Source organism: Apaloderma vittatum, unplaced genomic scaffold, assembly GCF_000703405.1.
Source record: "Apaloderma vittatum isolate BGI_N311 unplaced genomic scaffold, ASM70340v1 scaffold2999, whole genome shotgun sequence".
In the NCBI taxonomy this organism is placed as follows: domain Eukaryota; kingdom Metazoa; phylum Chordata; class Aves; order Trogoniformes; family Trogonidae; genus Apaloderma; species Apaloderma vittatum.
Window position 1 is genome coordinate 8,944 of NW_009734449.1, and position 62,711 is coordinate 71,654.

The window sequence follows — 62,711 nt, forward strand, 5'->3', positions numbered from 1 at the left end:
CTGTTGTTCTGTCTTCAAGACCTTGCTCATGCAGAGTTGTGAACTGTGTCAAAGAATATCATCGGTTTACCAGAAGAAAGATTAACTGAGTAGTACAGTTTGTCATTATTTTTTGTCTAGTTTTTACACAGCACCCAAATGGAGCCTTGAAATTCTAGTGTGAGAAGTCTGTGCCTGAAGATATTTTTCATGCCTGCTCTTGCTGCCTGAAATAAGAGAGATGTTAGGGCACAGTAACTATTTAAAACGCGTATAGAATCATAGAATTGTCAGGATTGGAATGGACCTTAAAGATCATCTAGTTCCAACCCCCCTGCCATGGGCAGGGACAAAAATTTCAAATTGTCCAGTGGTATCTTTAATGGAATGAAAGACTACTCATGTGGGTTGTGAGAGCAGTCAATACTGCGATAATGATTTACCCATCGTCAACACTTGTAGTCTGTCACTTTGGAAATAAAATAGAGAATAGAATTGGTGGAGTGCTGACTAATGCTCTAGTTCATGGGTGCATTTGTTGTCAGTGGTTAAGTCAATGTGTTAGTGTGTAACAGAACTGCTCTGAATGGGATTTATTTCTAGAAGTGTTATATGTATTTTTTGGAAACAGCATGACTGTATTGGCCCTCCTCTCTTGAGATGAAACCAAATCCTGTAGTTGTCAAGGGCAGGAAACAGCAACTGACTTTGTAAAACAAATAAAACCTGCACAAACCTCACCCACTGGAAACTTTAACATGCCTGTGTACTTGTTAGCTGTATTCCCTAATTTTTAAAAATCTTACTGTTCCTTGCCATTCCATTTCTTGCTCACCCCTCTGATCTTACTCTGAAAGTTTTAAGTTACACTCATAAAGAATAAACTTGTCAAACATGTCCATCCTGATTGGAAAGTTCTTTTTTAAAGTAGTATTTTTAGCTATCTGTGTTTAGGATACTGAGAAGATTTCATTTGGTTCAGGTCTGGTAACTTTTTGTGAGATAAGTCAAGCATAGTGTTTTGCATCATGTCAATGTTCCTGTGTTTCATTATGAAAATACCAGCAGAAGTATATCATACTGGGATCTTTTTGAGTGTCCCTGGGTATGTGATAGATCTTACTACACTAGAACTGAAATACTAAGATTAATTTTCTGTTGATGTTGATGAACCTTTTTGTTATCTCGGCTGTAAAATGAATTCACTGTCTCTGCTTAAGTATTGTGAAACTTATTAAGCCTGTAATTATTGCTGTTTTATTGGCAGCAAAACATAATTTTGATGTTACCCAGAGCATTGACTTATGGTAGCTTTTCCCATTGAGCTTCTGCAAAGGTGGATGAATCACTCGACTTGCTTTCCAAGTTGTGCTGTTGATGACAGTGACCTCGGTGAGGGTCAGCGTGGTAGTAAAAATGTTTGCCGAAAGAACTGTATAGTGGTCGATCTCTGGACTTGCCCTCAGTTCCACTCCTCAGTACCACTTCCTGAGGTTGTGACAGGCTTTGCTGTGCTAAAGAAACCTGAGTTTTGTTTCTTCAGTATTAAAACTGCAGATAAATTTCCCTGGAAAGCCTTAGTACTTAGAGGAAAGTTAACCGCTGTTTTGTTAGAGGAGGGGGAAACCCCAAAATGTCACTAAGGAGAAAGTTTGTGGGAAGATGGCTTGGTGATTTTTTTTAATTATTATTTTTTGTTATATAACATATATTATAGATGGTATAATGTTTTGGCTTTCTTGAGCAAAGAGAAAGGAAGATTTCCAGCTGCATTAGTAACATAGTTTCAGTATCTGTTTTGGTGTGTATTCTTAATCCGGGAGATACATAGCTGAGAGCTATGTTTAAATAGTGTAACACTTCCTTCTCTCTCATCGCAAGTAACACTTGTTAGGGCTAATGGCATTATTTGTATGAATGACTGCAGAATTAGGCAGAAAAATAGTTACGTACTAATAGAAATCTGTTTAATTAGGTTGCTTGCTAGGTATGGATTGTGACTAAAAAAATCTCCACACACTCCAGATTACTCAACTTTACTGCACTCTGTTGTTAAGTGCTCTGAAAACTTGATCACACTATAGTCCAGTGATGTACTTTACTCATTACTTATTCTTGGAAACAGTTATTGTATAGATATATACAATTAATTTGAATATAATAATCTTGAGGAAGATAAAATGACGTATGCTGCAGAAGTCTGTTGCTTGTGTTCACTGGTATCTACCTAATACCTACAGAGGAAAACCCAGAACAGGCTTCAGCAGTGGCGAGCACGAAAGGCCATGAGTAAAGCAGTTGCACAAGCCTTATAATGATGTTGAGCACACACAGAACTGCAGTAGCTGGTTGTCATGGGTTGGAGACTGGTGGGATTTTTTTTTTTGTAAAGTCTCACTCGTGTGAGATTTCGAGAGCCTTCCCCACCCCAGGTAGGAGTGGGACCGAAAAAAAAATCAAGGGCAGACTTGTGCAAACCTCCCCAGGCAGGAGTCGGAGCTGCCTGTGGCCAGGGCCAGGCCAAGCAGCGCCTCTGCCATCAAGGTATTTAAGAGATGACCCCGTTGTTCTCTCTCTTTTGGTTTCATCTAGTTTTGAGCTGTCTTGTCTTTAATGTTGAGGAGTTTTTGTGATGAAGGAGCCCCCTCAGGTGAGAGAAGAACAAAGGAATTGAGAAGAAAGTGAGGGAGGAGAGTTTCAGAAGAGAAGGAGAAGGCTGCTGGAGCAGGACCTTCCCCTGAAGCGCTATGGTGGTTGAGATGGCAGGAAGGTGATTGCTTCCCAGTTGAGGGAATCAACGGCAGCGAGGACATCCAGGATGCATCGGTATGTGCCAAAAGCCCCATATGAGAGCGGAGAGAGACTGAGCATCTGTGGGTGACACACCTGAAGTGATCCGTGGCTCTGAGGGACTCACGGGGAGGAAAAGGATTGCCTCCTATGAGGTGGACACCACGCGGCAGGAAGGAGAGACTGCGAGGAGCCCTCTTTCTCAAGGAGGAGCTGCCACGGATAATGAGTAATACTGCACTCCCCTCACCCCCTGCACCCTTTGCACTGATGGTGGGGGAGGAAGTATCAGGGAAGGTGAGAGGGGTGGGATGGGTGCAATGTGTTTAAGATCAGGTCATATTTATTGATGTGTATTCCTCTCACTATCCTGCTTTGTAGATCGTGGTGGTGAATTAAATCTATATTTTTCTCCCCAAGTCACTCTGGTTCTTCACCCATCACCTTAAATAGTAGATTATTACCTTCCCTATCCTTAATCTCAAACCCTTGAGCCTTTTTACCTGAATTTTCTCCCTCCACATCACTGTGGAAACAGGGATGGAGAGAGGACCGAGTTGGAGATCTTGTGTTTTTTTGTCCCAGTCAGTTTGAGTCATGACACTGGTCAAGTCTTGCAAGGGACATAAGCGCTTGTACATATGTGCTTGGCTTTCTAAATGGCCTTTTTCTTTTGACCATGAGTAGCAGTTGCCCAGACAGGAGATGCCTCCTCTCACTAGCTTTTGGTCTCACAGGAAGCATATGCGGTGTGCTGCCATTGTTTGCAACTGTGAAGACCATGTGTAACTCCTGTCTAGGCAAAGCTGGTCCTTCCAGAATGGACTTGGATTTTAAATACATTTTTTAAGAACTGAATTATCCCCGTATGAGGCTGTGTCTCAACTAGCAAAGGCATAATAATTTATCTGGTGGGCTGGTTGCCCAGCTGCTGCTTAGTGCATGCAGAGTTTCATTGCATCTTTTGGCAAAGTGCCTGCTGTTGGCTGCGGTTAGAGACTGAAAAGCGTGCTATGTTACATCCGTCTACAGTTGAGAGCACCAATTTCTCCATTGCCGAGGAAGTTAAACAAAGAAGATACTAATTGAAAAAAGCCTTACTATGAGTTTACTTGCTGATTACTAGAGCAAATAGACTTAAGCGTGTCACAGACTTGTAATATGTGAATTCGGAAAGATGAAGAGGCATGTATGTTGTTTAGCAAACACGGGCTGGAGGTGGTACAAGGATTGCAAACTGTTGCCTGATAGCGGTCCTGAGGGCCACCTTGCTGGTATAAAAAGCTCAGCTATGACAGTCTGTACTTACCATCACATAAAATATTGTTGGTTAAATTATACTATTTTATGACAGCTATTTTCTGGTGGGACTTTGGAGTTGGAAGATTGATAATGTGTCTTTAGTACTGAACATTTCAAAATCTTGTGGCTTTGTGAATTATCCTGTGTCAATGAAACTGAAGCAATGTGTGTATGTGTGTGTGTGTTGGCAAGTGCAGACTAATTTTACTTTTAGCCCTTTTTATATGCACAGACTAAATCGTATACTATATAGCTGATTTGAACTGTCTATACAGAGTTTTACAAATCAGTGTAAGACCTTGTAACTGAGTCATAAACCAGTTAATGGTTCAATCAAGATATTTTTATGTTAATACAGGTGTTTTTGGAATACACTGTATAAATCAGTGTATCTGAATGATGGGATAGCATAAGCAATTTTAAGACATCACTTCTGGGAGATACTGTAGCTTCTGGAAATGCACTTTTCTAGTTCTTGGAAAGGAGGAAGGGAACTGTGTCTGGCTGAAACCAACATAAAAGAAATGGCAACAGGTGTACCTAGGGGGAGGGAATGGCATAATTTTGCTTTCAGGTCTATCATACCGCTTTTGAAAATAGGAAGTATATACACAAGCTTACATAAAGTATATAATCTTTTTTTAATTGACAGTTATTTGGAAATTACTTAGCCATGTCATTGAAGTCCAGTGTTCAGAATTCTCTTTGTGTTTAAGCTGGAACTGAAGAACTGTTCTTGGCTTCACCATCATGTGTGGTCCCTTATGGTCTCACTTAAGTCCCTAAGTAAGTCTATATATTTAAGCTTAGATTTCCTAACTTTTAACAGAAATACTATAGAAATAGAGTATTCTGAATTTTGGACAATGGTAGTTCATATTATTTTGCTCAGGACATTATACTACTGCTAAGGAAGTTTCAAAAGGGACACATTTGCTGCAGAGCTGGCAGGTTGTGTTGAAATCCTGGGTACAGCCTGCTTACAGACCTGTGCCAGTCTTGACCACTGATATTTTTTCAGTTATCTAACATTGTAAGTCCTGTACAAGCTGTGCTCCAAGCTAAAACTGGTTTGCATAATATGCTGAAATGCTGTGCTGGAGAGTTAAAAATTATCAAATTGGATTGAAAGGGAAAAGTTACCAGCATGAAACAGAGTGTGATAAACTCTTCTATTAGTATTCTTTGAAATAGATATAAATATGATGTAAAAGTTATGACAGAAAACACAGGACTCTTCAAAAGTGTAAAAAGCTAAAACCAGAAAGAATTATTAAAACCTGTTCCCTCTGCCTATCCAGGCTAGGGAATTTGAGATACAGAGGTCAGTTTGGTTATGGTAGGACGATAGAAATCAACAAATTATCCTGCTTGTGTTGTAGGAGGACAATGATTATTAATTCCACAGTGTGCAGTTGAGGTATAGTTAGGTTAAATGCAAGAATGTATTGTACATAAACAGTTATGGTTGTGTACAGTGCAAGCCTTGTGAAGATTTGTTTCCATCTACTACTTGAAAATGATTTCCTGAGGTCCTGAGGATTCCCAACCATTAAAAATAAGCAGTAATGGATGCGGCACAATAGGACTATTGTAGAGATCCGAAAGGCTTCAACACCTGCCTTCGTGTATATATATATAAAATTGCTAATAGCAGTCTTTAAACTGCATTTTTCTCTACAAAGCAGACTCGATATTGTATCGTTTTAACATTAGTCATCTGCTTGAATCTGGCTTACTTTAGTCAGTAGAGTGCATGTTGATACAGTAGAGTTTTCGTTTTAGCGAAATAGACTTTTTACAAAGGAGCAATTCAAAGCGGGCACTGGCTGTCTGCTTTAATGGAATGCGTCAGTTAAGGCAATTTCCTGTTGCAGGGAGAGAAACCTTAAGTAGATTTACTGAATGTGACAGGAGACATACGTAAAAAGCAAATTATTTAGTGGTTTGGAACAAGACATTATGCTACTTTGTAAGATTTGACTGAGCGATATGTTACATAACAGGTAATTCTGCAAGGTGTTAAATATGTCAATTTTGGGCATACTATAAACGCAAAAGCAGTCTTCTTGTGCCTCTTTCACACACTGGGTGATCTGCGGTATCAGAAAAGACTCTTGACATGGTGTTGTTCTGTTGTTGTCCAGTTTCTCCTTCTGATGGGGGTGGATAAGCAAGGAGCTGTGATAAAGTGCACTCAATTTTAAATAGTACTTTAAAATCTGTATCTCTGTTCTTCATGATTTGGTGGCAATGAGGGGCCCTTTTAAGGGCAGGCCTGTTGACAGCTTCAGCTGTCACAGCATTAGATTGCTTTTGAACTAGGCTTTTGTTACTCCTTTTACTCCTTCTCCGAAAGGATATTGTTTAAACTTAATTCCAGTGTGATAATTTCAGGGATTTGGTGTTTTTTTTCCAGTAAAATGACTAAATGCCATGTGTATGGCTTGGCTAAACAGCAGCTAGTAATATACGAGAATTGTCAAGTTCTAAACACCAGAGTTGTGGAGGTTTTCCTTGACATGGTACTAGTCATAACCAAGAGTGGCCCATTGAAATAGGTGGGGTGGAACAGGGAAAACATCCTTAGTTTGTGGTTGGCCTTGAGGGAATTATTTGCAGCACAACAGTCCATTTATAAAATCAAAATGAACAAACAAGCAGTAAAAGGTGTTGTTAGGATAAAAGCATCACAGTAACCTACAGTGAAACACAGTACGTGTACTGGTGAAATGCACAGCATGTGAGCCATCTTTTGCCATTTCTGTTTGTTTAAATCTTGGCTAGAAAGTTAAAGGTCTCATTTGTTCTTGCGTGTCCAAAGATTTGCAAAACACTGATATTTTGAAGTTACTGGAAAACTTGAATTTGAGAGAGGATTTGTCACAAGGTGTTTTCTGTTTTTCTTCTTTTTTTTAATAGGAAAAGATTACTTCAGGGGTAAACACTGTGCTATTTATTCCTTTTTTTCCACTGCAGTGTAACTGCTCAGAGGTGATTTTGTGGTCATCTGTTATAAATCATTTTTGGTTGAGCATTACTTCACTGTATATGGCATAAATTTCTTTAATTGGAAAAGCGACCAGCTTCGTCTTCTTCTTTCTTGTGTAACTTTGAGCACCAGCACTGTGTTTTGTATAGGTGAATGAAAGATGCATGATGTGGCAATGTCCTAGTACAGCTTTCTTCTTTTCAAGGAAATCTAGTATTTTTAAAAAAATAATTAGAAACACAGGTGTTTGTTCACTGTCAACTGCTTTTTTCTATCATTATATTTTTTCTTATTGTGCAAACACAAATCAGAGGATGATACCAGCCTTTGAAATCAAAGGCAAAGAAGATTGTCAGTCTCCCAGGCAGTGTTAAGGAATGTTACCAGCAGGTCAAAGGAATGTGAGCCTTCCCTTCTACTCGGTGCTTGAGAGCCCATACCTGAAGTTTTGGGATTGGTTCTGACCTCCCTGTTACAAGACAGATAGGGACATATGGAGAGAGGGCTGCTAAGATCAACTCTCCAGTCAGAGTGCACTGGGCACTCTTCAACCTGCAGAAGAGAGAACTTAGGGGATGTCATCATATATATATATCTATATCTCTATATCTCTCTCTCTATATATACAAAGACCTGAAGTGAGGGTGCAAAGAAGATGGAGCCAGCCTCTTTTCAGTGGTGCCCAGTGACTGGCAATGGGCACAAAGTGAAACATAGGGGGATTTATCTCAGCATTAGGAAATGAGTTTTTACTGAGGGTGATTAAGCACTGGCACAGGCTGACTAGGGAGGCTGTGGAGGCTCCATCCTTGGGGGTGTTCAGAAGCCGTCTGGATGTCGTCCTGGGCAACCTGCCTGAGCAGGGGATTGGACAGGATGACCTCCAGAGATCCCTTCCAACCTCGACCATTCAGTGATTACAGGAGTGTGTTTTGTTGTCAGTTAATCGAACCATTAAAAGAGGAGAGATTTGTCATTCTATTGGCTGTCATGAAGCAAATGCAAGATTGGAGGAATCGTGCTTTTCCAAGGAAGATGAGTCATCTTTTCTTTTTATCCACTCTCATTATGAAAGCTGGAAATGACTTTATTTGGTCTAATTTATGATTAAGCCATGTGAAACGATGCTGCTTTTTAAAAGTGAATCTTACTTTTAGTGTGTGGTTTCAGTATGGAAAAGATTCCGAACTTGATCTGAGAGCATCAAAGCAAGCAAAGTAATGCCATGAGTGGGAGTTTTAAGTATGTAATCTGCAATGTGTATCCCCCCGTTCCTTTAGAGTACTGGGGGAGTTGAGGGACTTGTACTGACAGTCCTACAGAGAGTTATTTAAGAAGGCAAAGGAGTATTTTACTTAAGAACTTCCTGAAATGTTGAGCTATATGACATTCCTTGATTATATTTTTATGTGTCATGTTTTTCCTGTGATGTGTGCACTGTAAGATAAAGCTGCTGCTTTGGTTGGAACTGGGAAAGGGTGCATATGAGTACTTGATTTTCAGTCTGACGAGCATTATTTTGACATCACCTCTGCAGAAAATAAGTGAAGTCTCTGCACTATAACTTACGTGCTCAGTTTTCTGATGATACGAAGACAATTGTCACATTATTGATCTCTTGTTTTGTTTTCTTTTTCTTTTTTTTCTTCCTTCACAGAAATTCAAGAAGGGGAAAAGGACTACACAGATTTTTGACCTTGTGTAATGCAAAAAAAATATTTTTATCATCTGGGTGTCTCCCTTCTTTGCCTGCTTTTCCTCTTAATACATGTCTCTGCCAGTCCAGAAATACTTTGGAACCTGAGCTGCAATGAGTTCTGGTTGTTTATTATGTGTAGTTTGAATAAATACAAAAACTGTATTTAGCATTAATAAACCACAGTGAACAGTGTGCTCTAGGAAGGATTTCTTAAGGGAACTAGTAGGTCATGCCTCCATGCCTGAAGCAATGTATTTCATCGTTCCTGGTGAGAATTTTGAACTGTTTTGTCTCTGTGGTTGTACCTGCTGAGTATCTGTTCTGCATCAGTGTCACCTGCCTCTAAAAAGTATTTGCTAAAATGTCTTCTTGTTAAGAGCATGGGAACAGTAAAATGGTCATGAGCCCAAACTGTGATAAAAACTTCCGTAGAAAACAACTTTGGGACTGAGGATCTGTTATGTAAATGGTGACTATTAAAATGGGCCAGAATTTATGAAGACTTAATGAAACTTCAAGAGATAGCATGATTCTACTGTTACTGCATTATGATTGCAGGAAGACTAATGCAGTTCCCCTAACATGTATGGAAAGATAAGGTAAATTGCTTTAATACAGCAGCCAGTACTGTGGAACTGTAACTTGCTGCTGGTCTGGCTATTACTTGAGAGGTTGAGATATTGCTTGATCTAACATTAATATTTCAGAGGTGGGCAGAGGATTTTTAGTGCTATCTATTCAGCTAGAATTCCCAGTAGTGCCTTTTACATTCTTGTGGCTATCTAAATTTTTCAGCTCAAACTCTGCTAGAAACTTGAACTAAAGAAAAATCAGAGTTTTCTTTCTTCTGACATACGTGTTTATATTAACTATGCTATTGCTTCTGTAAATTAGTCCAGGGTGTTTTTTTTAAACATTGAAATCTTTCAATAAAGCCCCAAACCTAACCTAAACCTGATGCGTTTTCTTTATCATTATGCTCCATGTTCGTGATTTATGGTAGCTCAAATGATGAGGAGGAGCAACACTGCTGTTGCGTGACTAAGGCTTGAATGAGGCATAGGATCCAGCAGTTACTTTTGCAAACATTTCAAACTGCTTAAAAGATGCTCATACACTTGGACTTTTTCAGCCAGCTTGTTCCTCATTAAAAATAAAAATCCCACCCTTCTCCAAAAAAGAATCTGCAATAATGAGTTTATTTAAATAAATTTCTAGCATCTGACATGGCTTTTATGATTGAAGGCATTCTTCCTGTTGGGATTTTTGTGTACACTTAGTAGTATAACTTTGATAACTTCTAGTTTCCTCTTTAGAGGTCTCCTTCAAATATCTGTATCCTGGATGTACCATGTATTGAGCATAGAATTTTGTGAATATACAGGTGCTGGAGGATTGAAGACCTGCAGGTTTCTGTACCTCTAAAGAGTGCAATATCACTTTTTCAATGCTGAGTTGATGTTTATCATAGAAATATGAATAAATACCTTGATCCAGATAGGCAATTATGTTGTCTCTCCTCTTCATCCTGAGAGACCCCCCAAGTATTTTTCTGAGTAGGAAGTTACATCAACAGCTCTCTACAATACAAGTTTTTCTGAATGAAGAACTGCACTTGTCTATTCATTATTTTTCTTGGAGATGCATTATTTAAATAGAAGCTTGCACTTGCAGCATAGAACAATTAAACTTTAAAACAACTACAGAACTTTTAATTGTAAAATAACATGCATTTGACTTTGGCTTTCCCTAAATTCTTTAAAATAAATGTAGTTATTAATAAACAATGTGCTTCCTAGTTATCTGCAGTATAGTGGGGACAGAAAATACCCCCATTCAGTGTATTTGTGATGGGAACTTGGCTTTGTGATGGACGGGAGAGAGTAGTACTGTTCAAGGCCCCTTATCCTCCGTGGCTTTGTTATTTAGGTTTTCAACTGAAAAAGAAACAAAAAGATTGTGGATAGCAGTCACCAGCCCTCTAGGGCTGAGCTGAGACCACAGGTGTATTTCAGGTAAGCTAGGACATCAGTGTAACATCCTGGTGTCTTTCTGTCACTTTTCCCTTCCTGTTCCCCATCCTGAGACATGAGATGAAGGTGTGAGCCTCCAAAGTCCTTGCAGTTAAAAGTTACAGCCAGCTGTAATATCTCTTTTGTCGAAGTTGGCCTTGTCCAGGCGTGTGCCCTTTATATTAAAGATCAGTTATTCAGAGATGAGAAATTTTTTTAATTTTCAGCTTCTGTGTGGTTGGTGACACATTGATGAAATTGGCTGGTTTGGTGTTCTTGATTTTTTTTCTTTTTTTTCTTTCCACTCATTTGGTTCATACTGTCTATAAATAGGGAATAGTGGGTAGATTTCTTTCAGGAGTAGTTTCCTAGATACTTCTTTGCTGCCTAAACTAAAGAAGCTTCCAGAAAATACACATGCTTTTTTTTCTTCTTCAGACAGATGTACACACACTGAAGCATGTTCAATGATGTTGATGCTTCTGATGCGAGTCTCGAATGGGACCTGATCTCCTATGTTAATTCTTGTTGTTTGCTGGTATGGGTGTTTTTTGTGTTTTGGGTTTTTTTTCCTTTCTCTCCATGAGTCCTTTTTTTTTTATTTTTTATTTTATATCAGCCAGTTCTTATCTTTACAGCTCCCAGCATAGTGGCTGTGGAGAGTTCCTGGGAGGTTTTTGTTAAAACTAGGTAAGCCTGTTTGTTTCAGAGAATCTTGAGCCTTGTTTATTTAAGAGCTGGAGAGAGATCACATGGCTTCTGAAACTACTTCAGCTGAAGTGTATTATGATAATTTATAACAAACGTAGGTAGTTTTGGTATGACTGCATAGGTAAACATAAGCCAGGTAAAAAACCTTTCTTTAATTACACTTCTGTTAAATCAGATATCTTAATCAACTTCAGATCTTAAACATAGTAATATTTCTAATGTCATAAAAACACAAGATGCTGAAATATTTCTGTTTAAACTCTCATTTAAAAAAAACAAACCAAGTTACTGCCTGGCTTTGTATTTTGACTGACGGGCAATGAGGTAAGACTTGTAGACTTTGTCATGAAAACTTTATTTGAGCATAAGAATATTTGATGTAGCAGAAACCTGTTACAGATATGAGCTCATTTAGATTGTATATCTCCATAACTTTCTAAAAGCCTTTATATGAATAAGAAATACTTTCATATGCAAGAAGTCTGACAGCTGTATGGTGCTAAAAGCGTCTGCTTTGCCCGGCTGCCACTTTCTTAATTTTGCAAATGGCATTGGTACTGTCACTTTCCACATCTTAGAGTCCTTTGGCCTTTTAGTTAAGTATTGATTTGAACTTATGACTTTGTCATCTCCTTTTCAGCGTACATTTATTTCTGAGAAGAGTAAGAAAATCTGAAGTGTACAAGCTCTTTCTTGAAATGGTGGAGTGGAGAGGGAATAACTTCTCCTTTGCAATTTGTTTAATGTATTTATGGGCTGTCAGTGTATCAGAAGAACATAGAGTGTATATGTATTATACACTTCTCAGCTTTCCTGTCCCACAATTCAAAGCTATCGTAGTATTAAGTCAATTTAAGTGCTTAGGGGGTTCATTCAAACGTTTCTGCAAATGCAGTGTAGGTTTTATGAGTGTTGGAGTTTGGGATCCTTTTTTTTTTTTTTTTTCCACAGCACCTCTAGCTCTGCATACAGATGTCACTTTTCAAAAAAGTCTCAAAACAGTTATGGGCTACTCAATAACAAAGATTTTATTAAAGAGTTATTTACAAACATGAAATACTTAGGGGTAACTTTCTTTTACATATTTCCTTGACTTGTTCCGTAGTTGTCAGGCAAGACCATTTAGAGTACTGCAAATACGGTCTGTGCCGGCAATGTTTCAAAAAATATCTGGCCTAGCGCCAGCACCGTTATACTGTCATTTTTCTGACAATAAAGAAATGCAGATGTACCTTGGTTTATACTGTCTGAAACGCTGAAAAATTAAGAACGATCGAAGTACATCTGATAGGATTTTGGAACAGCCTTATCTCGGGGGAATCTGGAAGGGTGGGTGGGGTTTGTTCAGCTCTTTTTTACATCAGTTTATTTTATTCTTTACAATACTGGCTCATTCATGTTGGTAATGGAGCTAGTGGCAAAAACGGACTTTCAGGTACTAAATTCATAATGTCATGAAAATGATGTTGGAAGTTTTCCCGCAAAATATCAACTTTTGAAAAGTCTGTATGCTTTTAACTGTACTACTTCTTAAATGCCCAGGTATTATAGTAACGTGGAAACATTGAGATGTTCTCATCAATGCTGGAGGCTTAGACATCTTCACATCTCTAACCTTCTGTTAGCTCTTCAGAGTGTGTGGAAGATTTCAGTGCTAGGACTCTTAAGCTTTTCTTTGCTTCCTCCCTTCTTTCAAATTGCTGGAGATTGCTTGTGCCACAGTTTAATGCAGATAAATATTCTTGACTTAAAATATGAATGCTGTGAGAGATTCATCATTAGAGTAAAAGCTGCTCCTTTGCACCATAAAGCATATCTTTAACATTTTTAATTTCTTTTCGTGAAGGCTGTGTGAGTCTGTCTGCTGTTGGGACAGCGCTGTTCAGTTCACTTCATGTGACTAGTTTGCCCTGTTAGCTTTGTAAACTTCTTTTTGGGCTGTGAAGTGTTCAAGATGTGAGTGGTAATTTTGAGTCTTATCTCGACATTGATGGAATTCTGGATGACCTGAGAGAGAATGAGAATTCATGTAAACCAGTAATACTTTCCTTTAGCAAAAGTAAGGTATGTGAAGGTTCTGGCCCTAAATATGGGCTAAACCAGCTGTGGCTGAGGCCTTTGTGTGGTACTTGACACTGATGAGCATCCTAGCTTAGGTGAGGGAACCATTCAGTGCTCCTCAAAAAGCACCTGGCATCTTAATATTGGGTAGCTTATTTTACGTCTGGGAAACATGGGACTTTGAGAGACTCCAATGAAATAAGGAACTTGGGAGAAGAAATTGTAGCTAAGTTTTCAGTTAATTTGCCTTGCCAGGCCTTTGATTCTTCAAAGGAGCTTTACAGATCTGTCTTTTACAGACCTCTCCGTGTACCTCCTGATTTTTATCTATTGCTTTAAGCAATAGTCAGATCTTCCTGAAGTATCTACTTGGCTGAAAATAATGATATTGAAAGAAGACACTTGGTATACTAGCAAGGGAAGAAAAACCACCCCCACAAACATTTTACTCTTCTAATAAGACAGAAAATGAATTTTGTAGATTGGTTATTCAAAAAGGCTTTTTATTATTGTGGTTATTAATCCATTAGCAATTCGACTGAGAGATGATCTCTTGATCATCAGTCTGCAAACAAGGAAGAGAATATAGATTTTAATACTTGTGGTTTTGTGTACAATTTGAGCTTAGAGTGCTGACTTACGTAGTGTTTTCTTGAGTTTTAAATGCAGTAGAGAGAACCTCCCTGTTATTTACCTCTTGCTGCAGGGTGGGACCTGTTGTATTCATTATCTTACAAACCACTTTCTAGAGCTTTGAATGAGCGCTGCAAGATCTCATTTAATTTCTCGTTCCCCATAACTTCCTAGTTTCCAGATACAGATGTTAATTATTGAGCTCTTCACGGAGGTGCCTGCATGCTTTCTTCATTTAAGTAAATTTCTTTATAGAGCTCATTCACAAATCACTTTGAGTTCCTTGTGAAGATTTACTTTTGTTAAGGTAGGTGACAGAGAGGCACATCAAAGAAAAGGAGGAGTTGCATGGATGTGGTCCAGCTTAGTTCCGAGTGAATTTAGTTTCTCAGTCTAAGTTACTAAGATTTGTAAGAAAACTTGAGGGACAGATTTTGTCTCATCTTCAAATGCTGGACAGATACAAAATATCAGAGGGATGAAGTAATGCCATTTGAAAAACTCGTGCTTTGGGAGTAAGTTTGTATGAGTCATCCTCCATTCTACCTGTTACAGGTAACTACGTCCTTATAGCCAAATTACCTGTTACTTTGGTAGTGAGCTAGGAGCATTTAACAAGGAGATATAAATTTTATTTTTTTAAAAAAAATTAGTCGTGTGTATCTCTCCACACACACAACACTTGGCAACAGACTGTATTAGCAGTAATTAACCGTGAAGCAAATCAGAAGTCCATCGTTATAAACTGCAGGCTATTGCTGTTATTCAAGAATGTGAAACCAGCAGCAAAATCTCCTCTAGTGTGTTGAAGACAGGCAGAGAGGGTTTGGGCTGCTCAGCCTGCAGAAGAGGCGGCTTTGGAGAGACTTCATTGCATCCTTCAGTACTTAAGGGAAACCTGCAAGAAAGATGGGGACAGCCTTTTTTAGCAAGGCCTGTTGAGACAGGACAAGGCACAATGGTTTAAAACTAAAAGAGGGTAGATTGAGGCTATGTATAAGGAAGAAATTTTTAACAATGAGGGTGGTTTAACACTGACAGAAGTTGCCCAGAGAGATGTTAGAGGCTCCAACCCTGGAGACATTCAAGGTCAGGCATGATGGGGCTCTGAGCAACTTGATCTACTTACAGATGTCCCTGCTCACTGCAGGGGGATTGGACTAGATCACCTTTAAAAGTCTGTTCCAACCCAAACTATTCTATGATAATATAATACGGGATGTCTCTCCTGTCTGTCCAAAGTAGGCAAAACTTGGAGACGGGCAGACTGACTGTATCTGACTGGTTGCTTTGACTACTATCTTCCTATTATGTCTATTTACCTTTATTTTTTTTTTCTTTCTGTGGGAGGAATTCAGCGATATAAATGTTTTTAAAAATTGCTAGAGGTTTCAGTTATGTCCAAGATGACTCTGTGCAAAGCAGGCTTGGATGTTCAAGGGTTTGCTAGTTCATGCAAATTCTGCTATGCTTCTGGTTCCAAAACTAGCATTTCTGTTTTCATAGCCCTGCCACTGAGCTCGTGTGTCCTGTCTCTCCTGGGGTACCCGGAAAGGGATTTGAGAAGGCTCTGTTCCCTCTTTCCTCTTGATCTATTCTCCCACCACAGCAGTTTAGGTAGTCTGTGCATGGACAAAGTACTGACTTGCTGACAGAAAGACATCTACATGACAAGTGATGCAATCTGTCTGCCATAGTATTTACCACTGAGGGACCTTACTGATCCCTGAAAGTATTTTTCTATCAGTGTTTTTAATATGGTATTTTATACGCACAAATACAAAGAACAATAAATTTTCAAGGCCAGAGGTTAATTTTGCCCCTCATGAGTATTGTTTGCTTTGTTCTTTAATGTTGTTATCATTTCAGTGAAGAGGTGCTTCAATCAAGTATTGTTTCCACTACGCTTTTAAATTCAAGCCATCATAGTAGTCAGGAAGGAAGCGATAATAAGCACTCAATTCACAGAAGTTGTCTGACATGTCTGTGGCATGAGCTCAGGCTGCAGGAGGCAGGATGGCTTCTGTAGCCACTGAGCAGCACTGTGGATGTCTTTGACAGTTCATTTGCATTGGGAACTGAATGCTTGGAAATACACTCTACACATGCAGAAAAAAACCCCTTGTAAAACAGCAGTTTTAAAGCCTTGGAGGAAGAGGATTACCTCATATATAGTTTCTTAATGCTTATGGCCAATTTTTTTATATTTTTTTTTACCATTTAACATGATCCAATCTGGGTTTATGCCATAATGAACAGCTGAAGAAGAAAAAGGTTAAGGACTGCTTGGGTAATCATTCAGAACGCTGGTAAGTTTTGAGACACTTGAAGTCAGCAGTGCCCCTGTTTTGAAATAAAGACACAAAATGGAGAATGAGACATTCCCTATTGCAAACAAAAGGCTTATTACTGCACTGAACAGAAAAGGCTGATCCTCCATTTTCCAAAGCTTCTCCTTGTGGGAAATTGTCAGGTTTTTCATCTTATTTTCTGTCAAATCACACCTCAGAAATGATGAGGGTCTCTAACTTCAGTGTAAAAGTGGCTAGTATTTTAGGGAAAATATTGCTGCATCAGCTTTTATTCATTGTCCTGACTGGCATGGCTAACTTCATACCATTTTTACTGTCATTTAAGCTTAAATTCTTTGAAACTCTGGTGTCTTTGACTAACTAGGGAAATCTTGCTAATGTTCAGTGATTAGGTTTTTCTGAGGTCATGGTAAATGTTTCAAATCACTTTTCACTTGTGACGCACCTGGTTTTTAAACGCTGGTATAAAGAGTTTAAAAATCCCCACAACTTGTATGAACAAAATCATTCTAGCTTTCAGAGTTCTGATTTCAGGGCAGAATGTCCAGTTTTGTCCAGTTGAACTTTAAAAAGCTGTCCTATTTTTTCTGTTTTCAGTGGGTGACAGGCCTATATACAGTAGAAAATAAATCAGGTCACCTATATCTCAGCAGCATACTCCATATGTCCTGTTGTAGTTACTAGTTCATGAATAAAAATGAAATACTATTAGCAAGTATCTAATCATTTGGTGCCCAGTCAAGATGTTTGTAAGATGGGATCTCCAAAGTATAGAGGTCACTCTTAATTAAAAAGTCATTTAAGCTTTCATTATCAAGAGGGAAGAAAGTTCTGTTTACAAGTTTTATCTATACCAATGGCAAAGCTTTTATTTATTAAGATGCACCTAATAAGTATGTGTATGTAGTAGATTTTTGTGAATTTAAACGCTAATTTTTCTTTATCCACTTGAACTTCCTGCCTTTAAAACTTTTGTTTACCTTGACTCTGTAAAAAGTAAACTTAAAAATTTAAGAGATATGGGTCTAGAAGTTATCACAGGCACTGTGCTTTGTTAGTTTTGTTTTTTCCTCTGTTTAGTTGGAATTCACTTCCCAGAGCTGCTTCCTGTGATATACCCTTGCCTCCACTGTTGCAGTTTCATAATAGCTTTCTGTGTAGAAGGCTTGAGAATATTAAACTAACTTTTAAATTTGCGGAAAAGAACGCATTCTCAAACCATAAGTTTGCTAGAGCTTTTAAAACTCTTTCAGCAATTGACTAAGACTGGAAACAGGTGATTTATCACTTTTGCAGTGTGATCCATTCCCATCCCATGGGTGCAGCCACATTCCCCAGGAGTTTGAAGCTATGGTTCCGTGTCATTAACTTCATTCCTTAAAAAATGCTTCAAAATCAGCTTCACTATATTTTATTTGAATTGCTTGCATGTCAGTGTGGATTTTGCTCTACTTTCTGTTGAGGGATTATGACTGGGATATAAAATGAATCTGGTGAGGAATGGAGTAACTGAGCATCTTAAACAAGACTGCTTCATGAAATGATGTGTTTTATCACACTTAAAAATAATGTTAATGTTCCCTTTTAATATTCTGTAAGTTTTATTTTGTCAGAGATTTTGGCCTTTGAAAAATTTTGATAAAGACAAATACTACAGAAACTTGGTCTAACCAATTACTAGTTTGCCTGCAGTTAATGATTTGGCAGAATCTGTTTTTCAGACACTTTGTGCTTCAATACAACACGTAGCCCTTCCCAGTTGACATGAGATCTCTTTCTTGAGATCATCTCTGGATTTTACTTGGCTTTACTGGAGACTTCTCAGCACACGGGTACCCCCCCAACAACTAACCTGCTTCACTGAGCCCCTGCTGTACAAACCCCAGTGCCCTGTCTGCCTGATGGATGGTCCTGCTGCTCCTGCCCAAGCCTGTAGACTTCCTGAATCCCTGCTGATGGAGTTGAGGTGTTCTCCTTGCTGTATGCACAGATCATGGGGTGATCTGCCTGGATTCTTCAATCTGTGCCCCAGGGTGGGAGGGAGGCATATATGGAGTCTGCTGGCCTGCAGCACTTCCCCTCTGTCTTTCAGTAATGCTCGCGGAGGTTCTCACTTACCCTTTTCCCTTTTGTTTCTTAATCTGCACCCTTTCTCCACCCAACAGTTTCTGCACCTGGCTGTGGCCAGCCCACACATCCAGGGTGCTGGGAGGAGGAAGCTTGACCCAAGAACACTTAGAGGTGTGCAGCTGTAGCATGTCCTGAGTGAGCTGCTTCCTCTTTGAATGCTCTTGTGGGAGTACATTCTTGTGCTGTAGTCAAAATGTTTCCACTTTGATAATTCTTGGACACTTTTCACTTCTGGATTTTGATGGAAATGACACATAAATAGATTGCCTTGTGAAACTGGCTGTGCATATCTGTGTGACAGCAAAACGAGGTCACAAAACGTTTTGCTTATATGTTATCTTAAGGAGTGCAGTAGCTTTCCATATGTCATCACTTCAGGTTTTTCACTGCTAGCTAGTTGATCAGTTTAACTTAAATCTTGAGAACCTTGAACCTCAGAAAGTAGTGAGCTTCTGAAGTTGGAACAAGACTTATTTTGAAAAAGTTTGAGCACGTATCAGGTCTCCTCTTGGAAGAAAGTTTTACAAAGCACGTGTAATGTGAGGACTTGCTACTACTTTGCAGTAAGGCTGACTTAAGCTTATAATACATACCTCCAGCAGAATGTTTAGGAATCATTAAAGTTAAAAATAAAAGAATAATTAGACTTTAATATTAGATTTGGAAGAGGTTATAATTTTCCTTTTTCAGCATGTTTGTTGGCTTTACAAACCTTAGCTTCTTTAGGTGGACTGCTTCCAGCTTTAAATGACCTAAACAGCTAAAATGTCTTGCTCTGCATATAGAAATGCAGATATGTTTTTTTCGGTATCAATATATTTACTTCCTTGGTGTGTTGGCGGAGTGGTTCTCTGTCACTATTGAAAAGGACTGAGTGCAAAGCAGCCTCTGACTTCCTATGGCATTCTCAAAACACAGCATGTTCTTAAGAATGGTTTTGTGTTAATTGATGCTGTAATCGTATATTCCTAGTACGTAATCAAGTTGCATTTTTTTCAATAGTGAGCAAAATGATGAGCAGAGGATGCACCTTCATCCAGGCCTAGATGCAGTTCTGTCTCTGTCATGGCCAGAGATGTCCACATAAAAGCAAGTGATATCCTGTTCTGTGTGGGAGAAATTCACCTGCTCTCAGCCAGAATGGGTTCCCCCACTGTCTAGCTCTAGCTGAATTGCAGATTTACGTCTATAAAAAATTAATTACTTACAGCTTGGTCTAAATTAAATATTTAAACTTCTCCATTGTGCTCCAACCTTTCTGTTGTAAGAACATCTCCAGTGTTTAAAGTTTGTCATTTCTATTGGGTGGGACCTCTTTGAAAATGCTCTGTTTTTATGTTAAATAGCTTAATTGCCTTATAGGTTTCTGAATTAAAAGCCTTACTCAATTAGCTCTTTGCTAATTCTGTAATATGTACCAGAGCTGAATCAACTACAGTTTTGCTAAAAATAAGCAATCCTTTGCAATTTTAGCTGGGCAATATTTGTCAGTCCTACTTTTGAAGTTGTGAGCTATGCTTGTCAGCGGACTTAGTGGTGGCTTTCTTTTGGAGGAGAGAATACTGAATTTAGGAGTAGAAGGGAGTTGAGGTTTCTATTTCCTTTCCTGCTCGTGGAAAGAAGAATGACTAAAAGCAAAATATTTTTGTACTAAACCATTTCTATTGATATAATCTTCTGCCAATGGCAAGAAGCGGTGTGTGTATGTGTTCCTGGAGGGCACAAATTAGACCCTTTGTTAGTTCAGGATAAATGACAGGTTTGGTGAGCTTAGTAAGTCAATCAGCTAGCTGAACATGCTTTTGCAGATGTGTTTTACTTTTATTAATCACTAAAAGATTATGTAGTGACATGTGAAAATATTCCATTTACTATTTCTTGCAACTTTTGAGGTAGGAGAGCTTATGTTTGTAGTGTTACTGAACCATTAGTACTAATATCCATTTTTTGTTCTGTAACCAAAAGAGTTTAAAAAAGAAAAAGCAGATGATAGTTATTCACCGAAGTTCTCACTGTATGAACAATGTAAACATAGGATTATTTAAAGGAAGGTGTGGCTTGTTAGATCTGGAAATCGAGGAAATCTAAGTTTTGAGGTGTACCACTGATCTTCTACTGTATTTAATATACTTTGTTTTTGGCAGAAAGCACTTGATATCTTGTAGGAAGAAGCTCAATCTTAAGACAAATTACTTTAAAAAAGGAATAGATATTCTTTATGTTTTAAGAATATAGAGAGAAGCATTTGAAGGCAAAATGTTTGACACATTTTGTAATCTGGTTCATTTGGGAAAGGTGTAGGATTAGTAACTTAAAAAACCCGTGGTATCTGGTTACTGAACTGCTGACTTTTTTTCTGACCTTTGCTTTGGTTTCCATAGTTCTGCATATTTATTGTTGCAGTTCCATATGGGACAGCTGTAAACTGCAGCATGTAAGAACATCTGGTTATGCAAACCCCTGTTGATGAAAGGAAAGGGCTTGAAGGTAAATTAAATGTACTAAAAGACTGCTGCCTTAAAAATGTTGCGCGTGGAGTTCAAGTATAACATGAGTTTTGTTACTTTTTTTTCTAACTTAAAACGTTTTCTGAATTAACATGTGTTTCTCATTGTATAGCACATTTAATGTTTCTTTCTTCAACATACATGACTACCTAAAAATCAAGAAATAAAATCTTCATTTCTTTATTGCTATTTTTAAGACTTCAATTCTTCTAAAGGATAGAAAGGGCACAGAGAATGCCAGGCTGGTGAGCCTCTAAACATGGGATGCTAGGAACTGTAAATAAAAGCTATCTGTGGAAAGCAAAGCTCTTTCGACTATATGAATATCAAAATACTATTGTGGAATTGTGAAATAATCATATAGATAGAGAAAAACAGTTTTTACCTTGATCAGCTCCTAGGGAAACATGTTCACGCACTAGGCAGTGATTAGTACGTCTTCTGGAAGCACAGTGGCATGCATTTCATCTCTGAACTACTAATAATTGGATCAATTGAGTAAAAATTATTGCAGATTTCAGAGTGGTGACAAACTGTGTGTGTTATGTTCAAATGCCTCTTTCTTTCCAACTGAATGACTATATGGAAACTTTAGTTCGAAGCACGTTACCTATTAAGTGAAAGCTGCATTTGATAAATTCATTAGAAGTACGTAAATGTTTGATACTTACATAGTACTCAAAATAGTCTTTACTGTGATAAGCAAGGATAGCTTTTTTTTTAATTTTAGCTTCAAACTTTTCTGGAAGGTTTTTATTGGCTTAAGGGTAACATTAAAAAAAGTATGCTTAAAAATCATACTCTCCTGTGTTGTAAAACTAACAAGCTATTGCAAATTAAGTGCTGCATCACTGAATACTTAGATGAATATGAGTGAGTACAGCTAAGCTGTGACTAACTTGCATTTAAAATGCTTGCCCATGTGGAAAAAAGGTGAAGGAGCAGAATGACAGGTGTATCTCAAGATTTAAGACTTCAGAAAATTATTTTCTCCGTCCCTTTTCTATTTGAATTGTAGTGAGGTAGGAGACCATAAAGAAAAAAATACATAGTAGTTTTTAAGCAGTGTTAGGGATTACATCTTAATGCATCACCACCACAGCTGTTACATTGCAATACTATGTCATGATTACATTTTCAAGAAGGAAGAAAAAAGAATTAGATGAAGCGATCCGTTAAGCTCCCAGGGGTTTAACATACTGTTCTAACATGAGTTAACAGCTTTTAAAAGTAAAAATAATAAATAAATAAATAAATATTGGTTGTGTAATATTTACTTTATGGTTTTAATAAGTTAGGGGACTGCGAGGACCCAGAATAAAACATTTACAATTTACAGAGCATCAAATGTAGACTGTACTGACGTTAATCTCAAGTTACAGCAGCCTGCATGGCACTTGTGTCTTGAGAAAGATTTCTCAGCTCTTCAGGGGTATTTTACAAACTGGTCAAAAAGGCATGTGTTTTGGGTTTTTAATTTATTATATATCTTTGTCTTGTTTTCATGAGGCGGTGCTGTGAAGTTGCATTAAAGGAGACTATAGCAGGAGTAGAAAAGAAAATAGTGGCGAGGATGAGTATTTGTAGGAGCTTTGCCTGAGAGAAGCTCAGGTCATCAGTTCTTGGGAGTATCTTGAATGACCTGGCATCATCCAAAGTAGGGGATCAAAAGAGATTTCTGAGGTCATAGATGAGAAAAGGGAGAGTGTTCTGAGGAGAGGATGAAGGCTTACAGAGAAAGAGGGCAAAGTGCAGGGGTTGAAATAGTGAGATTTCTTGGTGCTGCCCCAGGTGTGGAGTTCTGGGACCTAGGAGTAATGAGAGTTGCAAGTTACTTTATTCGTTATATGCTTTTGTACTAAAGCTTTCATTCTGAGGTGCTGATAAATCTGGCTTTGAATGATTCGAGTTATTCTAAATGAACTTCAAACCTGTGTTCCTGAAACAGACTCATACTCAGTGCACTCTCAGTTGGACTTGCTGAGCTGCAGGTGCTAGTGGACAGCAGGATGCCCATGAGCCAGCAATGTGCCCTCGTGGCCAAGAAGGCCAATGGCATCCTGGGGTGTATTAGAAGGGAAGTAGCTAGTAGGTCGAGAGAGGTCCTCCTCTCCCTCTCCTCTGCCCTGGTGAGGCCACAGCTGGAATATTGCGTCCAGTTCTGGACCCCTCAGCTCAAGAGAGACAGGGAACTGCTTGAGAGAGTCCAGCACAGAGCCACAGAGATGATGAAGGGAGTGGAACATCTCCCTTATGAGGAAAGGCTGAAGGAGCTGGGTCTCTTTAGCTTGGAGGAGGCTGAGGGGTGACCTTATTAATGTTTATAAATACGTCAAGGGGGAGTGTCAGGAGGACAGAGCCAGGCTCTTTTCAGCAGCGTCCAATGACAGGACAAGGGGCAGTGGGCACAAGCTGGAACATAGGAGGTTCCACAAAAATATTAGGAAAAACTTTTTCACTGTGAGGGTGCCAGAGCACTGGCACAGGCTGCCCAGGGAGGTTGTGGAGTTTCCTTCTCTGGAGACATTCAAAACCTGTCTGGACCTGTTCTTGTGTGACCTACTGTAGGTGATCCTGCTCTGGCAGGGGGACTGGACTAGATGATCTTTTGAGGTCCCTTCCAACCCCTGACATTCTGTGATTCTGTGAAGAGTAATACTCTAGAACTGTGGCTCAAATCCTTGCTTAGAAACCAGTAAATTGTAAATGATGTGGACTCTTCACATGTAACGTGACAGCTGCAGGAAAATCCTGTGGTATAGCTGTGTTGAAAACCTAGTCAGCACTGAAGCATGTAGCACTTTAAGCACTTTAAGGTTATATTAATTGGCAGAATTTAGTTAGAGGTAAAATATGTCAAACATAGAGCCTAATGGGAAAGAACAGCAAAATCAGAAGAACTGCAGAATGAATCAAAACTAGCTTCTAGAAAGAAAACGCTGCTGTCAAAGTATACCCCCCATATTATAAAACAAAACTACACCTTCTCCTGTGCAAACTCAAGTTCTAGTGTTTTGAGACTATCTCAGTTTCCCTGGTTGTCTTCCTCATTCTGAAGGCTGGATAACGTTTTATAGTGTCAAGGGTCCTAATAAATACCATGCTGATGTCAGTGATTTGCTTTTAAATAAAAACTGAAAAAACCTTCTCTGAACTAAACCACACTCAGTGCCTAGTTGAGATTTATGTTATTAGCTTACAGAAGAAAGCAAAAGGCAGAACAAATTTAATACTTAAATTACTTTGAAAGCATTCAGCACCACTAACTCAGTTTTACTACTCTTAAGATTAGATATTCTTATCTATATTTCTCTAGAGGTAGCGCATGAGTTAGCATAAACTAGATACATTTTGTCTGCTCAACTACTTAACCTGAAACTGGCCTCATTTAATTTACGCTTTTAAGGTGGTTTTGTTACTTTTTTTTTTTTTTTTCTCTCCTGGTGTTAGCATTCTGTTGGTGCTTAGGGTGGTGAGCTAACTGAATTGTTTGCAGCTGCTGCTACAGGAAGACACCTCACCTGACTTCCTCCTTCCAGTGTTCTGGTCGCCCAGCTCTTCTTCAGTGGTTCTGGTGCACTTTGGACTCTTCACTGCATCCCGTTAATCCAGCAAAAACATTCTACGCCATTTGTAGGCTGCTCATCTGTAGAGCCTGACTATGTCCTTGCACAGGCTTACTAACTTTTAAACAATTTAGCTGGAATAATTGCATCCTAGTTTTCCTGCCTATCATATCTACTCTTGAAGACAGAGCACTAAGGTCTATTTTGCCTAATCTGAAAGCTCAGAGTAGTTAAACTAAGTTTGAGGGACACTGCATATCATGCAGCACAAGTGGAACTTGCTGTTGAACTATACTAATCAGTGCACTGCTTTTAGATTTTAGAAAACTTAAAACAGAAAATGGGGGGGGGGAAGTTGTAGATCAGGAGTTAACAACTAAATGTATCTTCAAATAGAACAAAGCCTCACATTACCTCTGTTCCAAGTTTCTGAAATCAAATGCAACAGAAGCAAGTTTGTTGAGATGGAGATGCTTTTAATCACTAAAGCACCATTTGTGCTTGTTCCATGTTCATAACTGAGCTTAGCCAGACTGGGCCTGGTGTGCACCTGGCTACTGTCACCCGGAATGCTGAGCAGTTTCAGACTTTACATTTATTGTATTTGCAGTGCTCCAGTACTTCCGTTCTTGGCACCTCAATAAATATTTTGTGAAGTTTTGTCTGCATCTTGTCTTGCATGTCTTTTAGACTTCTCTGTGTGGAAGAAATAAGCAAGAGTTTACATCTATTTGTCTTTGCTTGCTATTGTGCGTTATTGGACAAATATCAAGCCAAAAATTATGTTTAACGAGCTAATCAGCTACATAATTGACAGTAGAGCATCTCTTCAGTCTTGTTCTATCCTGGGATTTCATCTTACCTTGCCACTTTGTGACGTGTAAAAGTGGCACCTTTTTTCTTGAATTTGCCTTTGTACTGGGTCTCACTCCTTGTTCTCTCTTGGGACAGAGTGCCTTCATTTTTTTTCCACACGTGATTTTAAGCTGCTACAGGTGATGTGTGTAGAGTGTTTTAAGCACTGTGGTCTTCTTTTCTGTCATCTTTTAAATGTAAACATAATGCTAGCGTTAATTGAAGCTAACAAACTACAGGAGTTTCTGTCACTGAAGTTAAAAGAGTGGATATTCATATGTTTAAAAGAAAAATAATAAATCCTAAACTGTTAACTAATGCAAAAGGTTTTATTTTATATCTCCAAACTTCAAACATTGTGATGAGATTGTAGATTTCTTTGGGGGGGGGTTGATTCTTGTTGATATAGGATTTAACATATAAATGGACTTTCACATAGTTTCATTTACTTTTACACTGAGGTGCAACAGACAAATTCTGACTTTTTCCTCTTCCTTCAGCCTTTTACCCTTCCTCCTCTTCCTCCAACAGAAATGTCCTTGCATAGATAGAAAGAAATATAAGAAACATGCATGCACTGAGAATGCGGAAATTGACTCTGTGCAGCTGTTTAGTTCATTAGCCTTTCTAATTTCTTATGGGAATTAAATAACTGGTGGGATGAAGGGGAGGGAAGGTTCACCACGAGGGGATTCTTGGATTCAGCGATAATCAAGTTCACTTAAAGCTGGCAGGCAACTGGTGACTGCTGAATCTCATGTTTGTTTGAGGGACAGAAAAGATCGTTACTCTGCTTAGTTTTCTGAGTAATTAGATAGTATAATAGACTGGTTTAGGCTGTTTTGTATAACTTTTGTTTTTTGTATAACTTTTCTCTTAAAACTTTAAAAACCCGAACAAACAAAACCCAACACGGAGGCCTAACAAAGATTTGGTATGTTGCTTTCTCCCCTGTCCTAGCACATTCTCTTCAAGGTTGTATTGACAGCCTGGCTTCTGACATAACATGGATAAAATGATGATGCTTTCCTTGTTTTTTATATAGCTCCTAACTATATCCTTTGTGTATGCAATGATTTGTTTTGGGAAAATAACCCACAGAATTTAGACATCTACCCCCCAAAACTCTATCAGTTCCATAGTCTGACCCACACATTAAATTATCGAGCCAGAATGTCGCATAAGCAGGAAAGCTGAACACCCTGCCTTTAGGCCATAGCTGGCCTTCTTGATGTATTTATCTAGATCCTATGACAGATTGTGTAGAATTTTAGCTTACAACTGGAAATAGAAGTAAAATTTCTGATCCTTAGGGGCTAAGAGGGCTAACTTCCAAATGTGAAATAATACAGTGCTGCTTTAAGTATCCAGAAATGTCAACTCTCTGATGACAACTAAGACTAATTAGAGATTTTCTTAGTCAGGTCATTAAATAACTTAAATGCATGAATATGTGCATAATTTAATTGTGCACATAAATTAAGGGGAAGAGGCTTTGGAGTATAATGAAGATGCATATCTTGCATCATTTTCTCTTATCCTGAGTGATGCTGAATGCAGTGCTCCAGCTAGTGTGTAGTGTTTTGTTCTGTACCAAGCTATTACTTAAGCCTTACTCAGGGTGTCTGTAGGAGACCTACAGAGAGTAACATGTACCTTGTTCTCAGTAACTCCAGCCTTCAGCCCAAGTGATAAATGCAGTTCAGTTTGCTTTACCTCTTTAGTTTATAACCCCGTATGGTAAAACACAAACTCTGCTTTGCTCCCATTGATTCTCTTTTATGACATGTCAGATAACACACTCACTTTGCATTTTGTTTAATCGAATTATTTTGTTCATGACATGAACCAAATGCTCAGTAAGAGTGAAAGAGGAAATCGGTCTTCAGAGGACTTCAAGCTGCAGACTGAAGTGTAGGCAGTGCTGTAGCTGCACATTACCATTCCATTATTAAAGCCAGAATGAAACCATGCTTACTGTCAAGAAATCTTTGCAGTATTTAGAGCTGGGAACAGGATTTAGAAGAGGGCAGATTTCCTTGAAAGACAGGAATTAGTTTTAGTGGAAGAGGGGACTATCAAAGAAACTCTTGAGATGAAAATTTTTTGTTGCTACAAATATGGAACCTGCATATGAAGCAGAATCTTTCAGTAATGGGAGCAGGAATCAGAGTTGCAGTAATGTAGCAGTTTCATAGTGTTATCACTGTTGTCAGAAAATTGTCTTAAACTTTTTACTTATCTAACAAGTGAATAATTATTTGGGGAAAACAAAACTGCCTCTTTTCTCATGGGGTGAAAAATCACTGTCTTCTGTTTGTGTTGGATATTTGGACTGTTTGCCAGGTCAAGCTTTGCATATGAAAGAATTTGGCTGCTTGGGCCATATTCAGAAGTAACTTGAAAGAAGGATCCATTTTCTAAAGGGTTTAGGTTCAAATGTCTGCACAAAATGCTGAAAACTGCTGTTGTGACTATGTGGGTTCTGAGACTTCTGCACGGAACTAGGTGGGTGGATGGAGGGGCAACTTGTTCTAAAGTTGTTTCATGATGGGCACAATTTATGAATGCTGATGCCTTGGCACTAGTGTCCTGTTTCCCTCTCCTTCCTCCATCTCTGTCCAACCAGAGCTGTGACAGCAGGTCAGTACAATGATATTTGTACTGGTCAAGCAGCAGTATGTGTGGTGCTATGGATGTGCAAGTTTGCTAGCCAGCTGCTCCCAAAAAGGCATGTTAAAAGCTGAGTTCTGCCTGAGCCTCACTCACTGGAGAGAAGGGCAGATGAACGAATAATTTATACTGCTCTCCTCATCAAGATGCTTATGCTCATGAAATATGAGTGAAGCCTATTACTTCTGAGATTAGTCTAGACTTCTGTTGAGTATCTTTTGAATTGGCCATCGGATTCAGAAGTTACTGGAGAGGACAAAATGTAGAATAACATGCTCTGTACTCACTTAGGCCTAGTATAGTGATTTTTAGGTTATGGCCTGTGCAGGACTGTGCATCATTGGCAGCTGATAGGAGCAGATCTGCAAAGGAGGCTGCTACAATGTCTCCCAGAGACTGGGCTGGCAAACACGCTCCTCAGAGTGCTCCTTTTTCACTGTTATCTTGTACTTGCAGGAGGTACAATGTGCTTTTTTTACATGCCTGCCATTGGGATTTCTGGCTGGTTTTCTTGTAGCTTTCCTTGGGGTAGTAGTTTCATCTGCTATGACCAAGGGCCCTTAGAATTTCTAAAGATGTTTCAGGATGTTATAAATCTTCACAAGAACCTTAAGATAGTCATCTTTACTCTAAGCTGCTGACTGAGAATTGGGAAACTGGAAGGAAAAGAGAGACAGAGATGAGGATTTAAGTCTCCATGAAATCAAACAGAGTTTGGACATAAACATTGTTGGATTCTCTGTGTTTTGATCTGTTGTGTGAAGACAGTCGGAGGAAGATGTTACTGGAATATGAACTGAGTCTCAGACCATGAAATTGGGGGAAATACCACAGCTTTAAGCTCAGCTGTGTTGGAGGGAGGACACTTAAAACTGATGTAGAACATACTCTTATTGATGTATTAGATACTCTGTGTGTATATATATTAAGCCTAATAGATGAGTATTGTGCACGTATATGTTAAATGTTCTCTTCATCTGTTTTTTTCAGAACTTTAATTGTTGGTATTTTGTTGGTGCGAGACACCTTCCATTGGCTTTCATCGTAAGGAGGTTTGTATAACAGATTTCAGAGACCTGGCAAACAGGAAGGCACATCCAATGTGTCTGGGCATGGAAACTGCTAAAACTAGACCTGCTGACTGCAGGTAGTGCTTTGGATTTCAATACTTTTCTCCTGTCCCTTAAAAGGATAACTGGTCCTTTACCACAAAAATGTAGTTATTTGCTGCAAGCCATATGAAAGTGATTTTTTTTTTTTTTTAATACTGTTAGCAGAGACTTTTGAGCATATAAGAAGATTACAGGGGTAATTACAGGGATGCCTGGACCTTGAGGATCTTGAGAAAGCTTTTAATGGGTGCTTTGATGACTTAGCAGCCTGTGAAGATGACTGTACTCTGGCTTTGTGAATACTTGTTCTAATGTGCTACTTTTTGTATGTTTTTTTTCCTTTATTAAGCAAATTGAAGTTTGACTGATACATATACTATACCTGGCTACGTATTTTAAAACAAAGTTTTCTTGGATGAGATTGCTTACATCTCTTAACCGAATTCGGTTATGTTACTCATTTGGAGAGACAATAAGCAACAGCACTTGTGGTTTAAATAATGATGGTCTGATAGGCCAAAACGGAAAATGCTACTGGAAACAATTGCAGTGTTAGTCTCAAATCTGTAGGAGCCTTACATGGCCGTATGTTTTTAGATTTTTCCAAATCTTAGTTAATAAAGAATGTGTGTGTGAATGAATAAAGATTGTCTCTAGTAGAAGTGGTGCCAGGTAATTAACTTTGCAGCGAAGGAGAATAAGGAGCAACAGAAAAAAAACCCAAAAACTTTTGGGTCTAGTTTCAGTAATTTAAAATAAAATTAATTTAGAACATTGACTGTGGCAAAACTCCTACTAGCACTTGCTGTAATTTTTATGAAGCAGGATGTCATGGAGCAGGTGCTGCCAGGATCTAGATTCTGAATCTCTGATAGGTGCTTGTATGTAGGACCACCAAGCAGCAAGTAACAGCAAGATATCTTTTTACCTGCTATAGCTAGAAGCATCACCAAGACTTCCCATTTTAACTATTCTGCCTGTCAGGTGACAATGTGTACTAGAAGAGGCAAGCTACGCTTTTTTGAACCTAGGATGGCAGCGCTGGAACAGCTCAATCTCTAAGGGTAAGGCATGTGTAGATTTTATTCTAGTTTTACTTTCATATAAAGAGCAACGTCTCTTCCTTTCTAATGGAGGCTGAAATGTCCAGGACTGCTGCAGGCACCAGAGCCTTGATCCTACAGCACAGAAGCGTAGCTGTCCGTACTCATTTGTCATCTGAGCTTCTTCAGGTGGAAGCGTCACATAGTATAAGTTTGGGGAAGATTTTTTCAGTCCAGTGTGCAGTATATGCTCATAGCTTTCTCTCATGCAATTGTTGTCAGCAGTGATAGGAATTTAAAGCATTCCAGAGCAGCAGGAACTGCCCTACTTTTCTCTTAATCTCAGTTAGCAGGGCAGCACTAGTTGATAAAAATCTATGTAGTTTTGGAGGCCCAAGTAGGTCTTGAAGTGCAGCTGAGGATAACCACAGCTTAGGTTGCTGAAGAAACTTCTTTGCTAGCTGTGGGAGTCCAGGCAGCTCAGAACATATTTTTCATTACTTTGGTTTTATCCTTGAAGTAAGTCTTGTGGGAGGCAGCGGGTGAAACAACCTCATGAAGTAAGAAGTGGTATGTGTCTGTGATGGGGACAGCTTCCTTGACTGTGTAGTTGTTCAGGCGTGTTTTTAAGATGCTTGTGGTTGTAACGAAGAAACTGACTATAATTTCTTCCTCCTTTCTTATGCTACTAGAAAGATGTGGAAACAGCTTTTGGGGACCTGAGCACTGGCTATGTTTTACTTGCAGGTGGAAATACTAGTTGGTTCATTTGAGGCTTTCAGAATGTTTGACTTTATTTTTACTCCAGTTGTAATCAAGGACTGAACAGTCTGGCCTTTCAAAGGGAATAGGCAATGCTGGAGAGCAAAAGAAGGAATTTGGAGGTTTGCCTCACTTCAGAAAGGTCACTGACAGCATAGCTGAACAAGTTGTGCTTCTGTAATGAGTTCTGTGGTTGTTTAGAGATACTGTCAATAACACATTTGCCACAGAGGATGCACAACTGGTGATGAAGTCATCCACATACTGCGTTCAAACACTGGTCCCTTTTACTGCTGGGTCCTCAGTGGTGTGAAGTTGTTTGTATGTGGTTTTATCCAGCTGAATACTGAACATATGTTGCTCTTAAAGGTAGTATGTGCTTTGCTTACTAGCCACTGGCAACTAGTTGCTAGTTAGAATTAAGAAATTCCATATAATCACTTACAATCCATATGCAGCTTACCTTTAAGTGTGTTAGTTGACCTGTTCCTTGGCCACCTCATGTTTATGGTGACAATTCACTATACATAAGCTAACATTTTTAATTTAACAGATCCTGGAGAATTACCTTTCTCAAGTAGGAGGAAAGTTTGGATATTCATAAACACATCTTTTTGGTTTATTTTCTTTAAAACAGCCTTGCTGTATGTGAGAAACTGCACAGGAGGCTGAGCCCTGCAACTTTGTTTTTTAAACACATGTGACATTGATTTTCCTCTATGGTGCATCTGAACAGCCTGCATCAGAGAAAATAGGTCTGAAAGAAGTCTCCAAGCCTCAAAGGAGGAATCAGCTGTGATTATCATTGCTGATGTGGTTCTTTAAACTGTTCTTAAAGACCTTCAGTGATGGAGACTCCTGGACCATCTGGTACGATCCTTTCCAATATAAAGCAACAATGACCTTTGGAAAATTCATTGTAATGGCTATTACAACTGCTAAGCTGTCCAATATAGATTAGAGATTATTCCTCTTTGCCATATAACTTTACATGTGCTTAAAAACAATTGGCATGTTTTATTACGTACTGTCTCTTCCCCTGTAATCACTTGTCTTTTACATGATTAATCCCAGTTTTATCGCAATTGTTTCCTCATTAGAGAGCCTCTGTTCTTGTACTCTTCTTTGGATTCTTTATAATTAGACCATATTTTTCTTTAAGTATAGCATCCAAAACCAGACACAAAGTCACATGTAAAGCTCTTCTATTTTTTTTTAAATGAGACAACCAGCTTGTTTGTACACCTTCCTGCAGAACCTGATGCAGTCACCTGGGTGAGGAGCACTCAGTTTCCTAAACATGCTTTGCACAGAACTGCACTGGAGGAGCATATCGCTGTGCTGTGTGCCATGCAATGTTGACCCTGCAGGAGAAAGTCTGCACAGAAAAGAAAGATCTAATTCCAGAAGTTGAATAAGGCTTGAATCGTTGCAAATAGGAGTGTTTTAAATATAGTGCATCTGAGAGCAAAGCTCAAACTGTCATACTCCTGGTGCCATTTTCTCTTTTCATTTTAATTAGCAGGTTCTGTCTGTAGCATGCTCTTTCCTGGCTGAGACCAGTATTAGTTAATGGACTGAATTCTCTGTGCAGGCAGCTGTTTTCTGTGCAATGTGTGCAGACTTTGCCAAGTTAGGATAACAGCACTTTGCAGGTGTTTGAATACCTGTGTAAGGTTAAAGGATAATCAAGCTCAGATACTCCACCGTCATCTCTTCTTTAGACCTTTTTAAGAATCATCTGGTCTGCTTAAAAAGAAAATAGAAATTTCTATGTGTTTTCAGAATGATTTCTTATATTTACTTGGGGTGAAAAAAACGTCCCTGAAGTGCTTTTTTATCTATCCAGGAAATGGAGAAATGATGCCGTAGGTCTATGGTAACTAAACTCCTACCAGCCTCTGTATTAAGTCAGTTTACAGCAAGAGTGTTAGTGGGATAGTAGGAACATCGGAGTTAGAGATAATTAGGCTTAGAAGTTCATCACGACATGACTATTGGAGTGGGGGTTTGAAACCACAGGGAGTGAAATGGTGTAAACTGTGTAGCTTGTAACTTGTATAAGAGTGACCTGCTTTCCCTTTAGCACAAATAAAACTTTTATACTAGTTTAGTTATACAGGGCAAGGTAGTACAACGGATCTGTGTTGTGACCTGATCCAGAAGCTGTTGTAAGGGAAGAAAATAGCCATATGCATGATGCAGCTTCCTAAACAGTTGAAATCAGTTTGACATAGAATACTTTAACCTCTTATACTGGGGACTATCCTTTTCCATAGGAAAGTATTTCCTCTTGAGAGACTTTTTTTTTTCCTTTTTTTTTAATTATTGAACAGTTTTGAGGATTAGTTGTTTACAAAAATTTTCTTTGGGTATCTCATCTTGGTGCTCCTATTGTGATTTTTAAGTTGTGGGCATAGTTACTATGAATTACATTATTTTTTGGTATTAGAGTATTAGAAGAACACATCAACAGGCAGCCAGCATCTTCAGTTCAGCTCTTCCACCTAAAAGGGGAAGAATCCTGACATATAAGAGCTGAGGTTGTCCCTTAAAGAGCAATTTGTCTGGGTATGCCTAACGTGCTGTCCTCTAGCAGCCTCTTTCTTTTAAGGCAGGAGTGGTTTTTTTACCTCTAGCTCTGTAAGGGTCGTATCAAACAACATTATCTACATTATAAATACTTCATTTCAAGTAACTGATAACTTAATAGAGTAGGTTAGTATATTTCATTTCGCTTTCTTTTGAACCTGTTTAACGGCAGATAGAATTATTTTGAATAGTAAATTTTGTAAGATTGATATTTGTTTTTCCAATGATATTGTTTATTTTAACATTATGTAGAATAAACCTGAAAGTAGTTATTAACATCTGCAGTCATTTTCATTTCATTTTTTTATTGTTTGGAGTCATTGTGATGTGCATAAGCTGATTTTTAAAAAAAAAAAAAAATCAGCAGAAGCAACCTACAATTACTTTGAATTGTACTAAGCGTGCAATAAAGGAGAGTAGTTGTGTATGTTCAATCAGAAAGGAGTCTGTTCTTTATTTTGGAAAATCTTATCTTTTTATTTACATTTCACAGAATCACAGAATGTCAGGGGTTGGAAGGGACCTCAGAAGACCATCTAGTCCAGCTCCCCTGCCAGAGCAGGATCACCTACAGTAGGTCACACAGGAACGCGTCCAGGCAGGTTTTGAATGTTTCCAGAGGAGGCGACTCCACAACCTCCCTGGGCAGCCTGTGCCAGTGCTCTGGCACCCTCACAGGGAAAAAGATTTTCCTACTATTTTTGTGGAACCTCCTGTCTTCATTTATATGCAGATAAAAAAATGTGCATCAACTTTGTCTGTTCTTGGTACTCCCATCGTGATTCCTGTTAAAACTGAACTTTTGCTTACCCATAGCTCTGCCTTTCCCTGCATTACAGATGTAACTGAGTTCCTTCCTTCATCATGGAACACTTTGGAAAGAGACGTGTGATGTCTCAAACAAGTGGTACCTTGTGGAGAACACTGGCAGTCCCATTGACACTGCAGAGGCTCGGTTTCATTGCAGTGGTATTTTTCAAGTCAGAAAGTTAAATCTATTAATGACATCAAACCCCCCAACTTCTCAACTTGGTTTAGAATCAAACTGGTAGCTGTTTCAACTTCCAAACTTAGTGTGCTGTTCTGACATGTACCACATAGGAAAGGAACTCATGTGGGAATCAGCAGAGTTTTAAGCAGATATGAGATTGACCTGAGGAGCTTCCAATCCATTTTTTTCAGTGGCGAATATCTTTAACATTGCCATCTGTGATAGATGAAGTAGTGTATAAAGGCCTGTGTTTAATCTATATGTGCTGCACTTTATAACCCCTCCCTGACTCCTGTGTCTGCAGCTTTACTGAACAGTAATGGAAGTGCTTTAGCCAGAAATGGAAGATTAAGGGAAGTACGCCACGTCCCATAGGCAAGAATGGCAAGCTTGTAACAACAGATAAAGAGAAGGCTGAGGTTCTCAGCAATGTTTTTTGCCTCACTTTTCAGTAGCAACCTCTCTTCTTGCACCTCCCACGAGATGGTGAATAGGGGGAAAAAGTCCCTCCCACTATAAGGGAAAATCACATTCATGGCCAGTTGAGGAGCATAAACAGACACAGATCTCTGGTACCTCATGAGATGCATTCCAGAGTTCTGAGGACATTGGCTGATGCAGTTGCCAAGCCACTCTCCATGATACCTGAACAGTCCTGGCAGTCAGGTGAAGTCTCTGGTGACTGCAAGAGGGAAACATTGCACCCATTTTTTAAAAAGAGTGGAAAGGAAGACCCTGGGAACTACTGACCTGTCAGCCTCAACTCTGTGCCTGGGCAGATCATGGAACAGATCCTACCAGAAGCTCTGCTATGGCACATGGAGGCCGGGGAGATGATTCAGCCAGCCAGCATGGCTTGACCAAGGGCAAGTCCTGCCTGACTGACCTGATGACCTTCTATGATGGAGCGACTGCATGAGTGGACAAGGGAAGAGCTACGGTTGTTGTCTATCTGGGCTTCGACAAGGCCTTTGACATGATCCCCCACAACATCCTTCTCTCTAAGTTGGAGACATACAGATTTGATGGGTGGATTGTTTGACGAGTAAGGAATTGGTTGGATGATGCCATCTAGTGGTAGTGGTAGTGGTCAGTGGCTCAATGTCCAGATGGAGATGAGTGTCAAGTGGTGACCCTCAGATGTCTGTACTGGGACCAGTGCTGTTTATTTTCTTCATCAATGATATAGGGAGTGATACTGAGTGCACCCTTAGCAGGTTTGCAGATGGCACCCAGCTGAGTAGCGCAGTTGGTATGCCAGCGGACAACATCTCACCCAGAGGGACCTGGAAAAACTGCGAAAGTGGGCTATGTGAACCTCATGAATTTCACCAAGACCAAGCCCAAGGACCTGCAGCTGAGTTGGGGCAATCCTCGATATCAATACAGGCTAGAGAATGATGTGATTAAAAGCAGCCCTGAGGAAAAGGACTTGGGGGTACTGATGGGTGAAAGGCTGGACATGACCCAAAAATGCGCACTTGCAGCCCAGAAGGCCAGCTCTATCTTTGACTGCATTGCAAGAAACGTGGCCAGCAGATAAAGAGAGGTGATTCTGCCCCCCTACTCCACTCTGGTGAGACCTCACCTGGAGGACTGTGTCCATCTCTGGAGCCCTCAACACAAGAAGGACCTGTTGGAGCAGGTCCAGAGAAGGGCCACAAAAATGATCAAGAGGTCTGGAGCACCTCTCCTATGAGGACAGACTGAGAGAGTTGGGGTTGTTCAGACTGGAGAATAGAAGACTTCAGGCAGACCTTATTGCAGCCTTTCAGTACTTAAAAGGAACCTATAAAAAGAAGAAAGCAATCTTTTTAGAAAGGCCTGTTGTGACAGGACAAGGGACAGTGGTTGTAAACTACAAGAGGGTAGATTTAGACTGGCTATAAGGAAGAAATTTTGTAAGAGTGGTGAAACACTGGCACAGGTTGCCCAGAGAGGTGACAGAGGCCCCATCCCTGGAGGGCTTGATGGGGCTCTGAGCAACCTGATCTAGTTACAGATGTCCCTGCTCTCTGCCAGGGAATTGGACCAGATGACTCTAGAAGTCCCTTCCAACCCAGTGCTTTCTATGATTCTGTGATTCTATGTTGGACTGTCACAGTAGAGCCTATGGAGAAGTGAAGGGATGGCCCAGGGAGCTTAATGACCAGGAAAGATCCTAGTAAGGATGTAGAGGAACCATCTCTTCAGTGTCATCTTTCACTTGGGCAGTATTTCACAGCCATGCTAATATGGTGCTGTACTGCAGGATCTTGAAAAGTCTAATTGTAATGGAATGCTTTATGGCAGCTGAGGTGACAGTTATGCAGTGCTTATTACTGAATGGGGCAGTGTTTGGCTATTGTGACCTTCATGTGCATGATGCCTTGCCAAGTGTTTCTCATTGTTGCTTTAAGAAAAGTATGGGTGTTTGTCATGCTGCTAGTAGTTGTCAGTTATAACAGAAATGTTTTCTCCAAGACTAGCATGGCTGTGCTGCAGCTGTTTCTTCAATGCTTAGTTGTTCTGAGGCATGTTTCAAGTGCTCTCTGTTAGTAGACTTGCTTGGGAAGGATGCGTTAACTGATCTATTTCCCAACAAATTGTTTCTGTTTCTCATTAGTCTTTTGTGTCTTAAGTTTTGATGAGAGATTCCTTGTCTCTCCTTATTGTTGGCTTTATAGTATGTTTCCCAGTATGTTAATTAGGAAATTTTACTTTGTGATTTTCCTGAAGAGATACTATTCCTGTAAGAAATGCTGTAAGCAGACTGCCCCATACAGTAGGACAATGCAATGCATCCTACCCTCATACATTTCTCTGTCCTTTACAGTTGTTCTGTTACCTTTCTGGATCTTCTAAACAATTCTAGTAAGAATATTCCCCCTAGATTCTTTTTCTGGATTATCTGTATATTCACTGTTTCCTACAGCAGATCTTTCTCTGATTTATTTCTGCTACTTTTGCTAACGTGTTATTTACTGATTCTTTTGTTTCTCTTGTTAACCGAGGCTATGAAGTTTGTAGAGCCATACAGAAACTGTAGTTCTTATTGCATGGACTTGGAGAGTCTTATTACCAGGTCTTTGGGACTTCTATATCCGGTGCTTCTTTCTCTTAAGTTTGGAGTGCCACATACATTCTGAGCAACTGAGAGTACCAAGAAATAGAAGACTCACACCTTAATATCTTGGATATTATTCTGTGGCTGATAGTTTGTGGTCTCACAGCACCAACTTCAGTAGCGGGAAAAGATGATGCAGCTTTGCTGGAGCCAGCAGAATTGAACTCATTTACGTTGGTCAAGAACTTGACTGCAGGTCTGAAAGCTTTGACAGCAGTAGCTCAAGATAACCTGTTTCCAGTAGAGTGCTCCGAGAGCTGTGATTAGGCCTGTTGTATTGCATTAAGGACATGAAAGAAAAGGCTTGGGGCAAGTTTAATTTATCTTAAGATGCTAGGAACAGCGATTTCTTTCTTTGTCATGTTTTGAGGATATTGTTAAGGAGAAAAAGACAAAAAATGGAATTAATTGCTAAACCTTGAGATATTTGCACAAGAAAACATAGTACTTGGTGTCATAATTATTCTTAAAACCAGTGCAGTTCCAGAATATCTAGTAAGGGTATTTGCATTGAATTTGCAGATGCTGTGCAGTGAATGCCTAAGCTTGACAGCCTATAAGGAGGGGGCAGAAAAGCATGTGGGGATTTTGTGGTTGGTTTGTTTTGGTTATTTGCTTGTTTGGTTGGCTTTGTTTGTTTTATTACTCGAAATAATACTTGTGTTGCCTTCTTTCTTCTTCCCTAGTAATTTTGCCAGAGAATTGTTTTCTGGAAGTTTTGTGAGTATGAATTATAGCAGAAGCTTGATTTTTGGTATTATGCAGTGACTCTCGCTTATGAGAGGGATTTTTTTAGGACATTCTTCTGTTTCCACGTGAGGTCAAGGCTAATAACAGTTACACATTGGAAAGAACAACCTTGGGTAACCTATTTCAAACCTCTGCTTAAAGTGAGTGCTTCTTGAACTTCTGTTCCATCTCTTTGTGTGTCCCTTTGCTTTTCAAGTTTTCAGCTCTCGGGGAGCCCTTAGTTTCAGCCCTGAAGACTGAGATAGCTGGGACTGTTCTAGGCTCTTTCCCAGCTTTTCTGTAAAAATCTCCTTTTGCTGCAAAAGTGCATTGACAGATTCTCTCTCATGGGACTTGATTTGCTGACTGATACATGCTGTGAGTGCCACGAAATGCCTTCATATCCGACTGTGCAAGAGCTTTTCAGTATTATTTGCTTATGCGTATACAACTGTTTGAAAAATTAAGCATGTACAGGCATATTGTTAAGATCTGGCCTGGGAGCAACCAAGTTGTTTTGTGAGCTCAATACAGAGTGATGGTATTGTGCCAATTGAAAATCTCATCTTTACAGGTTTTTCATCATGCGTTATGTGATGGAAGTCTTGTGAATTGACTTCTCAAAGGCTTTTAGGTGTTGCAGGCTGGGACTTCCATTTATTCCTTGAAGTAGTAGAACTTCAGAGCAACGAGCCTGCTGACCTGAACAACTTAAAGCTCAGTCAACGGTATTTTTCCTTTGTCAGCACGGCACAGTTAAGGATATGTGTCAGTGAAGAGAGTCCCCATGGATAACTGGGTTACTAGGATACAGCATGGGCTCTCTTTTAATTAGGCAGTTGCTCTTGTCTACAGGCTGTCATTTCTCTGCTTATAGAGATTTTGTAGTGATAATGCAATTTAAGAAATAATTTTTGCTTTAAGGTTGTATTTTTTGCTAAAAGTACTTGTATGCATGGGTGCAAAATGCTACTGACTGATTCGCCATCTGCACAAAGGGGCTAATACAAATTTAATTGGTCTTTTCAAAAGCTTCCAGGATCTTTATGTTGGAGGATGCTGCGATGTTGAGCAAAAACAGAAAGCTTTTCAGTAGTCATTTTGTTGGGTGAAAATTGATACTATCTCTTTAGAAACTAAAAATCAAGTTGCTGTGCAGAGAGCAATTAAAAAAAATGAAGATAGAAGGCCAGACGTGGTGGAGAGAAAGCTTTTTCTTCTCAAAAATGTGACCTGGTTACCATGATGAGCAAATCTGATGGGAGCCTTATCTTAGAATTAACATTTGTAAAGTCAAGTTTGTGTGCACTTTATCCCTAACATATGGCTTCCCACATGATGATGTCCTGTACAACTAAATGCCAAGAAAGCATGAATGTTCCAAGCAAAAGCTACACTTTGAACAACTGATCTGCAATTTTCTGGGTGTGTGCCTGGATGGCCAGCCAGCCAGTCACATTAGAGACCTGAGCCCTGCACAAAACCATTGCTTTCCTTTAACTGCAGGTGATGATGGTCTGTAGAATCATAGAATGGCCTAGGCTGGAAGGGACCTTAGAGATAATTTTAATCCAGCCTCCCTGCCGCCAGGGACGCCACCTCTCGACTAGATCAGGCAACACATGGGGACCAAATGGGAATCGAACCTGCCACCTTAGCGTTGTTAGCGCTACGCTCAACTGACTGAGCTAACCGGCCCCCTTCTATAGGGGCCATAGAAGGATTCTGTATGGGAAGCGTCTGCCGTTTTTGCCCCTGAGGTGTTAGAAATGATGCAACTTGTCATGGCTAATTTGCTTTCTCACTTCTGTGTTTGGGTATCTGTTCAGAGAAGTTTTAGAAAGGGACAGCTCGAGGCATCTTGTTGCTAGAAGAGCAACAGTTCCCCGAGTGAGGATTTCTGTCTTTTTTGGGTTTGCATGTGGTGTGCAGAAATGGCAAACTGTTGTGTGCATGAGTTCCGTTCCCAGCTCACATATTAGCAAAGTTGTTGTTTTTCAAAGGTAATGATAGTGTTTAGGAGGTGGACCTCACTCTGTGCTTGTGTTTATGGACTTGGAGTTGTTTGCCTTCTCACCATCTCTATGCTCTCCAGTCCTTACTGCCTGATCTGGTGGCATGCTGTTATCTTTTGCGTTTCAAAAAGCTTTACATGGGTTGCAAGGTTTTCCTTTCTTTTGTGCACAACAGAATGTGTTGCAGTGGTATTAAACAAAGAGAAGCTGTGTGGTGTTTTTTTTTTTCTTTTAAATCTACTGTTTACTGTAAACTACTACAGGATCCTGTTCTGCCCCAGCAGTGGATATGTAAGGAAGATTTCTGGATCAGAACATAGATTGAAAGTTTTCTGATGAGGTGTTCCATCAGCTGTGTGGTGGAAGTCAGGATCCCAGTCTGCATACAGCTCTCTAACGTGATGGTTACCAGCCAAAGTGTGCTGAAGAAAACTTTGAGTATTTTTTTTTCTATTATTTTTAATTTTAGGTAAGGAGGAAAATGTAAATACTAGTGCCTGGTATTATAACTTCATTGGTTTTCAAATGCAATACTTGAGGAGTGTCATGATGTACTTTTTGACTCCAGCATGAAATGCAGTCAGACTGCCTTCTACTAAATCTCTTTCTTTACAAGTCTTGATCAACTCTGATAGCAAGCAAGCATGGGTTTATCTTTGCCCCTTCCCAAAAAGATGCTTTGGTGCATCTTTTGTCCTCATGCAGAAATGGAAGCTTGTGCTCATTTGCTGTGCAGGAGGGCAAGTTTCTTGCATACTTGCACCTGGGCAGCAGCTGAGCCACATCTGTTTGCATGTGGACAAAGAATGACTTCAAGATGTTCCTTTTCTTTCTTGGCGATATATTGAAACTTGAAGTGTGCACAAGAGAGTGTGTGTGTACATAGGCACTCACTTTGCATGTTTCCTATTACCACTGTTTTTTTTTCTTTTAATGCAACTTTTTCTATTTGTTATGATGTTCTATCTTCAACTGCAGTGTGAAAGAATGCTGATACTTAGCATATTTTTTAAAAATTTCTTTATTTTGTCTTTATTTTAACCGTTCAGGTGGTAAAAGCAGTCTATTTAGTTCAAATTAATAAATGCATGTGGTAAATTATGAGAGTTAGTCTTAGTCTTTTACAATAACAAAGCGTCTATCTTTGAGAAGTGGCTGTTAGGACTCCAGACGATTTGTGTCCCTTGCACAGGCTAAGTGTGTGCTGCCCCTAGGGGCTGTTGGGCGGGGACACAACATGTGCTCCGGGGAACAGAACCTCCCAAAAGCTGCCCAGAGCCCCACAGAAATGCTGAGAGCTGGAGCTCAGGAAGGGAGGAACACGGCAGGCTCCCATCCTCTCCCCTCCCTGGCTTTTGGGTGCCAGGGCTGATTATTGTCACTCTTCAATCTGTGCTTAATTCCTCCCAGAGGAGAAAGCAGACAGCTTAGCTTTTCAGCTGCACATGCTCCCGTGACTGGTATTTGCCTACAAGCCAGATGCCTAAGAAATTTAGTTAGAGGCTTACACAAGAGTAAGTTTTTTGTAAGTGTTTTGCAGCGACCTAATACACACAAGCTCTTTTTGATGAAGCTGTTAAATAAGTTAGAAAGTTATTAAGTGTTGAGGAGGAGTTATGTTGGGAGTTTTTCCAGATACATTTGCATCTGTCATTCTCCCTACCCTTGGTTGGTCTCATCCTATGCTACCTTGAGTTATTTCAATTTCTTACTCTCTGTTTCTCAAAGAAAAAGTTAAATAAAAAAACGCTGTTAAAAGCTTCCCTTAAGTGTGATGTGTTACTCTACCTTATAGCCAGGGAGCCATTTCAAATGGTGAATATTCCTAATGAGTTCATAGCTTTAATTTTAATGATTTGCAAATTGTTGTTATCTATTTAGTTGACAGGAATTTTGCAACAATACTTCTAACATATGTAGCATTGTTTGCCTCTCTACCTAAAATACAATAGGCAGCAGTAAAAGAACAGTTTTGATTCTTACCTAAAAAAAAAAGGTAATAAAATTTAATTTTCTAGATCATTGTGTTAATACACAGATAATGATTTTTATTTTTTTTAAGTGATACATGTTTTGAACTGCTTTGCTATTAGTCATCTGGCACCTTCTGATGTTTTCAGACTTTATTAGTGTCTCAAAAATACAAGAGCAAAAAGTTCCTAGTTCTATTCTGAAAGTTTAGTTTTATCACAAGTTAAAATTTCTCTGTTGTATTTATTGTTATGCCTGTACCTGTCATCTATAATTTAACATCATAATATAGGAATTTACTTACATTTCAGTAGTTATTGATAGTCTTGATAGTGTACAATTGCCACATTTTAATGACAGAGTGCAGAAAAGCAGTGCAACTTTTTTTGAAGTCACATGAGAAATCAGTAGCAGAGGTGAGATTACACCTTGGATCCTGCATTTAAAAATATATGAAAGTGTTTTTATTATAAATAAATGAAACATTAAAATATGGAAGCATGTGAATATATGCATATGTGATTACAAACCTATATTTGAAAAATCATTTGTCTTAAACTTTATTATGGAGTATAGGTTAGATTACTTTTCAGCACTGCAGCTACAGGAAGGATGAAGGCTACATCCCTCTAATTGCTTTCTGAAAAAAATGACTAGTCTAGTTCCTGGTTTATGAGCAGACATAATTTTCTGGCAAGCTGACGTGGTACAGTTTTGTCACCAAAGAAGTCTGTAGACTGCAGCAACCCTTTGCTCTAGCCATGGGAAAGTGCTGCGCTGGTGTTATCGCCCTTCGTGAGTTCACACAAGTCTGTGCCAGCGTTAACAGTGCACGGCCGTGCTTCTGTCAATAGGGATTTGGCAGTTGAAGGGGTCATTGTGTTTGGTGACAGGTTTCATTACTTATGAACTTAATTCAGGCTCTTACCAGTGTTGGGGGGCAGCAGAAGTGGCAGAGGGTTCATCACCCCAAGCCCATCAGCACATTCTCTATTCTGTCACTCTTCCTGCATCCCGATGTCATTGTTTGAGCTGAGGCATTGTACTGGTGCCATCTGTGCTTCCCGTGGCCCCTGGCACAAGAGCTCTCCTTTCCTCCCCTCTGCTGTAGCTTGGAATCACAGCTTTGCTTCCTAAGCTATCTATTCTTGTTCATAATGTTATCAGCTTGGTGGAGCTTGGCCTGTCTGATTGTCGTCCCGTCACCGTTGCCTAGCTCAACGGCAGTACAGTTGCTCCATGGCTAAACCGTCACCCAACAATAACAGCTGTGCAAACAGACAAGTCAGCATTGATGTTCATCAATAGCTTTGTGCAGTCATGGCATTGAGATACACCAGAACATGTGCAATCTGTCTGCTTTCTTTGTCCCACGCTATAGCCATATCGGCTGCTCTGTGCTGATGAGGGTGTGACTGTCCTGCCGTGGTGTTGCCTTCACCTCCTTCCCTTTCTCCTTTGCTTTTCCTTCTGCTTTGTGGGCTGGCTGGCTGCTCCAGGGCACATCTGCCGCTCATCCCATCTGCTCTCCACAAGACGCGCATACAGTTCTGACAAGCAGCGTTCAAGTAGCACGCTGTTTTTCTGGGGATGACAGAAAACAATAATTTGTGATATTAATGACATGTTGCTAATGCTCCCTGCTTCTAAAACTCTAAACAAAGCAAACAGCGTAGAACACTGGCTTGCAAACTTGCTGGTGAGGAGTTGTTTCAAAATCCTATGTGCACAGGTGAATTTTTCCCACTCCACTTACTTGTTACCTTGTCTTATAGCTTGTAACTTTTTCAAAATGTGATACTTTTTTTTGAAAAAAAGAAGAAACACTCTTTAAAAATGTTCTTTCTTTCCTGGTATCAGTGGCAAGATTCTTTACATTAGCTATATGTTACTGTAACCTAAGTGTCTTTTCAGGGAAAAATATTAGCAGACTGTCAGCAAAAAACTAGTTCTAAAGTCAGAATGAATTTAAAGCCAAGACTGCCCTTGCCTCTTCTGCATGTCTATTGGACACCCTGTGGTGGTTCAAGTAACATCTTTCTGTGACGCGTAGTCACTTCCAGCAGGATCTTGCTTTGCGACAGCTCCCCTGCCAAATTAAACAAAGATAAAGGGAGCTCTCTGTGGCAGTGAAACTGTGTTGTTTGAGCCATCACCTCTAGCTTTGGGTCAAAGATTTGTGGAAATACCAGATCAGAAGTGCAGTTACGTTACAAATTAGGTATTCACCTTTGCCGATCATATTAACTGTCATGTGTAACAGTTGCCATTTTAGCTCTCATTTTTTAGCTCTCTTGGGTTAATGCTGCAGGGATTTACAATGTGAAACTGGTGGACAAGAAAGAACTTGATCTATTTGCATGTTTGCCTGCAATGTGGAATTCACTGTAAGCCAGCGCTTGGTGTCCAGTGTGACCAAGGGTGGACGGGATTTTACAGGGCTGGCTAAAAGGAATTATGCGTGTGTATAGGGAGGGAGGTGATTCATTTTGTTGGTGTTGGTTTCAAAGCCTTGTGACTCTTGCTTTAGTGGCTCTCTGCTTTCTCAAAATATCAGAAAGAGAAAAATAAGGGCTGGAAGCCTGAATAAAAGGAAGGAGCAAGAGTAGGGAGACCTTTATTGAGGAGAAAACATTGAACAGCTTTTGCTCAGCAAACAGAACTGGCTCGGAGGTCTGTGTTTCGGCTCGGTGCCTGCTAGAAACTACTTTGTCTGTTACCCACAGTAACTGCTTGTGAAAGCTGTTATTTCCTGGTTGCTTCACTGGACTGCGTTCAGACAGCTGACCCCCATGGAAGAAGTAAGGATGGACTTGTATATTTGTCTTACATGGCTTTTACAAGAGTATACGTGGGTTTTGGTGGCTGGATGGTTTTTTTGGTCTTTTTTGTTTGGTTGTTTTTTCTCCCCCATAGAGATTGTAAGGCAGTAGACTGACAGCAGTGCGTAACAGATACAAGAGGTATTCTTGCAAGATCTGACCTGGGTGGCTGATTTCAAGGCATCATCTAAAGGGTTGCAGACATAGTTACGGTTGAACAGTATGCTGTAACACCATCCAGCACTTTATACTGTGTATGCTAATTTTTTATTTTAAACTAGTGGTTTAACTGGGTGGGATTCCTGCCCCTCCTTCCTCCCTCCCCTTTTTAATGTGTGTTACCAGTAGATCCCAGCAGCACTGTGTGGACACTCCCATGTGGAAACAGGCTGATCAGATGAGACAGATAATTTAAGGATGAAGCCTTTGTGTATATCCTTGAAAAATATCCTGCGGCAATTTTCTGTGATTTCCTTTAATATTCAACTCGGAAGGCTAATAATCCAGTCTTGACATTTCAGAAAAGTACTCAAGCAATAATCAACCTTCTCTCTGCAGAATGCATCCCTGGTTGGAAAAGCTTATACACAGATCCTCTCTATAACCCAAGAGCACTTTTGTGATAGAGGAGGAGTTATAGTCAAGTTACGCAAATAATATTCATATATGGGTTTTGCAAGCATTTTTAAAAAATATCTGGTGAATTCTTAGCTTTTTGTCCTTTGCATTTGAACCTGGCTGTTACTCCATGAATTCTGCAAACTGGAGCACTGAAAGTTGGCCCATAAACAGAGTGCTTCTCCAGCAGGTTGTGAATAAAGATGGCAATTGTGTAATGAAGCAGTTTGTCACTGACTGCTAAAAGGCCCTAAGTTAAATGAATGGCTGACAATGTAAGCGTAACTACTGGACACGTTACTTGGCAAATTCTTGTAGTTGATAACAGCTCTACATTTGCCTTATGTAAAGGAATCCCTCTTCCTTTCTCATAAGTGTCATTCATTTCTGACATGAGAAGGGAGAATCTGATCCTTGAAGTGGAACAGGTCTGCCAGTAAGTCTAATATTAAGAAATAATAAAATCGGAGGAAGCCAAAATGAGAGTAGAGGAAAGCAGAAGACCTGAAGTTACATAGAATTTTTCCCCGAGTTGTTCCTTGTTACCCTTTTTGGTTTGTTTACTTTGCGAGACTGTGATCTGCCATGTACTGTAGCCTGGTATAGGTAAGAGGGAGCTATTTTCTGTCCTTCCATGGGGCTTGCTGGAGTGCTGCCGTAGAGAGTCGAGTAGGTGCAGCGTGAGAGGAGCTCGTGTGGTCCTGCACATTTCCAGGGAATGGAGTTTTGACAGAGAATCTTACCATTTGTTTTGACTTGCCCGTGGAGGGTTTTCATGTACTGAGAGATTTTGTCTCGGCCCTTTAATTCTGGGTGGTTGTCTTCAGAAATACTGTGTGTGAGGGTTTGCTTATTGTGATCTTACTACTTGTGCTAATCTAGTGTTTTTTTGTTTTCTGTCTCCCTCTTGATTTAGATGAGAGATCATTGGAGCAGCAAAATTTTTCCTTTTTCTCAATGGACTCAAAGGTGCACCAAAGCATATCAGGCAGCAGGACACAAATGGCCTTAGCAAAAAGTACTTTGGAGCTCCAAGAAAGTAATTTCCTTCAAACGGTTTTATCATCAATTACCACTCCCTTTGATGTGACTTTATTTAACCAAGAAGAAATGGTCAGGGTTTCAGAAAGGAGAAGTACGTCATTGGTAGATGTCTCCATAACAAGCAATGAGGCGTTCTTAAGTGACGATGAATTTATTAGCTCATTTCCAAAGGCACAGTGGACTCCTCCACTGAAGTCTTTTGCGGTTTTAACAGATCATCACTCAGTTAATACAGTAGAGCCATCAAGAGAAGTGTTAGAAACTGTGTTGCTAACACCTTCGTTATCTGTCCTTTTTTCGCCATATGATATCTCAAAAACAGCACAGCAAAAGACTCCGTCGAGTGCTGTCCCTGAACGCCGTAACACTCGTACAGAATTGAAGCCTTTTGTACCAGATAGTGAAATGCTAACAGCAAGCAGAGACTTGCTGTTGTACTCTCCAAATACAGCTATTTATTTCACTTCCATTCCTTCAGAGGCGGGAGTTGCAGTGCAGGAAAACATAAATGCAAGTTTAACAGCTCTGCCTTTTGGGGCTGCTTCAGAAGGGTCACCTCGTTATCTCAAGCTGGTAGGTGAAACTAGCCCTGTGACCCCAGATGCCACAGCACAGCGTGCACACCTGTATGGTGACGTTTATGCTGATGTGAGCAGCAAGGCAACAGAAACTCTCAGTTTAAGGACCTATCCCAGTCCAGAGATTCCCTGGGCCTTGTCAGCTCCATCAGCCAGTGCTGAGCCTGCTTTGTTCCCTCTTAGTCTTCCACTTGCGTCTTTCCCACTTCACTCAGCTGCCGTTTCCACAGACTCTAATACAGTTCTTAATGCCAGCCTGTTTACACACAAATTTTCCAGTACAACACCAAATTTGCCTGCTGATTCAGAAATACCAAGTCAGTTAGAGCTTGTCAGTGAGCTCACGAGTCCAGTGCCTTTCACGAGATCATATGGTTCTTGTCTCTATTGTGACTCGGTTTCACTTCTGCCAGAAGCAGGCTTTTCCCCAGAACATGATGCGGGCTCAGGCGATTATGTTGAAACTTTATCCATCAAAGCCTCTGAAGTACAAGGCATAACTCCATTTACAACTCTAATTACTGATGGGTATGAGTTAGAGGAGCCTACACCTGAAATTTTTGATACTTCTTTTCCGTCAAGACCAGTTGTTTCATTTTCTTCGAGATTTGCAGAAATGCCCGATTCAAGCGTGTTTTTATTAAGCACTACGGACACTGTACTTAACAACAGCACACCTATAACAAGTTCTTCTTACCTTCCGCTTCCAAGAGGAACATCACTGAACATCTCTTCCCAGATTTCCCTCCCTATTCTGGAAACAGTTTCACTGACACCAAGCACTCGTGAAGAACTTCCTGATGCCACCACTGTGCTGTTTGACTCTACCTTTATCCTCAGTGAGCCCGTAACATCATTTGCAGTCACTCGTACAACTTTCCTAGAGTCGCCACAATTAATGCCATCAGAATCTGTATTTTTGCTTGACAAGACATATGCAAGGAAGGAACCATCTTTAAATATTTCAGAGTTTACATCCAGTCTTTTATCAACAACATTTCTTATTGAACCTAGCTACTCATCTTTATCGTCAGCTGTGCTAAATTCTTACTCTGTCCCACAAAGTGATTTATCAACGCTCTTACCTCAGACTTTGTTGACTGGGACATCAGTACTTTCTGAGGATATTTCCAGTTGGGACTTAACTACCACTGTCAGCTTTGCCACTGATGCTGAGGTTTCTCAGTTCCCTCTAGGCCAAACATCATACTTCTTTTCAAATGCATCCTCTCTTCCAGGTGCATATGTTCCTGAAATAACGCCATCATCAGTTTTTGACTCTGAGTTGTCTCCATTTCTGGAAGCACCCTCCGTATTGCCAGTGGGCTCTGAAGTTGCATTTACCTCAGCTATTACAGGAGCTACCTCTCAGTTGGAGCCATCACTGTCCACCTATCGCTCCGTGGTTCCTACCCTGGTGCTGCCCACTTCCGACACCCGCTCTGTTACCAGCAACGTCTTGCTCAGTGAGACAAATCTGATTTCCTTGTTTACTACCCTTCTGTCAACTCCTATCTTAAATGTATCTTCATCTCTGTTCTCAACTGCTCTGGATTCTGATGAGGATATTGGTGCTACAGTTAACCCTACACTGCTTTTAGTGTCTCACAGCGAGGGCAGTGCCCACACAGCCCTTCCTCCCACAGACCCTGACAACCCGACGTCAGGTGCCAACACCAGCAGCGTGATGCCCATTCCTACAGCATCTTTATCTGCGACCCCGTCGTTTGCTCCCACACAGTTTCCTTCGACTTATGTCCCTCCCACTGGACCTGAAGTTCCAACAGGAGGCAGTGGAACCACTGGTACCGATACATCAGCTGCTCCCACCACTGTCTCCAGGACCGTTGCCACGGGCATCCACAGCACCACTGCTGGAGGTGGCCTGGGGACGTTCTTCTCCACCCCTCTGGTGATCACTTCTCCATCTGAATCTGTGGTCGCAACCTCTGCTGTGACCACTACTAGGCAACCCTATGTCTGTGACATCACGGTTCCTGATGCTTATTTAGTCTCTGCGGGTAAGATATTTCTAACATTTTTATTTGGTTTTTTTTCAGAAGCCACTGTAATGTGACTGCCTAGCTGAATTGCAGGTGTTGAATTAGCTAAGTGAACCTTTCAGAAGAATGCAATGTAAACTTAGACAAACAGCTGTAAAAACATTGATTTATGATTTACTCTTGAAAATAATAGTTTTCACCTGAACAAAGTCTGTTGTGATAGTGAATTACATATACGTTAGCACTACACAGAGAATGGAATTGTCTTCTAAAATTACTAATGTGTATATACAAGTATGCTGAATTAGAGACTGCTATATAATTTCATGGTTTGTAAATGAATGTTACTGTCATGGTACTGTTCTGCCAAATGATTAAATGTTCTGACTGAGTAAGTTTCTCCTTTCAGTTGTTGCTGCTGCTTGTAAAAAAAACCTGCATGTGAGGTAATGTTATAATATGAAAGAGGAGAGTTGATTAAAAAATGTTTGGGTTTTGTTACCATTTTTATAATTTTACCCCCCCTAGCTTATGTTTATATTTTCCCTCCTCCCGTACTTACTTTAATTGGATTTGGTGTGTCTGTAACCAGAAAAAGTGGCGTTAGTGTGTTTTGAAATTAATTGTCTCAGCATCTGGGTTTGCTTTTTTGGTGTTTTCCTACCTCTTCCTAGCTGGCTAACAAAACAATACTAGCAAACTAATCCAGGGCAGCTGCAGAAGTGCTGTGTGTTCTGTAGTGAGGAACACATTTTACCCTTAAGATTTATTTGTAATATTTAAAGCAGAATGAGCGTAATCTCATCATCCAGATCTGAAGGTGAGCTGGCTATGCTGGTAATGAGGAAGATTTATTTTTTTTTATCTTGTAATTTGAGTAGTTCTGTAGGCAAGTTATGGATGAGAAGTAAATGCAAGGATGACAGCACAACACTTTTCAGTTGGTTCCTTGACATTGTCATGGTCTCAAGTGTGACTGTAACAGACGTGACATCCATAAGGATGTTGGCTTTTTAAAGCACTTTCTTACTTGATGGATATCCCTTTCACTAATTAATGTCACATTTGTTTACTTTTATTTAAGAGAAAAGTAGACGTGTATTTTCTGTGGCTTTTTTCTGACCTCATCTGCATTCCATGTGTTGCCTACAAAACTTTAACTGTGTTTTGACAGCAGGCTCGTTGTGCACAGGTCAGACCGAATGTGCTGCGACTTTCACATCCAATTTGAATGCTTCAGTGGTTCTTTAGATGATTCTTTTACTAGAACACCAAATACATTAGATATGGAAAAACAAAACGAGAGAGAAAATAAACCTCAAGTTCTTTAAAGTGTGTGTATGGTCACTTTTTAGGATACAGTCACACCTTTACCTGTTCCCTTGTCCATTGTTTTACCCCTTTGATGCAGTTGATCTCATTGCCTGCTTTTTCATGCACTGCACAATTGAAAATGCAGCTTTGAACCAAAGCCCAAGAGATGGAGCTAAAATATTTACTGACTTTAATTTCCAGTGTTGGCTCGAAGAGCTGTTCTACAAAATGTCAGTGAATCCATCAAAGAAGTGCTCAGAGTTCGGTTCAGGCGATCAGTAGAGCTAGAGGTAAGTGGTATGAAGTGTGTACAAGTACTCTTTGATCAGTACAATACAATAGTGGGTTTAGTTCACAGGCTAAAACAGTGACTCAAAACCAACGCATGTAGTATTATATCAGAGAGAGGTTTATTCTAACTTAAATGTTAGTTGCTTTTTATGGTTTGATTTTTTTTTTCAAATGCAAATACGACATCAGCTTTTTTATTTTAGAATGTCATCATTTTCTATGACAGACTTTTATGGATTTTTCCAGAGGTGAGCAAGCAGTGCATAGCTTCTCCTGCTCATCTCTTTTAGCTGGTGAATTGAAACTGAACTGAAAAGGTTTTCCTCTTCGGAATACCTGTTGAAAAGTTTTGTTTCTTCTGCTAGCTGATTATATACTTATTATCTTAAAAAAAACAAAACCTTCTGCTCAGCCTTGTGCTGTTTTATGTTCTGAGGCCATCAACACCTGCAGGTGTCTGGTGTCTGAGAATATACCTTTCTACTGCTCAGTCAAGATAGGAGTGTTACAAATTTCTGCCAAACTTCAGTCACAGTGAGCTGCCAGTATAAATTATGTGTAGTTTAAGTCCTTTTAGCAATACCTGCCCGTAAGCTTTTTAGGTGTGGGTTTTTTTTTTTGTAAATAAGATATTTTTGTAATGGTTTGTGAATTATACCTTCAGATTGTGGAAACTGGCATAGTCAAGTAGAAGTCAAAAGTTCATGATGATAGAACTACACTAATTTTCAGTGACCTTATACGCATCAGTAGTATGGAAGCACTTACCCTCATAATAGTAACAGCAGTAAGACAAAATCTTTTGCTAAATATTTGAAGGTTGATTGGAGAAAACATTTGATATCTTACTACTTTATATTTTTGTCCTTTAGATTTCTTCCTTTCATACCCACCATTGCCTTGCAAAGCTCTCAATAGGATGTTTTTGCCCTAAGGCTTCTCAGAAGCAACTGTTTTCATCAGTAATGCAGTTAGTCCAGCTTCATTCTTTGCAAATTATTTTTTATCGAAAGGAGAAGAAGTCTCTGTGGAGTCAGTTATGCTTTATTTTTAATGCTAGAATGCTGCTGTCATATGTGTTTTTTGTGATGCCTTTGGTATGGGTTTTACCCTAAAAATAATCACTAGCAAATGTCTTCACCTCTAACAGCAGAGCACTAACAAAACAGTTATTTTTAAAAAAAGAACTGTCTAATGTCAGTATGTTGAGTGGTGATGTAATGCAAAACTTAAACAGAATTTGTCTATATTGCTAAACTTCATTAATCATACAGACCCGACTTTAGTTAGTCAAGTGTATTCAGGAACCATGTGTACATTTGCAAGTTATGGTAAAGCAGCGTACTATCTAAGCGGCTTTTTAACTGTGTCTCCTATTACAACTCACAGATGTTATTCCCTTGCTGTGATGTAATGCACAGTTAATCAGGAGACAGTCTTGTTAAATTTAACTTGGTAGTAATAAATGCTTAAAAAAAAAATTCCATGGCAACGATGGATATAACTGCTGCTCACTTTTAAGTACAAATCAAGCTTAATACTACAGGGAGAATTAAAGTGTGGGGGGTTTTTTCCCCTAACTTTTTCAGTTGAAACTTTGGTCTCTGCTTCTTTATTATTTCAAGTACTCTGACTTACTGAAATGGGAACAAAAAATAAAAAAAAAAAAGGAAGCAGGCTTGAATCCTGTGTAACGAAAACAATTTTGACATTTTTTTCCTAGCAAAAGTCCTTACAGCAAAGTGAGAAGAAACTGAAATTTTAAAGTTCTTTTGTTCCAGTTGGTCTCGATGTATTGCATCTGCAAAAGAATGAGACTCTATTGTTTGAATAAGAGCAATTTTTGTCAACTTTCTCTAATGTAAACCTTATGACACTTGGGTAAGATCTGTTATACAATGTTCCCTTGACTTAGCTTTGTTGCACTGGGGTATGAAATAAAATAGTGTTGGCAGTGACTTGCTGCCAGAACCCCTGGTGCCATTAAGTTCATGCCAACAGGAAAAACTTTTTGCCAGCCTCATTTGTGCTTGGAAATTTTATCATGCAGCATATTGTGTACCACAGCTTCTTTGTTGCTGCATTTAATGTGGGGATTTGGGGCCTGTCCTTAGCACTCTGGTTTCTATAAAACAGAATCAGTAAACCTCTGCCTTCACAGTGAGGGGATCAGTTCATTGTTTGGCAGTTCAATAATTCTTTCAGAGATGCCAGCCTGTGGGCTTGCACTGACTTCATCACTGCTCACTGCTGCTGAAGTTCTGGCTGACACTATTCAGGTGTGTAAAAACGGTGAGGGAATTGTTACCTTAGGATCTTAATGTGCATAGAAGCAGAGGCTTTGTTTCATTTTTAAGACCTGCGAGCCTTTGTAGCCCATCTTCAGGAAGTTAAACACTCTCTGCAGGCTCTTTACAGGATGCTTAATAAGGTGGTGGTGAGGAAATCAGTTGTTTATGCTTTCTGCCAGATGTTTACACAGCAAAATACAGTGAAGTGGAGGCATGGGTTAGACGGTAGCAAAGGTATATCTACTCAGATATTTTAGCAGACAATAATCAATAGCAAATGCTTGGGGAAGAGTAAGCATATGATGATGTTTTCCCCAGATGATCTTCTAGTGTCTGTTAAATCAAGGCTTGAAAACTTTCTGTGTTAGAAGCACTCTCTCGTAAGGGTAGCTTTGCATGAGAGAGATTGTGTCCTGGAAACAGCAGACCTGGGTTAGCCATCACACTTTGGAGAGCTGCTTGGCGGAAAGGGACCTGGGGGTGGTGGTGGACAACCGGCTGAACATGAGCCAGCAGTGTGCCCAGGTGGCCAAGAAGGCCAACGGCATCCTGGCCTGTATCAGAAATGGTGTGACCAGCAGGAGGAGGGAGGTGATCATGCCCCTGTACTTGGCACTCGTGAGACCGCACCTCGAGTACTGTGTCCAGTTTTGGTCACCACAGTACAAGAAGGACATCGAGGTGCTGGAGCGGGTGCAGAGAAGGGCAACAAGGCTTGTGAGAGGTCTGGAAAACATGACCTATGAAGAGCGGCTGAGGGAACTGGGTTTGTTTAGTCTGGAGAAGAGGAGGCTGAGAGGAGACCTTATTGCCCTCTACAACTACCTCAAAGGAGGCTGTAGTGAGGCTGGTGCTGGTCTCTTCTCTCTAATTACTAATGACAGGACAAGGGGAAATGGCCTCAAGTTGCATCAGGGTAAGTTTAGATTGGATATTCGGAGGAAGTTCTTTACTGAACAAGTGGTGAGGCACTGGAACAGGCTGCCCAGGGAGGTGGTGGAGTCACCAACCCTGGAGGTGTTTAAAAAAAAAGTAGATCTAGCACTTGAGGCTATGGTGTAGTGGTTAGGTATGCTGGGATGAAGGTTGAACTAGATGATCTTCAGAGGTCCCTTCCAACCCCTAACATTCTGTGATTCTGTGATTCTGTGAAGGGGGATAGCTTAATTTGAGGTGGTATAAAGGTTCTCTGCTCCTGCCGAAGGTTTCTACATTTGCTGTGGGAGTGGCTCCAAAGTGCATATGGAGTTTCTTTGCATGTACCTCCAGTTTTCTGATGCCAAGTGTTAAGATGGGAAAATTGTACTTGTTTCCTTTAATAGGTGGCAATTTACAAGTGGTGCTTCAGCTAGCTAATTTGTTGGCATCAACCGTCCTGACAGTAGAGGTGAAACCATCAAGAGAGGGTCGAGCGGTCAGCTGGGTTTGTGAACCATTAGAGCTATGCCAAGAGGCGTTATTCATGAATCAAGAGTCATGAGCTATGCTCGTCTATCCTAGATAAGTTTGAAAACTTCTCTGTGAATTAGATTATAGACAACATCATGCTGTCACGGCGGTGTTATTCCTGTCACCTGAATTAGGCTGTAGAGTGCTAATTCTAGACAACCCTGCAATATTTAAAGCAGAAATAGCTCTTGTTTTGACCTGTAGTGGTTCTAATCTACCTATCTCAAAATTACACTTACAAGTTTTTAAAGAAATCTCCATTCTTCTGGAGTTGCTGTTTCTTTTGTGCTGCAGTAAAGTACAAAAGAGAAACAGTGTTAGCTTTTAAGACCGGAAAGGCAGTAAAAAATTCCAGGGAGGGTGTTTTGGGTAAGATGCTTTCATTGCATCTGTGATGTGCTGCAACAGATCAGAGGTGGAGACAGCTGAGTTAGGTATCAGAGGCTTACTTTCTTGTCTGAAATACCTAACTCTAGTGCATAAGTGTATGCTGGCTACACTAGGCCTCTCTTCCATAGTGTATATTGCTTTGAAAATCACCAGCAAATTTTCACTGAGATTTGTAATTCTAATTCCTTTTTCTTGCTTTTTAAGTAGTCTCCTTTGCGAGTAATAGTCAACTTTCTCTTGGTGTGTCATACCCATTATAACTGCTGTTTCCATTTCACAAACCGAAGCTGCAGAGATCATTTCATCCTGAGATAAAAGGGTAAAGCTTCAGATAAGAGGAACTGAAAAGAGCTGTGCGTATTATTCATATCAAACAAATTTGAGTTCTGTGGGTCTAAATCCCTTTAAAATTGGATGTTGCATGTATTTGTGGACTAAGAAGGAAGAAAGGAAAAATGAGCAGCGTAGATTATTTTTTATATCCTTCTGCTACTGAGATATTTTCTTCTGGTGAAGATGATCTCTTTGAAATGCATGTGTTTTAGAGGATAGGAAGGAGCTTCTTCCTGTCTCATATAAACAGCAATTGCTGTTTGTATGAGACATCACTTTCCACTGTTGCAGAAATCACTTCACACTGTTGCAGAAATACCAGTAAACAGCGCATGGCTCACAATTTAAGTAGCACTGTGCTTTTCTATGAGGCTGATCCTGACATTGAGGATATCTTACGTGTCCTTTCCTCAGCATAAAGCCAGCAGGGTACTAGCATCTCTGCATCTAAAAATTACACGTTTATCAGAAACTTTGGGTCTCTAGTTTAGATATTTACTTGTGTAGCCGTCATGGTGGATGTTTTAAAATGCTTTAGTGTGACTGCCTTAGGCAAATAAAGCGAACTGGGAGTAAACCAAAGAGGGGAAAAATAATGCTGAGATACAAGTGTCTTTGATATTGAGAGAATTTCTTGAAAGGAGGGAAGGCACTGCAATATCTTTAAATAAATAAGAGCCTTTAGTTTGTTCTTACTTAGGTGACAGAGAAATGGAGTCTGCATGGAAACATTCACCTAGGTTTATATTTTACTTACAGTCTCATTTCTTTTACATGATGACTAATGCTCCTCAGGGTTTTTAAGCAGACTCAAAGTCAGAAGATGAATTGGAAGAGTAAAATTATAGTTGTGGTAACTGCACTGAAATAACCAGATAGAAATATTCTCTAGAATAAAGCATTCTTGAGTGTGAAAACTTTATCTGTAAAATACAGGTGTTATGTATTTTGCTCCTTGCATATCACGTGTGAATGGCATAGGATGTATTTGTTCCACAGTGTATGACTGAAATGCAGAAGCTATGCAAAGAGTTCAGGAAGCAAACAGCAATTTTACATGGGAACTCTTACTCCAGGGGAATGCAGGCGAGGAGGAGTCCTACTATGCTGGGATGTGATAAATGGAGAAGCATTGAGATTGGCGTGTTGTGCTGAAGAGATTCTAGTAGGTGCGCCTAGGACAGGGCAGTTGCCTCTCTGATGCACTGGTGCAGAGGCTGTGAGACACAGAGCTATCGGAGTGTTTGTGCTTTGAAAAACAGAGACTGTGTTTTCCTACCTCTTGATGATGTGTCTTTGAAATGTGTGAGACTGTAGGTCTAAAATGTTTCCAAATTTCACATTGATTTTTTTGTTTTAATTTCCTTTTTTTTTTTGTAGGTTTATAAAATTACCCCCAAATTTACTTTCTTGGTGACATCAGGTCCTTTTGTTTATACGGCAGTAGCTGTCATAAATGTGCTTGTGAACAGCAGTCTTCTCCGTGGTGAGGCCCCAATGATCCTCTCACTGCATCCTTCTTTCACTGTGCCAGATAACAGATTCCAAGTTCAAACAGGTGAGTTCTTCCTGACACAAAGAGGGGCAGACGTAGCTTCGCACTGATTCACATGTCTTTGCTTACGATTAAGTATGCAAAGTCGAGCCAAACTCCCATGTTCTACTGCTGTGAATCTTAATTCTTGGTTGTTAGTGAAATACTTGCCGGATCCATGGTTGAAAGATGATAAACTGTAAGCAGTTAACCCCTTAATTTCATTATTCAGGAACATTTTTTTGGCACCTTGCAAAAGGTGTTTTTTTCCTTGCTTCAAAAGGTGAGAAAAGAAAAAAAAAAATCCTAATGAAACATTTATTCATAAAATCATAGTACAGCTACTTTATAATGCTTGAGTCAATTTTCAAAGTATGTTTACTTCAAATGCTACCCTTTAGAATTCTCATAATGTAGGAGAATTGATGAGCAGGTGGATCGATTGCTCATGTGTAACGTGAGCAGGAGGATTGCTTATGTAGTATTCAGCTTTCTGTGGCTACTGTATAGCAGCAGTTTATGTGAAATTCATCAACACTAATAATCTAAAGTAAAATATTATCCATATAGTAGAGTTTGAAAGTTGGTGGTATCATTTAAAATCTTCTTCACATGCTATTTGCATAACAGAACCACCTGCCTGGTTGCTGGACTGCGTAATGAGGTAATGATAGGGATTGAATATACAGGCAGAGAGTCAATGAATGTCTAACATTGTGCTTTTCCTCAGTTGTCTTTCATGTGTTACTTCTGCTCTATTAATAACTGTATGGTAGGACATTAATTGTGCAGGTGTGATGTCTTTTTCTACTGCTGTAATATGGTTGTATAGATAGAGAGTAGACACATTTGCTGTTCTTGAACATTGTATAACGTTGCTTTGAGGGTCCGTAACCTAATCATAGGCATTTCTTTGACTAAGACTATATCAGGAAATCCACAGATGTGTATGTAGTTAGTGTGTTTCTGCCTGCTCACATTCCTCTGCGCTCACTCTCTCCTGTACTCTTTCCTTCTCTCCATGAAAGTATGTATCTACATTTAAAAGATTGTTTGCTAATTGTTCTGAAAGTGTTAGACTGATGCTACTGTGCATTAATGTACCCAGTATGTGTCTTTTAGACAAGTTAAATACTATATTTTGTTCTACGGGAAAGAAATTTGTTGCTTTTTTCCGTAAGATTTTCATTGATTTGTTGAGTACTAAGGATTTCAGTGGGGCTAACTCAATGTTCAAGTCATGTAAAATTAGCCACATATATGCAGTGAAAGTCCTTCAGTATGCAAGAGGAAACAGTGGGTATTTTTATCACTATTATCTTTTGGCAATGTAATTACTGCTGCAACAGATATTAATGAGTATAGAATTTACTGCACCAACAGAAAATATATTTCTACTGTGTTTTTACCCAGTGTTTCACTGACTATATCCTGAATTCTATGAAAATGGGATAGCTATATGGATTCTCTCATTGATTTTGTTCTCACTTGGGGAAGTACTTGTCTATGAGACTGACTTGTACCCTTTGCTTTCAGTGCTTCAGTTTGTGCCTCGGAACGTGGATGTTGGGTTCTGCAACTTTAGCCGACGCATTGAGAAAGGGCTGACAACGGCATTCAGGGAGGTGAGCAGACCTCAGGAGTTGCACAACTTCACTGTGCAGGTAAGAAGATTAATAAGCTTTATGTCTGTCCCTTTTTCTCCTCACCTTTGGTTGTCATGTGTTTTCGTCAGCTGCCTCCTCTTGCCATCTAGATCATGTAGAATGATGAGACTTTGTCATGAAGTCTTACTATTTTGTAGGGGGGGGGGGGGAGGGCACCACATATTCCTCTGGTTTCAAGCTTTTTGAAAAACTGATCAAGATGATGATTTATATCCAAAAGCATTATTAAGTATAATAGGTTTTTATGCTGCTTCCTATAAAGCCCGTGCCAACCCTTACTAAAGGAATTAGATTTTACTATTACAGAGTAGAGTGTGGTTATAATATTTTTGTTGGAAGACAGCTTCTGGGTCTCATTGCCACTCGGGATCCTACTAGGGACTATAGAAGTTGTGCACTCTGCCGTTCTGTGAGCAAACATACTAGTTGCTTCTGAAGTCTAGAAATAGCTGCAGCAGTATATGATGTCCATGGCAGCTGCTGCTGGAACTTCACATATGAAATGTATTGCATATGTGCAGGGTATGGAATCGCGTAGCAGAGCCTAAAACTCCCTGGCAAGTCAGTAATTAAACTTACTGAAACCAACTCCCTCTTCTGTCTGAATCCTTAATTTAATCTAGCTTTGTTGTAATACCAGAGTTAGTAAAAATTTTAGTGTTATCTAACTGGCATCATAAATGCCCATCTGTGGTACCCTAAAATAAAACCATAGCAGGAAAAATTTCATAAACTTCATAGTACCTAAAGTACTATATAGTATGTATAATAAAGTACTCAGAACTGTATGAGTGAATGACACAACATGACTGGATAGACTGAAGACAGAACACGAGAAACAGTTCCTTGGATTAGCAGTTCAGCAGACTTTTATTTTAAATGCTTTGTTACTGCCTGGAAGAGGTGTGTCTATATGAACACAGTTGCTGTCTACATTGGTGCCAAAATAAGGCTTCTAACCAATGGTAGATGGTGCAGGAGGTTTTGACCTAAAGAACATTCATTTTCAGAATGTTTTTTTTACCATGATCTCTGCCTGTCTGTTCCACACAGTTTGGTATTCATCTAAGATTTCTTTATCAGTAGATTTGTTTGGCTGACTGTTTCTCTAGGTGGATTTTTTTCATCATTTTCTGGACTGTAGGTTTCAGATCATTCTGGGTTGTAATTGACCTTAATGGATAACTCTTAAGAGGAATTCACATGTAACGATCTCTTCTGAAACTTAACAGGCTGAAACAACCTGGAATAGATGTTCCACTGTTTTGATGAGAACTGCCCTCCCACCCCTTCATATTAGGGGGAGGGGAAAGAAGCAGACAGAAGCCAAACCAAAGACTGTCAAGGAAGGAATGGAAATGCTTGTTGACTGGGCTTCAATCTTGTCTTTTCAGATACTGAACATAACTCTGAGTAGGCCTGGGATGGCATTTCGGCAAGGCCCTGTGAGTATTGTTTTTGCTGTCCGAGATAAATATGGTTTTCTAAATGGATCTGAAGTCAGCGAGCAACTAAGAAACTTATCTGTGGTGGAATTCAGCTTCTACCTGGGCTTTCCTGTGCAGCAAATTGCTGAACGTGAGTACTTGCTGTTTGCCAAGATTACAAAATACTTTACATGCTTTTCCCTTTCTACCGTCTTAAAGTAACTCTGCATAAGTGGCAATTCAGCATCAAATACCTGACTTGTATCACGAATTCTGCAGGGCAAATACATGCCCCTCTCTGTTCACGTACTGCATATCAGTGTTAGAGCAACTTGTTGCTTTTGTCATCATCTTTTGCTTCGGCACTGGGCCTGATGTTTGATCTGACTTCATTTTCCTATGGGAACTGCCTAAGTAGCAGAGTTCGCTTGACACTCAGCCTTGACCATTTATGTTTGATTAGTTGTTTCAGATTGCCTCATAAATAAGCCAAGTTGCTAAGCTCAACGTTTATCCTTGTACACTAATGGATTGTTCATGACAGAAATGTCTTATGAACATAAGGAAGATCATGACATTTTCCTTGGTCTTAGATTTTTAAAAAAAGCGCTTTGATCAATATTGCTGCAGAACGTGATCCAAGATGTGTGTCTGTGGGTATCTACAGGGGCCTTTGCTGCTTCTCAGTAGGCTTTACTAACTTGGATTTTGTGTTGCACTTCACTGTGCGCTTTTTCCAAACCGTGGCCATCCTAGACTTAGATTAATGGGAACTGCCTAAGTAGCAGAGTTTGCTTGACACTCAGCCTTGACCATTTATGTTTGATTAGTTGTTTCAGATTGCCTCATAAATAAGCCAAGTTGCTAAGCTCAACGTTTATCCTTGTACACTAATGGATTGTTCATGACAGAAATGTCTTATGAACATAAGGAAGATCATGAGAGAACTGTACTTGCCTTTTCTGGTGGCAGGTGTTACTATTAACCCAGTTCATTAAATCCCAGTTTCCCCTATGTCACTGTCCTTTTCGATGCAGTTTTTAAATTGTCATGTTTTTCATGACCTGTGTAGGTGCATAGCACTTGACAAAGTGACTCTCTCTATACAGTTAAATGTCTAGTGGAAAATCAGGCTAATGACAGCTTCTGTTCGTTATGCAACCGTACAGTAGTATGTCAGCAAAGATGCTCTAAGAGTGTTTGTCAATAGAAGTTATTCTCTATAGCACCTTTAAATCTATGTAGATGACTGCATAGGATGCTTTTCCAATGACTAGAAGTAGTGTAAACATACTGGGTTTTTTATAAAGCTTTTTGTCTTATTTTTTCAGCATTTTGAAACCTTTGCTCCCACAGTCAGTTAAAAAAAATTAGCAAATTGCTGTCTCATTTCCATTAAATATTTCTACTCTCTGTCAATCTCATATAGAGCATACCTGTGCAAAGGTAGCTGTATTTATCTGTGACAGAACCAAAAGCCTTGAGAATCCTTGTATGTAAATTACTATAATTTCTTTTGTTCCTTGTAGGGCCACAGCATTTCTCAGATTGTGTGCTGAGTTCAAACTAATTGTTGCTCTTGCCTTGATTGCTTGAAAGACACTTTACCGTGTATTGTCTCTTCTGCACATTTGCCCTAGAGTTTTTTACTTTTGGTCTCTTGGGTATTATTTTCAGTGTCATGGGACTTTTTACCTCCTGTGGTGTACCCACATTGGGTCCTACAAATTTTAGTTTTGTCCATGTATTCTGGAGCAATATTTATAGTGAATTTGCAGGTTGTCCCTTGCTGAGAATCCATCTTCTGGATAGTGTGATGGAGCTACCGTGCAATTTAACAGTAACGGATTTTCTACCAAGACCAGTATATACTGAAAGACAGGCTGGTCATAGGGGAAAAACATTTTTATTAAATATGTGTGTACACTGTTCTCTTTATTTTCCTTTCCTGATGGTGCTGAGGAAATTTGAAGGTAATTTCTTTAGTGCTCATAGCAGGGGCTCTCCCTGTGTTATCTGCATGCTTATAGCACCTGACCTGTGGGGCTGATTCCTGACTGATGCTTGTGGAGCTCTGTGATAGTTCACCCATTAATGAGAAAGCTGTGCAATGAATGAAGAGATCAGGGCATGCCTTTGGAAAGATTTCCCATTTGGATTTCTCCTCCTTTACTGACTACTCTGAGGATTTAGAGTAAAGTATGTTGGGAGATTGTTGTCTCAATTCCTTTAAATACTTCTGCTCTCCATCGACCTCATACAGACTATACCTGTGCAGAAGTAGCTGTATTTGTTTGAGACAGTCGTGGTCTGGGAAGATTTAGCCTCTGTTAGTGCAATGGCATGTCGAAGCCTGTGGGTGAGTTACTTCTCTTTGCTCCTGAAACTTGAGGAATTGTGCATTTAT

The 62,711-nt window shown here is 39.7% G+C and overlaps 1 protein-coding gene across 1 annotated transcript; it reads left to right on the forward strand.

Annotated features, from left to right (window-relative positions):
- Positions 1–46,940: 46,940 nt before the first annotated feature.
- Positions 46,941–60,455, forward strand: LOC104279083 (UPF0606 protein KIAA1549-like; the record flags this gene model as incomplete). The annotated part of the gene is made up of 5 exons (XM_009876254.1): positions 46,941–49,626; positions 51,124–51,212; positions 57,057–57,234; positions 58,747–58,874; positions 60,272–60,455. Coding segments are annotated over exons 1-5 (3,265 nt in total), but the record flags the coding sequence as incomplete, so codon positions are not given.
- Between the last annotated feature and the right edge of the window lie 2,256 nt (positions 60,456–62,711).